We start from the raw sequence: 72,089 nt of genomic DNA on the forward strand, positions 1-72,089 counted from the left end.
CATGCTATGCCTTGTATCATGGACCTAGACGCAACAGACAACCTAGATGGGTTCCAGCCATTGTTACTAAGATATATGGAACTCGTAGTCTCAATGTCAAAGTGGTACCAAAGGGACCTACTTGGAGAAGACATGTTGAACAACTCAGACCAAGATACTCAACAGAAGAAGATCAAGACCCTGGAGATAAACCTGATATAACAGAGGAGACAAAACTGCAACTACCAGCCCCTACAACTGTAACAGAGCAACCTCCGTCTAGAAGAAGACCACGCAACCCTCGTCTACCTGATGGAGATGAGTATAGCAGAGACAAACCCCGAAGGTCTAAGAGAACCAGAAAGAACCTTTAGCTTAGTGAGGAGGTGTCATGCAAGTGCCAAGTATTATTGGTACTTTGCAAACAAACATTATGCTTATTAGCTAAAGCTTTATACAAGCTAATATTATATAGTACTGTCTCATTATAGCTATTAATAATGCTTGTAGCTTTTTACAAAGCTTTTCTATGACCAAACATATAAATACTTGGGTTTTCTGTTATCAAATCAGTTGTCTCTGGAGAGTGCAATAAACCACATTTCTCTAATTTAATACTCTATTTGATTGCTTCTGTGCAGAAACATAACAAGGGGTATCAAACACGTGGCCGCAGTGCTAAAATAATTAGCGTGTTATAGCATACATTTTATTGTGTATGAGAATCACTGCCATCATAATGGTTGGTATGGCTCATTGGTAGAGCATTTGAATATTAAACTTGTGGTCGCTAATTTCGTGAGTTTAAGTCCTTGGTATCGCAGAATTTTATTTCTAAGATTTTAATAGCTATAGCTAACACATGAATTATAATGCTAGGCTAGTAATAGTTCATTCATTGTAATGTTGTATGATTAATTGGTGAATAAACCACTCTTTGTCATCTGATATTCGGTTGGTCCCTCCTACCTTATTCGTCACTGCTTATACCGAGTGTGCTATCATCCCTTCACTACTTCAAACCAGTTGAGCTTAAGTTTTTTGTAGACTTTTGTTCATCATTTTGCATTTAGGTACCATTTCTAAACTTTCAATGTGTTAACTGCACTTGTACAACATGCTACGATTATCAAGGCGTGCTGATAAACTTCACCCAAAGACAACATTCCCTAAATTTAATATACCTCACTAGGTCTTTCCACTCATGTTGCAGTCTGATAATTTTCAGTGAGTTTGGTTTACTGTTGGAGTCTTCAGCTGTATCTCTTGATTCTGGCCTATATTGGCTAAGTGATGATAGGAATTGTGCCAGGTGCTCAAATTTCTCTATAACCCTCCTCAACATCTACAACTGCGAGAACAGCAGCAGTCATACACACTACTGTACATCTCCTAGTAAGTACATGTGTACATACTACTGTACATATCCTAGTAAGTACAAGAGTACATACTACTGTATATCTCCTAGTAAGTACATGTGCGTGTGCTACTGTATATATCCTAGTAAGTACATGTGCGCATACTACTGTACATCTCCTAGTAAGTACTTTTGTACATACTACTGTTCACCTCTAGTAAGTATATGTGTATGTACTACTGTACATCTCCTAGTAAGTACAAGAGTACATACTACTGTATATCTCCTAGTAAGTACATGTGTATGTACTACTGTACATCTCCTAGTAAGTACATCTGTACATACTACTATATATCTCCTAGTAAGTACATGTGCGTGTGCTACTGTATATATCCTAGTAAGTACATGTGCGCATACTACTGTACATCTCCTAGTAAGTACTTTTGTACATACTACTGTGTATCTCCTACTAAGTACCTGTGTATGATCCACTGTATATCTGATCGTAAGTACATGGATCCTTGATAGTGTGCAAGCTATCGAACACCATAGAAAGCTTTATATGTGCAACTGCCGCTTTTAGAACAAACTTCAGGGTTTAAAATATTTTCAACCAATATGTTTTAAACAGGCTTTCTCAATGGGTTAGTATTTTGTACCAACCAAATATTTTATAAATTCATATGGTTTACTGTATATCCTTTAGTGAAGCCATAACTCTTACTGAATATCCTATAGTAGACATATGCCTGTTACTGAATATCCTATAGTAAACACATGCCTGTTACTGTATATCCTATAGTGAACACATGCGGCTTACTGTATATACTATAGTAAACACACGCGGCTTACTGTATATTTTATAGTAAACACAAGTGGCTTACTGTATATGTTATAGTAAACACACGCGGCTTACTGTATATCCTATTGTAAACACACACCTGTTACTGTATATCCTATAGTGAACACGTGCGGCTTACTGTATATACTATAGTAAACACACGCGGCTTACTGTATATTTTATAGTAAACACAAGTGGCTTACTGTATATGTTATAGTAAACACACGCGGCTTACTGTATATCCTATAGTAAACACACACTTGTTACTGAATATCCTATAGTAGACACATGCCTGTTACTGTATATCCTATAATAAACACATGCTTGTTACTATATATACCATACTAAACAGATGCCTGTTATTAGGTATATATACTCTAATAAATGCATATATTCTACAGTGAGTATGTTTTTCACTGCACATCTTATCTATTATATAAATCTCAAAGTCTGTGCATAAGTGATTTGGTTTGTTTAGCTATAGCTATTAAAATTTAGGAATGAAATATCCATTTTATGCCGGATTTGATCTCGAAACCTTCCGTTCACCAAGCAAAGATTTTACCAATTAAACTAAGCGAGATTGATGGATTCATTGGGTGATATATGTCACTATGTGTGTGAAAATACGCATTTCGCTCTGCTCGACGCAATGTCATTTCATGCTTGCTCTCACGGCTCTTATTAGTAAATACTCAAAGTACTGGCTTACTCAAATTAGCCATTGGCAATGTGCCAGGCTAATGGCAAGTGGCAGGCAACTACATTACTTGTCACTGTTTATAAGCTGATTTTTAATACCCGTGCAACGCCGGGAATTTCGCTAGTGCTATTATAAATCCTAACATGTTCTCTGCATGCGTAATAAGTGTCTGTACACTCAGCTGCTTTACTTTTTATATGTTACTATATTTTTATCTGATTTCCTCAGACCTGCTAACCCAGGAGTCAGCAACCTTTTTGACTGAGAGAGCCACAAAACCCACACGTTTCAAAATTTAATTCTAGGAGAGCCATATGTATATTTTAAATCTCGAAAACATAGGAAGACAAACAAATTTAATATGTTTGAGCAATTTCAGAGTGTAAGAAAACTGAATTTATTTTGAACAACATCGTGATAACAAAGATATTATGAAAAGTACTTCTTACTATTAATTCGACTTCTGATGCTGTATGCTTTTGCTGATAGCTTTATAGTCCGGTTGATACATAGTGAGGTTCAGCTTCATGTAGGCATTTAGTCTTCCATCTGTTAGACATGACCACAAGTTCGTCTTAATATTCTTCATGTGTGAGAGTGACTGCTCGCATGCATATATAGAGCCAATCATGGTCAAAATGTACAGCGGAGTACCGAAAGCGCTAGAAACTCTTGACTGCGCGCGCCACTTCAAAAAGTTGCAAATAAAAAATATTTTTATTAAATGGACATTACTTTTTATTTTGTTTATTACTGTAATTTCAGCATTATTTTTATTATTATGTCAATTAAATTAACAGCAAAGTTGTGGATTGTTTCCACTTATTTATCAAAGAAGCAGATAAAATCATGAAAAGGGCCACATATGACTCGAGAGCCATAGGCTCCCTACCCCTGTGCTAACCTGACTGCCTCCCCAAGTACTCTGAGAGCCATAGGTTCCCTACCCCTGTGCTAACCTGACTGCCTCCCCAAGTACTCTGAGAGCCATAGGTTCCCTACCCCTGTGCTAACCTGACTGCCTCCCCAAGTACTCTGAGAGTCATACGTTCCCTACCCCTGTGCTAACCTGACTGCCTCCCCAAGTACTCTGAGAGCCATAGGTTCCCTACCCCTGTGTTAACCTGACTGCCTCCCCAAGTACTCTGAGAGCCATAGGTTCCCTACCCCTGTGCTAACCTGACTGCCTCCCCAAGTACTCTGAGAGCCATAGGTTCCCTACCCCTGTGCTAACCTGACTGCCTCCCCAAGTACTTTGGCGTATTATCATCAGCAAGTTGTGTTCACTTCACTCTGCAGGTCAAGAGCTTTGGACGGAATGGCAATCCGTGTGTGATGCAGAACCGTGTTTTACACCAAGACTAAGGTATAGGCTGAGAGGACTTCAGCAGGTGGATATTGTGAACTTGTTGACAACCACAGGTATTATTAGCTTATGTTGGTTTCTTGAGTCCTGTCTGTGCATACTGTATGCAGTGATAGTAAATTAGTTGAGGTATTTTGTCTGTTTAAATGTCAGGTCTATCTTCACTGATAGCTGCCAGATATTGTAGGAGTTGCTTTCTCTTTTCTGTTTACCTAATTCTCTTCACTAGGGTGAGGGACACTTCCTAAGCTAAACTCAATGCTTCTGTGTGGACAGGCTGTCCAGCTGCACCCAGAGTGTAACATGTATTTGTAATGGTTGAGTGTGTTAGATAATGTAGTAGAGAGGTATACCATTTGTTGTTGTCTTTGCTCATTTGCAGTTCCAACCACCACAACAACAACCACTATTGAAACCACATCAACGACCGCTGTTGAAGCCACATCAACAGCTGTTGAAGCGACATTGTCTGAGGACAGCGTCTTACAAGCTCTAGCTAATTTGGTGAGTCTTTCATGGCAGCAAATGTCATAGCCTGTGTACCTTAATGCACGTCACATGCATATCTAAAATAATACTATTACAACTTTATAGACGAGCCAATGGCAAGAAGAGCCATTAGTGACATCAGAAGATGCGCTCAAAGGTTTTGACCTAGTGTCAGAGTTGGTGCAAGGAGGTGAGAAAAAATAAAAACTAGTGAGGGTATGATTTTAGTGAAAACAGGTTGCTGTACTGATACTGCAGACTTTCACCATCTTGATTGTGTGACAGTTTATTCAATTTTTATACTACACAGTTTTCTTTCATGAATAGCCTACCACATCTCAAGTAAAATAAAATGATTTCTCAAAGATAAAAGTTCTTAGGATTGCAGTAAGCTGTGACATAACCCTCACTGACATGTCATTGCAAGTGAATATGATTAGCAGTGACATAGCACTCACTGACATGTCATTTTAGGAATACGAATAGCAGTGACATAGCACTCACTGGCATGTCATTGCAGGTGAATATGATTAGCAGTGACATAGCACTCACTGACATGTCATTGCAGGTGAATATGATTAGCAGTGACATAGCACTCAGTGACATGTCATTTTAGGAATACGATTAGCAGTGACATAGCACTCAGTGACATGTCATTTTAGGAATACGATTAGCAGTGACATAGCACTCACTGACATGTCATTGCAGGTGATTATGATTAGTAATGTAATGTTGGCTCTTTGTTCCAGCTTTTAAAATGTCGTATGGTTCAGTTGTGGGAAAGTTGGCACACTACTGCAGACGTGTGACCTTCGCCTTCACAAGCATCTATCATTGAAACAACTCATATTATGATATGATCACTCCTTGTTTATTTCTTATGCTTTAGGAAGCAACTGGAACTTGTAGTGCATAGAAGGTTTATGATATACTCTCAAAACATAAGTTATGAATTACTCATTAGTAATCACACTTGATGCTGTGTGTCATATGCACACACTTTTCAAACTCGTGTTACTAGTTGTCATATTTGTTGCCAGCTGTCATAACATACTTGCTGCTGCGTGTTATAGGACACTCGCTTTTTGCTGTCCTACATTTACATGTGCTGCTGGCTGTCACACATTCACACTTGTTGCTGGTTGTCGCACACTCACGTCTGCTGCTAGCCATCATGCCATAGGTTCCAGTAGTTATGATATTGGTGACTAATTGGTCAATAACAATGAGGTTTAGTACTTACCTAAAAACTACTCAAACAAATTGTTTTCTTATAATATCGTAGGACACTTGATAACCTATGGTGCTATACAATCTACATATATACATATATATATATATATATCTACAATCTACATGTATATATGCAAATCTCAGTGTTTGTCTTTTTGTTAAACCCTGTGTCCAGTTATTGGGCACGGTATTATCCAGTTATCTTTCAACTGGGTCCCGTTCTTGGAATTAAACTCTAGCAATAAAAAATCCGCATAGCACTGGATTTGACCTCGGGATCTCCAGATCTAGAGGTGGCTAACTTAATCATTAAGCTGCACAAAATACAACATATTCATTGGGCAAATAGTCATTACATTGGTTAAGATACTCAAGTTTAAAGCGCTTGCTTTGGGCTAATAACTAGCACTGTTGACCGTTACGTGTAACGATTGTTAAGCTGGCCCAAAACACGGGTATTGTTTTAGTAAAGATCTAGTTTTCCAGGTGAGTTACTTAAATTCATTAGGTAATTATTCTATGACCCGTGCAACACCGGGCATTCATCTAGTAAATGTATGAAAGTGTTTGCTGATTGTCTCTAGTTAGACATTGGGTAGCCATGGATATGTTCAATCTTGTAGGTAGTCAGTAGTAGCCATTTAATAGTGTTGGAAATCTATAACCAGTCTTTGCTGATTACCAGGACTGGAGGGGATAGAAGTGCGGGCAGCAGTCGCTTTCCTCTCGACCTTGGCAGCAAGACTGTCTGTGACTGAGTCCGCCGCTGCCGAGATGCTCCTTATCAGGCTGACGACATCCGTAGACTCACTGCTGTCTGACCATCTCGCCTGGGCAGGTTTCTTACAAACACTTCATTCCTAGTCTGGTTTGTACAGTCCAACTTCTACATACAAACACTTATATTCCTAGTCTGGTTTGTACAGTCCAACCTCTACATAAAAACACTCATATTCTTAGTTTAGTTTGTACAGTCCAATTTCTACATACAAGCACTTATATGTCTAGTCTGGTTTGTACAGTCCAGCCTGTACATACAAACACTTATATTCCTAGTCTGGTTTGTACAGTTCAACCTTTATATACATAGTTGTTCGTTCCGAGTAGTACTTTGTATAATAAAACCCTCATTTTTTCGGTGCAAATAATCCCATATTTGTACACTGCAATTCGTTCAACTGCCCAAAAACCTGCCATACCTCCTTTACAAATATTGCTGAAAATAATTACATAAAGCAAACAAACAGATGCATAAAGTAAAATTATGCAAAATTAAATTACCGTCAAACCTCTAATTGAACGCCGCCTCTATTTGAACGCCACTTCCAATTGAACACCACCCTGAGAGAAGGGTTGAAAAATAGAGCACCATGCCGTTCATTTAGAGGTTTTACGGTAAAGGTAAAAATAACAGAGTAATAAACTAGAAAATTCCCCTGTCATACAGCCCATGACCAAAGTGATATTGGAAAAAGAAAGGGTACTGCTGGTTGAGAAATGCAATATTAGCAGTTAAATGGCATTGCAGTGCAATAGGAGAACTGCAATGGTAGCTGCAATGGTAGCTGTAATGTACTGGGTGTTATTATGTACAACAAACAGCAATAATGAAAGAAAAATATTATATGTTTATATCTCTCCCCTGCAATAGGAGAAGTGCAATATTAGAAGTAAAATGGCAAGCTGCTGTGTAATATACACCGTTTAAAAGTTGGTTGTGTTGAATGTAGAATGGTTTTGACAGCGATCTGTAACAGAAAGCAAACATTAGCATTCACATGCGTCTGAAAGATTTTTGCAAACTGGAGCCAAATGAAGAAATGGGTCATGATCACAGAAACCATGGTTAAGTCAGGTGTGTGAGATTTAGAGTTATCTACACTAGCAGAAGGAGAAAATTCTCAGCTATTTTGCGAAAAAAAATTTGATTCCAGCTTAATTACAGCAGATTTTATGGTCAATAAACTGAGTGCACGTTTACCATTAGTGTGAAAACATAGTTCTGAGAAAACTGGTGTTAAAGTCTGAGTAATGAAAACCAATGAAATGTAAGCAGGTTTGTTTACATTTCAGAACGTCATAGCAACCAATATCAAGAAGTTGTGATATCTATTTAGATTTCTGGGTTTATATCCAAAAAATTATGCTGAATTTAAAAATCTAAACAGATTTTAGCCGGTTGTCATAGAAATAGATGTGTATCTAAAAAAAAAAATGTAGGCCTATTACTTAATTTTGCAGATATTAAAAACGGCTGGCAGTACCGCGATATTGGGGAACAGCCGTAATATCATCAACAAAATCTTTAAAAAAATAATAACAGTAACATATTGCACACCATCGGTCACTATATACTTCGATCTTGTAAATTCGAATGATTATTCTTATAATTAAATCTTATTATTATCTTATAAAATCGAATAATTAAATCGAATAATAAAATCGGCAAAAAAGAAAGGATAACCTTTCAGTACTTCTACGTTAATTACAGAAACCTTCAGCAATTGGACAATGCCATAGACTGGTGAAATGTGCACGTTTTTCTTGTGAAATGCGCATGACTTAATGGCTCTACTCTTTATCGCACGGCTTTATTGGCGTTTTGTTTGCCGGTCTTAATTTTGATTAAAAAAGGCTTGTCAGGTTTTAATGGCGATTTTAGGCCAAATTAATCTGTCTAGTTATGTATTATCCGATCAGATGGGTAAAAGAGGTTTGACTGTATTGACAAAAGACGTTTGACTGTATTGACAAAAGAGGTTTGACTGTATTGACAAAAGAGGTTTGACTGTATTGACAAAAGAGGTTTGACTGTATTGACAAAAGAGGTTTGACTGTATTGACAAAAGAGGTTTGACTGTATTGACAAAAGAGGTTTGACTGTATTGACAAAAGAGGTTTGACTCTACATGTATTGACAAAAGAGCTTTGACCGTATTGACAAAAGAGGTTTGACTGTATTGACAAATTGTATCCACAGATACTGTCTGCTTGCTCGTTTCTGTTTCTTTTTCTGAGAAGTTGTCTACCCTGTTTGTGAGCTTCAGATGTAGCATAAGTCAAGTGCAGATATGACTTTTCTTCACAAACTGATTTGTTTGATACACTCAGTCCTTTCACCTTTTGATTAGCTCACCATCATGTCACCTGAGTTCTTTAGTAGTTTTTAATATTAACATTCTAGAAATACGCTTGTAACCAGTAGCTGTCATCAAGATGCATGATAGTAAAAACAGTATAATTCACCCTTTTATAGTACAGTAAAGGAGAGCATGACTCTTAATCTTTTTTAAATAGCAAAAGAGAGCATGACTCTTAACTTTGTGTGTTGTGTAGAATAGTGAAAGAAAGCATGACTCTTAGTCTGGTTTAGAATAGTAAAAGAGAATACAACTCCCAATTTTGTGTGAAATAGTAAGAGGGCAGGAGTCTTGACATTGTGTAGAATAAAAGAGAGAGCATAACTCTTAGCATTCCATAGAATAGTAAAAGAGCATGGCTCTTAATTTTGTGTAGAATAAGTATGAGAAGAATATTCAAGTAAGCACAGTTGTTGTCATAAAAGCAAATCGATCTATGAAGCTGAGTCACAAGTTGCATGGAATTCAGTATTTTATGACAGAGCAGCTGATGATAGACTACGATTCACCTTCACCTCCTGTAATCATGCTGACTGTTGTGTTTGATATCATGTCTGACTACAGCCGAATCACTTAATTTGGTCTGATTGTTTCAGTGGGTGTCGAACATGTTCAGTGAATTGCTTGATCCTATGGAAGAGATTGTAAGAAAGTGTGGGGCACTTCTTGAGAACACTACAAGACAAGAAGCGGTTCACTTCAGTATGTTTCTCCATGTTTGTTTACTTTTTATTCTGGAACACTCAACTCTTCTGGCTCTGTTGCACCTTGTTTATTCAGCTCTTTGTCCAGCCACTTGTCTAAGAGACGGCAAAGTTCTATGTTGGTTTGTAATGCTTTTGATAAGTGATGTGAATTGGATGTATGATAGCCAGTACATGATGTATCCTTGCACTGGTGGTTAGCTGAATATGTATCTCTCTTGTTTCTGGCACCTGATGCAACCCTAGTGCCTTTTAATAATGTAGTTTTCGTCAGTTTTGGAATTGTCAGTCTTATAGAGCAATGATTGTGTAGACAACTCTTGTACAATTTTTACTTGTTTTTAATGTGAGGTTACTTTGCAGTGATGATTTGTATTCGAAACATTTCTAGGCATAACAACAGAGATGTTGGAACCATCTGTTCATAACACTTCCAGCTACGACTTTAGAGACGGAGAAGTGACTGTCTCGTTACCAGATGAAGTTTTTAATGGATTTATGTCGGTGAATATGGTGGCTATTGTTCATAATAAGGCTGGACATCTGCTCGGTCATCCTAAAATCACGTGAGTAACTCAGTCTAGGTTGGCGAGGCACTAATTATAACAAGTATTTTATAACTTACGATTACATGTAATTGCATTTTACAAAAGATTCCAATACAGTCATACCTTGACGTACCAGCCTAATATGTTTCAGTACCAAGCTTGTATATCAATTCTCTTGTATCTCAATTCATATTCTCTTATACAAATTAACTAAATACAAACTGATCCATTCCTACCCACGGAAAAGCTACCCAAAACAGGATATTACAAAGGAAAATTGTGTTATTAATTGTTCTAATTTACCATCTACACTTACAAAGTAATAAATACCTATCTAGTGAATATGATCTACAGTAACACGTAACATTATTATGTACAGTACTGTATGGAGTTCTTACCTATGAGACAGATAGTGGTAGACTAATCGCAGATAGAGAGAGACTTGATGGCAACACATTCTGTATGCTACACTTTTGTGATGCTTCGTAATGTAACATAAACTTTAAATTTAACCTAAATGAATTTAGTTTACTAAATACAAGCTTAAAGATAAGTTTCATTTTACACTAAACTAATTCTAATTTTGTCATCACGTTCATTTTTATTATCTTCTTCCGCCTTGGCTTTTTTTGCCTTTCATTTTGACTCACTTTCACTTTCAACTGATATTTTTTAACTTTCTCAAACTGATTGATGAGAATAACTGAGCAATAATGTTCTCATAAGCAGTCTCTTGCCTACCCAACCAGATCAAGAACTGCCTCGTATGCTCGCATCTCAAATTGGTCTTGTATCTCAAGGCAAGAATTTGTTTGGAATTTTCCTCGTATCTCAAATTTCTCATATGTTGGGGTACTCATATTCCGAGGTGTGACTGTATTTGCTTCATTGACTCAGGGACTGGAGATTTAAGTCACTGTCATATTCTTAGCAATTTCTTGTTTAATCGCACCGCTCTTGTGCCAGGTGTTGTCTCTGCTAGATAATGTGTACTTGAAACTATTGATTTATGCCATGTAGTTTAGAGGTAAGTGTGTAGTTTAAAGGTAAGTGTGTAGTTTAGAAGTAAGTGTGTGGTTTAGAGGTAAGTGTGTAGTTTAGGGGTAAGTGTGTAGTTTAGAGGCGAGTGTGTAGTTTAGAGGTAAGTGTGTAGTTTAGAGGTGAGTGTGTAGTTTAGAGATAAGTGTGTAGTTTAGAGGTAAGTGTGTAGTTTAAAGGTAAGTGTGTAGTTTAGAAGTAAGTGTGTAGTTTAAGGGTAAGTGTGTAGTCTAGAGGTAAGTGTGCAGTCTAGAGGTAAGTGTGTAGTTTAGAGGTAAGTGTGTAGTTTAGAGGTAAGTGTGTAGTTTAGAGGTAAGTGTGTAGGCAGATCTTTGTTATTGCAAACTGACTGCAAAGAATTATCACTTGGAGATAAAATCTTGAGAACGATATTTCAACAATTGGCTCCAGCCATTTACAAATATCTTTGCACACGGGACGATACGATTTATGGCTTTGGTACTGGTGTATTTCAAGGTGGTCAAATTTTGGTCTTGTTATAGTTTGATATCATAGAAATGTTGATATTTGTTTAGTGCGGTTAATGCAAGGTTTCCAAAGGTTCATCAGCATCAGGTTGTAATTCTACCAGACATCAAAAGGCTTGTGTCTCATCAATATAGAGCCAAAAATTCTTATATTAATAGAATCAATATTGTTGGCACAATTTTCAGCTTCTTTTGATTCCAGACAGGAGTTTGTGGACACAGGAGCGAATCATTTGAAGCAAGCACTGATTGACATGGTTCTTTCATTTGGCCTTGGCTCCCTGGGCTACATGGATAGGCTAACTGAGCCTGTAGAGATCTTCTTGTCTGTGAACAAAGAGTTGTTGCTAAATCCGTTCGACTCAAGGCTATTTCCCTACACAGAAGTTGTGCCGCACTGCGTGTTTTATAACAGTTCGCAACAGTAAGTATTGCCTACACCCTCACAAGGTTTGCATATCTACTAACCAAATGGCTACACATCCTGGTTTAGCTACTCTGTCTCTCACTATTAGTTGTAATCAGTATTATGTATTATGTAATATGTATCATGTAATTTTAAATATGAGTTTCATAAAACATGCAATCATGTGTCTTTTATTGCGTTTATCTCGTCTGTAGCAGACAGGTTCTAGCGATGATTATAGACTACTATATAAAGTCGTACAGTGTATATGTACAGTGTATATGTACAGTGTACAGTGTATATGTACTTTCAATCTGATGATCATCTGCTCTCTAGTTGAATCAACTAGAAGCTGATGCTGCAGGGCAAACAGATACAACTTTTCTCAAACAATTGAGAGGTGGAGACTTTTAATTTAGCCCATATATTTTTATATTTTTTACATTTCACTTACACTTTTCTTCAGACCTTTTACTTACACTTATCAAACAAACTATAATACATCAGTTTTTGTATTTTGAAAATTTACTCAGTATAAAGTCAATATTTACTGCATTTTGACTTGTTCGTAGTTTTTATGTGGAAATGCTTGTAAGCAGAGGTTTGTCTGTATTGACAAAAGAGGTTTAACTGTATTGACAAAAGAGGTTTGACTGTATTGCCAAAATAGGTTTGACTGTATTGACAAAAGAGGTTTGACTGTATTGACAAAAGAGGTTTGTCTGTATTGACAAAAGAGGTTTGTCTGTATTAACAAAAGAGGTTTGACTGTATTGACAAAAGAGGTTTGACTGTATTGACAAAAGAGGTTTGACTGTATTGACAAATTGCATCCACAGATACTGTCTGTTTGCTCATTTCTGTTTCTTTTACTGAGAAGTTGTCTACCCTGTTTGTGAGCTTTAGATATAGCATAAGTCAGGGTGTATATGTGACCTTTCTTTACCAAGTGACTGATATGTTTAAATCATTCAGTCGTTTCAGCTTATAAATAACTCATCATCATGACACCTTGGTCTTGAAAACAAGCAAGGTATTGGTGAAGTCAAGGTGTTATAATAATGTGTTGGCTTATGCTGTTAGCTTCTAGTGTTTGGAGGCATCACTAGTACTGCCTCAGCAAGATGTTCAATTTGTTTAGTTAGAACAGTTTATTTTTCTTGAATTGCCGCCTACTACTAGCTACTACTACTAGTTACTACTACTAGCTACGAGCTACTACTAGCTACTACTACATGTACTAGCTACAAGCTACTACTATTAGATACACGCAACTACTAGTTACAAGCTACGAGACAAATGCATGGTGTAATAATCACAGTACTAGTCATAGGAGATGTGATGCTATCACATGTAGATTAAGCTAATTCATAATCCTTTCACATATGCCAGCAAACAAACTGCCTGTATTCCTCAGTTTTGTTAAGTATATGAAGTTGTCCTATGCTACACAGGACATGGATGTCTACAGGATGCAGCACTACAGTTGATTCTCACCAGATCAGATGTGTATGTGACCATCTGACTAGCTTTTCAGTGCTGCTTCAGTACACAGGGTACATGACAGATCCATCCTCACCGGCGGGCAAAGCTCTTACTGTCATTGGTCAGATAGGATGCGCCATATCTATCATTTCATTGGTCATCACATTCAGCTTGTTTATTTACCTAGAGTGAGTTCTTTTAATAAGTTCGACTGGATTAGTTAAAATATATTGTTTACTGAGACTTGCACTTTGAGCACAGGCCATAACTAGTGTTTAGTGTGCCTTGAATTAAATGGTTTATATTAAAGAAGCAAACAAATGATTGTAGATTTTCACCATTGGTCATTTTGAGATCAAAGATATGCCAGAGTTCAAATCTAAACCAAAATAAAGTGCTATATGATTTGCTTTCAAAATAGTAAGAATATTAATTGCATATGTTGTACATATACATCTATACTAGCCGAATGCCCGGCGTTGCACGGGTATCAAAAAAGCTTATAAACAGTGGCAAGTAATGTAGTTACCTGCCACTTGCCATTAGCCTTGCACATTCCCAATGGCTAATTTGAGTATGCTACTATCCGTATTGTTAAACTTACTAATAAGAGCAATGAGAGCAAGTATTGGTGACATTGCGTAAAGCAGAGTGCTATGGTGAGATGCTCATATTGCCTAATGAATTCATTGCATCTGGTGTAGATTAATTGATTAGTCTATTGTCTGGTGAGCAGGAGGTTCCAAGATCAAATGCAGCACTACGCGGATCTTTCATTCCTAGCTATACTTCTAGCTGGAAAGACCGAATGACAGACTTTGAGATTTATATATGTGGATGTAATCAACGATCAATATCTTATCCAATTTCAGCTCAATTCTATTCTAAAATTAAGTTTTATCATGTTTTCATTGCATGTCGATATGTACCCCAGTCTATCATCTTTTCAGTGTGATTTGGTTGTTGGATAGATTTGGAATTTTGACATCATTATATGCTTGACCTGCTGAAGTTTAGATTTTCTCAACATTAGCCGTCTTATTTTTTGGAATACACATCTTGCTGTTCCTTCTCTCGCCAGTTAGGCAACTCACACTCCTTAATCAAAGGCTATATTTGGCAATTGAGCTCTTTCTTTCGCTTAATTATGCCAAGTTTACCCATTCACTCCCACTATGCCTGTCTATTCATTCAGGCTCAGTATACCTCTCCGCCAAAACACGTCCATTTCCTCAGGCTGTCTCACCATTCTCTAAGGCTACATATATGTATTCATTCACGCTATGTTCTGTCTTTTCACTCAGGCTATATTTGTCTTTTTACTCAGGCTATGTCTGTCTATTACTATTTTGTTCATTCTCTAAGGTTATGCATGTATATTCCCTTAGGCTATATCTGCTGCTCATTCAAGTTATGTATGCCTATTCACTAAGGCCATTTTCCATTTGAATAGCAACCTGAAGACAGAGCGAAAAAAGATTCACATGAACCTGATAGTAGCGTTGGCTCTGGCACAGTTGACACATGTCGCAGGTATAACTAGGACGAGTAATATAGGGCTATGCAAGGCTACTGCTGTTCTCCTCCATCTCTTCTACACGGCTACTTTCACCTGGATGCTCTGTGAGGGTCTACAGCTCTACTTCAAGATTATTGCTGTCTTCAACTCAGAAAGGAAATCTAATAGAGCCATTTTCTATGCTGTAGGATGGGGTGGGTATGAATGGCTTCCTATAAGCTATCGAGAAAAGGCATGTAGAGTTCAGCACATGTAGATAACTAACTTTTTATTAATTTTTTGAGTTGTCTTTCTTAGCACTTCTCAGTCCACTGGAAAAGTAGCATAGAGTTATAACATAGCTGCAGAGTATTTTGTTAAAATTGAATATGCAGTGTGATTGGCAGTATTTGAACTAGAACCAATGTAACAGGTAGAAATGCCACATGAGGCAACTGTGGGAATGGAAGCTGTTGGGCTGGCAGCAGTGAGACTGACAGAGGAGTGCTGACAGATGAGCATTAGACACAGAATCAGTTTGATAACTTTTCGGGGAACTGCTAAACAAATACGAATACTTGGCAGCATTATGAGATACACTGTCACCTAGTTATATATGTAGATCTAGTGTTGGCTTATTGACCGTTACTTTGCATCCATAGAGTAATTGTAGCTAATCATATCCATAGAGTGATTGCAACTCATTCATATACAAAAAATCTTGCGACATATCCCTATAGTAATAAGAAGACAGCTATATTCAGAGACTGATGACGCTATAACCAAGTTGATGGTAATGCAACCCCATAGACAATATAAAATTTCCATATCTATAGAGATATTTCATCTAGTTTCAACTATTCATTCAGTTTTTTCTGAAATTTACCATATTTTCAGGCGCATTTATTAAGACAACGTCATATTTGTATTATTGCTATACTCGAGGGTAGATGTGTGCATAGACACTGTTGTGTATTGCAGGTGCACCAGTATTAATAGTCGGTGTGTCTATGGCCGTCAGATTAGATGAATACGGGACAGAGACATAGTGAGTATTACATTTAGATGCATGCAAGTCTCACAAACAGATATCTAATGCTGTTTTGATAAATAGCATATGAAATAATGGCAGTTATCAGTGATCAATTTGGTTGAACCACGGTCAATATGAGCTCTCATTGTTCCTTGATAAGGATAGTTATGGTTGGTGGCAATCCACTCACAAGTGTTTGATTCAGTCTGTTCTCTGTGTATAAGCCATACTAACTCTGTTGCTCTGTAGTTTCTATTGTATGTTGAAAGACACGGAGTTGCTACATAAGGTTGCTTTAACACATTCATTTTCTAAGTTTGGTTGAAACCAGGCAGTTCTCCAACGCATTTCTTTTTCTCAATGCATACTGTATGGTTGTTTTAATAGTCTTCAGCAGTTTTAGGAGTTGTCCTTTTTTGTTAGATTTTCAACTGATTCTAATGTTAACCGCATGATTTAACCGCAGTAATTGAAAGCCCTAGTTCTTATAATCAAGCTGTTGATGTTTAAAAGGCTTCTACGTGAGAAGATTCACATTAACTAGTTGCTGTTTATAGCATTGGTACCCGTTACAGTTGCTGGCTTTCACGAGAAGATGGATTAGTGTGGGCATTCATTGGTCCAGTATGCGCTGTCATACTGATAAATCTCTGTATAATGGCGAGGGTGATTAAGATTGTCATCAGCTCTGCTAAGTCCCCCACCTTGTCTCAGGAGCAGCGCAAGGACATCATTCTTGTCAAGTAAGCCGTTGATTGGTTTAATAGCACCTGGTCAATCCGTATACAAGGTGTATTTTTATATGCATGGATATTAGCACGAATATCTTATATTATCCACGACCAAACACGACCGAAGCGAATGTTTGGTTGCTTTATGATAAATGAATATGCGCACACGACTCCCGAAAAATTATCCGTCAACGGCCGTTACCAAACCCTTGTACCAAGATCCCATCAAAAAAATTAACCATTTTTGTGTAGAGTCGTTTAAGTATAATAATGATACAAAACACATATAAACATATATAAATATGTAACTAAGTCTTTGAAAAGTTGACGCAATATCCTAAAACTAACCCATCTGATTGGATTATACATAAATAGACAGATTCATTTGGCCTAAAATCGCAATAAAAATTTGTCAAGCCTTTTTTAATCAAACTTAAGACTGGCCAACGAAACGCCGATAAGGCCGTGCGACAGAGAGTAGAATCATTAAGTCGTGCGCATTTCACGAAAAAAATGTGCACAGTTCACCAGTATATGGCATTGTCCAATAGCTGAAGGTTTCTGTAATTAACGTAGAAGTACTGAAAAGTAATCGTTTCTTTTTTGCCGATTCTACCGGACTCTGACATTTTGGACACTTATAATGAGTGCTTTGGTATTACAACTGATGTCCAAAGCAGTGAAAGTAAAGGAAATGACGATATTTTTCTAACGATTCTTATAAGATTATTACAATATTTAATTGTAAGAATAATTATTCGATTTTATATGATTATTATGAGCTTTAGTTATAAGAATTATCATTCGAATTAACAAGATCGGAGTATATAGTGACCGATGGTGTACGATATGTTACTGTTATTATTTTTCCAAAGATTTTGTTGATGATACTGCGGCTGTGCCCAATACTGCCAAGCCGTTTTTAATATCTGCAATGTCTGCAAAATCGCATGGCGCAACTCACAGCATAACGCATGACACAACTCGCTGCATAACGCATGGTGTATTGTTGCTCTAATGTTCCTTCCTTGCTACTTGTCATATTGTATAAGCAAACACCATACAGCCATACACATCTGAGGACCTATAATATTATTGAATAGCTAATAAAAATTACAAGTTAAAGTATTGAACTCATTGAGTAGCGATAAAGACCTCTAGGACAGTTCATCATTCCTTCAGCAAATGTAATTCCTTTGTAAATCTTTTGATGTTATGTTAGCATATACATGTAGGTTATTAAAATGTCAGATTATCGCTTGCTTGTACCAAACTATAATTGAAAACTATAAAAGGGGTTCACTTACTCTGGTGTTATTCTGCAGAGCTGGTGTGAAAGCGGTTGTTATATTAACACCTCTTCTCGGCACCAACTGGTTGTTTGGATTGATGGTGGTGCATAAATATACCCAAGCCTTTGAGTTTCTCTTCGTTATACTGAACACTTTTCAAGGGCTCTTTATATTCTTATTTCACTGTATCGGCAGCAGCGAGGTATGTCACCAGCTCTTATTGATACCATTTGCATGCATGGTTCATTGTTATTAAAATTATGCATAGAATAAGGAGTTGTCACTTCGCGCTTTTTGAGAGACTGCTACGCAGATTGGGTTAGGTTTATGTCTTATCATGCTTACAGCTGTCAACTTTAGTTGCTATTGCTCAAGATCATATCCAGTAACATCATGCAGGCATCTCATGTATCGTGTTGGTTAATTTGTTTTGTCATAAAGCTAATGTCACAGCCCAATCTTTAACACTGCACAGGCACCATTTTGTAAGAATTTTTTTCTGTGATAACATTGATAATTTCATAGAATGCTTTTTTTCGAAATAGCCTAATTTCATAGTTGACAATGAATGGTTCAAAGTTGGTCAGCAATTATTTCCTATATGTTTGGAAATTACCTTTTCTGAGCTGTGGTATTCCTGTGAGGGAAACGCAAGAAAACAAAATTTGTACTCAATTTTGAATTGACTTCACATTTCCACACTAATAGAATAGCAATACGTAAGCATGAAATTTTCATGCTTTATATGTCTATTGTAAAGTGGTACCCAATATTATTCATGCTTTAGATGTCTATTATAAGATCGTTCTATCGCATAGAGTAGACAAATGAGTCAAGTTTTAGTACATACAGCAGAAGCAAAATTGGTGATGAATATTTAATGGAATTATAAACATTGATACTTGTATAATTTATTATTGGTTATATAACTGGCTGGTAAGACTCTGATGCGAATGGTAGCGGATGAGAACAAGCTTCTATTTTTGGAGTTGTGGCTCCAATATTTAATAAACGCTGATGATTGTAGGTCAGGTCTGCCTTCATGCACAAGAGAGCCAAACGCGCCAGTAAATCAGCCAACAACTCTCTCTTCAGTTGCGGCAGTTCTGGTCCGCCAGATGTGCTTAGAAAAATCTTTTTCTTGTTTGAGAAACCGAAAGTTAGCGGAGAACTTGCTGATGGTGAGTAGACGAGAGAGGAGAAAAGCTTGTCTTTACTGTCTCTTTACATATAGTTGTACGCTATTCGTGTATTCTATAACTTTAATTATGAAATCTAATTTAGTTTCTAATTAGCCTTAAAAAGAAATTACATTTGCTTGACGGGCAATGACCACGTTGAAGGCCATGACCCCACGTTGAAAAAAAATACTAGGCAACCGCGGGCCCTGCTAGATCGTAGATTGCATAACTTTCACATCTGACTTGTGGCATCTACAAGTCAGAGTTTTTGAGTCCAGTTCACAATTGATAGAAAATTGATTAGTTAATTATCGTATGTATTGACAAGTTATTAAGTATGTATTCTTCATTTTTCATCTTAACAGAATCATTTCCTTGTGCTGATAGTAGAGCTAATAACACATTATCCATAGTATTCGTGTCTTTCCTTTTATGGATTAATGTTACTGAGCAGGTTTATTGAGTCCCCAGAAAGGGTCCGTCAAAAGGTTATAATCTATTTTGTATACTGAACTACATGCGTGTCTGTACACAAATCTAACATCATAGTATGCAAGCCATTTCCATATGCCCCTGCATTATAAACATACGTGCCATTTGTATTTTAGTAAGAGTTATCTCCTCTAGCACATTTAAGATAACAGCGCTCACACAACAGTTGATGAACCATAAGTTAAGGAATTGCTGCGAAATTATGTCAGCTTTAATAAGTTGGAGATTTTATAGATATAACCTACATTCTATTTGTCTGTTAGGAGGGGGTGAGGTCTACCTTCATTATATGCATGTAGTTACTGGATATTATCTAAAGTATATTTAATAACTGTTTGCCCTCATCTTTATTTTCCTATATCTTTTAGTTACTGATTATTTTATTTACAAAGATAATTGAGTATGATATATAATAATACCTAATACAGTCGCTATTAATATAATATTGGAGTTCATTTCTATTGAAAGCAAAAAGTTTCTTGTAGATATATATTCTCTAAGACTTTAAAAGACTTCAGTAGAATGTACAAAATAATAGGTAAATTTTTAATAAACAACGTAAATTATATGCAGTTTATAATGATATTCAATTTTAAAAAGTCATATTCATTTATAAATGAACATTATAAATTTTAAACATTCTATTTTAAACATGGATTTATTTAATTTTGGTCTTGCATTAGTTGTAATGTATGACCAATAAGACTATTTATTGCAGATGCAATAAATGATCTGGTAGAGGGTAAGCTTGGCCCTAACCTGGGAGGCTTAAAACATCAGGTTTCCTGTCCAGACTCAGGCTATGAAGGAGAAAGCAAGATGGAGCAGAGCAGTTCAGGCAGCTCTGTCGCTAGTGAGTCAAACGGGTGAGGGCCAATGCAGGTGCTTGCTCAACTCAAATAGATGAGGACCAGTTCAGTTGCTTGCTTATTCAATTAGATGAGGACTCATCTAATTTAGTAAGCAGGTGCTTGTTTAGCTCAGCTAGATGAATGCCAGTGCAGGTACTTAGCGCAACTAGACGAGGATTTATCTAGTTGATTGCTTAGCTCAACTAGGCCAGGGCCAGTGCAGGTGCTTGTTTAGCTCGCTTAGGCGAGGACCAATGCAGGTCAGAGCCATTGAGTGAGCCATTGAGCCATTACACTCAATGGCTCTGATGCAGGTGCTTGTTTAGCTCAATTAGGCAAGGGCCAGTGTACGTGCTTGTTTAGCTTAACTACACTGTAGGTGAGTACCTGTGCAGGTGCTTGCTTATCTCAATTACATTCGATGACTGGAGCAGGTGCTTGACCGTCGTTGTAAAAAGTCAATGCATAAGAGTTTAGGTGCTGCACAGCTGCTGACAATAATGATTGGACTCAAAACCTTTACCTTATTCTACTTACAACATCTTGAGGTAAATGTGTTCATTAGCCTATCAAGTCTGTTGGATAACATTGCGGGTGTGTAACATCGACACTGCTGGTGGTTGAACAAATTGTCAGTCGTTAGTCATTCAGTTCGATGCACGATAGGAGGGTAGGGTTAGTTGAATGAGGGGAAGCAGTGGCATGCGGAAGAGTAGCAGAGCTATTGAAATGGCAGTCGAGTGAAGGACCCTTTAAACCTGTCGATATTGCCATGATAGAAAACGGGGTGTAATATTTTCTTACAATTAGAGTATTGCAGAACTGTATATTTCAAAAGCCTGAAAGAAAAAATAATTCTTTCAAAAACCTGCTACGATTTATAGTAAAACATCATAAGCTGAAAGTAAAAAGTGGTTTTTATTCAGCTTGTTTCTTGATACAGAGGTTAGCTTTGATCTTATTCCATGTAGATGGATTGCTCAATGAATGTAACTTAGTTAAATTTCGGCAGCCAGCATGATAGGATTTGTATGCATTTACAGTGGGTTTTTACTATGCGTCCGTTTTGAAATTCAGTTTATATAGTGGTAGTCCAACTTGCATCTTTTAAATGAATGTATGAGTTTTTTATTTTGTTCCGGTTTTAATTAATGGAAAGGTGATATTAGGCTGCTCTTGGCTACCTGATCTGACGCAATGGCACTTGGGCTATAATATATGTCAAGGAGAATGTCATAACAGTTACATAGACAATGCAAGTTGTGCTACCACTACATAAACTGAAAGACTGAATTTCGCTAAATTAGCTTCAAAAAATAAAATTGTTACTCTGAAAGAGATAGCACCGCTGGTCTATCACCTCCTACTGTGGCCTTGGCACTACACAATAGGAATTACAGCCTTCTGTTGTATTCCAGTTTTTCCTTTATAAAAGTGCTACATCTTACTAATAGCCATCGGTCGGTTTGTGATTTTTCTATTAATAATTGGAGTTGTCCGATGTTGTAGGGCAATGTATGACCTTACACAAAGAGTAAAGACATCAACTGGTGAATGAAGACTGAATAAATCGGCAGAGAAAGTTCTCAGGTGAGAATTGGTGGAAAGAGGCATAAAAGTTTCATAAACTCTTCGCTGGGCTTAAAAGTTAACATGATTCTTCTCAGTATTTTTTACTATATTATTGTTATTTGCATTCATACCGCAGCAGTTTTCCCTAGTGCCAATAGTATAATACTACAAACTCACAATTTCATGCTAAAACTCACCTAAAACATCCCATTGAGTCATCAAGGTGACAAACTATTCTGGATATCTAAAGAATAGCGATTAAATCATTCACTCTGTACGGGCCATTTTGTCATCCTTGCTCGACTCTGAATCATATCAAACCAATCTTCATTCACCGATAGTCAAAATGGTGTCACAAATCTAATAGCTGCCACTGATGGTAGGAATGCTGGCAGCGAGTAAATTATTTAATTTCCAGAACCCAAGCTCAGTTTGATCACTAAATGTTTAAAGCGATGTGTTCACTCGTGTTTATGTCTATGTTGTTTATGTCTGTGGCATTTCATATTCTATTCCTGTACATTATTCATGGCGTTTATACAGGCACCTTCTCTCTTCAAATGCTCTACCTTCATGTATGGTTGTTTCCTAAGATTGTTTCATTTATCCAACCGTTTTTATGCTCTCTGTTTGTAGGATTACTGGTTATTATAGAAGAATCTTGTGCAAGGTTTGGTCAGTCTACAGTTCCTAGTATACAGCTTTGTCAGTTATCTCTATTGGTGCACCCACAATTGCACTTGTTTTCATTCATAAAACTCAAGGCTTTAATTAGATGTATGAATTTGTAAAATGCCATTCAAATGTAAATAAAATTTATGTTATATTTCATCCATTTTTATAATACTATATACATACATTGAGTCTGTTTCAGAGTAGATGTGCAATTTGACTTCAGTTTATGAAACTGACATAAAAGCTTTTCTATTTTGTTAGCCTTTTTACCGTCATTTGTCACTCAGTGTCACTTGTCACTCACTGTCACTTGTCACTCAGTGTCATTTGTCACTCAGTGTCACTTGTCACTCAGTGTCACTTGTCACTCAGTGTCACTTGTCACTCAGTGTCGCTGCTCACTACGCATTATTTAGTCAAGTTGTACAGGGTGGTCGAATCAACAAGCATCAGAGTTTCCTTCTAGGAATTTGGATTTGTTGAGCATCAAAATTGTTTTGCTTTTCAAGAACTCTACAATAATCGCCATAATGATTGGCTCTCTTTATGCCAGATTCTTGAGTTGTCTTCTTCTGAATACTCTGTCTGATACTTTCAGTATATTTTTTGATAGTTTTGATACAGTGACTCAGCGATACACTTATTGTGATACTAAAAAGGTTTACTAAAGTACAGATGCTGTCAATTAATAAATAATATGCTAAACATCCTGTATTTGTTTATCTCTCAAACCAGGGAATTTCTTCCACGAAATGTTCAAAGCAATCATACAAGACATCCATAAGGAAGTCTCTAGCTAAAATAGTAAATCTCACATCATCTGCAAGTTTCTTTTTTTAAGTCATACTTGCTTAATGCTTTCTGTTTTTCAGCCTCCACTACAAATTTTGTAGTTTTTTTAAATTTTAATATGTATTTAAGATATTGCGTATGAGAAAAGTAAATGAAACCTGTTATGATTTTAATGCTGTAGCTAACATGCTCCATTACAACAAGATCTAACCGCCAAACAATTTTTGTTGTACATATGGATCGTTCAATTACCAAAACTGGAGTTGTTCAAATGCACAGAATACTGATGATGAGGCACGTTTTGTAATGTACATTATATATATTAGTAAAATTAAAATTGTATAAGAGTCCTTTTTAAAGTATGATATTAGATAAATATAATAACATAAATTTCATTAGTAAGTTATATGGATCTTGGATCTGGCTTGGCATAGTACGTTGCAGCTTCTTTGGCAACTCCCTTTCTTCTGTAAACACAAACGAGGAATCTTGATTTAGATTGTGTGCAATTGAAGTGTTAAACACATTTGCGCTTACAGTATAATTTCAGCTGCCCTTATGGAACGAGAACTGTATTATACTGCATTATCAAAATAAAAAGAGCATTTTTTATCAACCTACACGCAATACCTTAATTTTAGTCGGTAATACCGATGATCAAGTGGGTTCTAAAACAATTTATTTTAGAAAATAGGGATGTGTTATTGAAAATTGTGAAACATTCATGTTGACGATTATTCCAAGATTTCTATAATTTGGAACTTGCAAACTGTTCGGTTCCAACTCAACTGAAGTTACTAAGTATATTGTGCTGTTCACATCTACAAGCTTGTTCCCACTCATCATTTGAGAGTTGTCTACTTATGTTCAACTGACAACAGAGTATATAAGTTGACTGAGGATGCTTAAAGTAATGCAGACTTTGAGTTTAGGAGAATTACAAAATAAAATATAAAGTATTATTTAAGTTGCTTTACATATTAGTAGGTGTTAGTTCTACTGTTACGAAGTCTAATACAATTTTAGATTTACTGACAAATAGGAAGATGACTAGCATCTGCTTTACCTATCTTCCAGCTAAAAAAAAGTCTGGCAGCAATTGTTATATATTGTCACCAAAACAATGAGAAATAAGAATAGTTGTAGCACAAACTACTTGCACACAAACTTACGCTTCCCTTCCAAATGTGTCCATGCTTATTTTGTCTAGCTGTGTCCCAGGGGGACTGTGATCAAACTCAGAAATTCCTAAGGTCGTCATACCTTAAAATTCAAATCGAACATCATTGGGTCATTAAAACCTTGCATTTTGAGAAAATAGACAGTCGAGCTGCTTAGAGGTAGCGGCTGCATAATAAAACTTACCTGCTTTATATTGTTCAACATTGATGAATCCTTTTTTTGTGGGATCCATCATTCCAAACACGGAGTCAATATTTGTCTTGTCAAAATGTGCTGGAGGGTCGAGATTCACTGCTCGGCTCTTAATAAGCTTCTGTAGTCTCTCCATCAAAAAGACACGAGGGTCAGCTGTGACCATAATAATACAAGTGAATTTACCAAATGCTTGTGAATAAATGGTTTACTATAAAACTGTTCTAATCATTGCAACAAATAACATATCGTATATTTGAAACTGTTTTGGGCAAGTCTTGATTAAATAATTGTTCTCACCAGGCTTAAACAATGGTATTTTATCTGTGAGGTTCTGTGTTTTAAAAAAAATGATTTGCAAACAAGTTTTTGTCTTATAAAAAGTGAAATATAATTTTGTTTTGAAGTATCAAGTTTTCAGTACCATCATTAACAAACTTTGTTGTTTTATGCATGCTGCTAACATAAAAAATACAATAATTACATCACTGTTGTTTAAAAACATATAATTTTTGCCAAGCACAGCTTAAAGATTTTGGACTAATTTGGACTAATGACACAAGCAAAAGTTTAAAAACAAATTATTTCATTGAACCTCAACTACGTATTAATAATTACTTCAATTGCTTTAATTTAGTAACTTGCTTAACTGCAAATTACTAAGTTTAAGTAACACATTTTATTTAAGCGCCAATATAGTTTGTTAATTGTTTTTACCATAAGCTCTGTTTGCAATAAAAAACATGGTTGAGGAGCTACCTAGCTCCAAGCTAAACATGATCAGATCACGATTGCTGAACACCAGTCTAGATATTTGATAGCACTATGTTAAACAAATAAGACACTTTCACTACGCCAACGGTGACAAAGAGTGTTCAAACTCATCTGAGATAATTCAAACGGAACAGTTGAAGAAAATATTGGCAAGTCATGTTTTTCATAGCATATATCATACTTACATGGTCTTGTGAATAACATTTGTGCTGTGAAGTTGTCAAATAGTTCTACGATTTTATGTTTTTTGATGTACTCTAACGCTTCCTTTTCTCTAGGATTTCCATTCTGTTCTTTTTCATCAATAAAGGCGTTTGTTCGATCTTTGGCAGCCATTTTTTTCTCGAGTTGTACTGGTTGCTAGAGGAGACGGAAACGGAAATAAAACGTCAAATTTCAGTGTCAGGGGTGTTGTTATGACAATAGCGCAAAAGCTTAGGAGAAATGTAGTTGTGTACGCGTTAAAATAACACACCCCCGTTATATATTTAAGACTCCGGTCTCGTGTAGTGAATAATGTGAAACGTTTTTGCACACACTAGCAAGAACTGTTTTTGCTTGCGAAAATAATCGGTTTTTAAGAATTACAAGGCTTCTTTAGCTGAATTATAGTTATGTAGGGCATTTCATATAAATCATTATGCAGAATTTTTATATTTTATGTACTAAATATATTATTTGTATCGTGATTAATAGATAATTTATGAAAAAGTCATCTTTTTGACACGTATGCTCTGGCTAAAAGGCATCATTACGGACCTTCTACCGAACTCCAAAATTTTAGCCAACAACAACAATTGGTAGATATTATTTAAAGTTTAGTAAAAACTTAATTTACTGTTGCCGTTTGTTTTAGCTGTAAGAAGCTGTATATTTCCCGACAAGTCAATTTCCTTTCTAATTGAACTCGGTTCTTTTTGATTTACTAACTTGTGTTTGATGGCTAAGCAAATACTGTAAATCTAAATTGTTTTTGTAACTTCGAGTTGCACAATTTGACAACTCAAAAATCTTAATTTTATATTTTATAGCTCAACCTTTGAGGTTTCCAATTGTAATACCAGGCCTTCTGATTACCTGAGCTGATTGTCTTTAAGAGTATGGCTGACTCTCTTATCATTCCTGTTTTTTTTATTTTGTTTTTTCCTGTTTATCACAATTTTTTGTGCTGACACTTTGCTGTGTGTAATTTTATTGAAGTTAAAAGGTATTATATAATATTATATAACGATTTCCACACCAGTGGAATTACTAGATAGTGTGAAAACCACAAAATATAACAAAATATTTTTTTCAAAACATGCATTCAGTTTTACGTAAATTTGGATTGTAAAAATGCATTTTTGCACATTAGTAGATGTAAGCCATGTAGATGTAAGTAGTAAAGGTAGTAGATGGAAGTGAGTTGTTTTGTTTGATAGATCAATATATGGTCACTTCTTTGAAAGTAAAGCAACACAATTCCAGAAATTTTGTATTCTTGAACAAATTAATAAACAGACTGTCGGAGACCCAATAGCCCAACAATGGACCAGTGGTGATTATGGTATTATGGTATTAAACAGAAAGAATAAACATTTTCAATTATAATACTTTGTTTTCTTTGCTCATCAAACAGCATTTTTTCATTACAGTTTTGGGTACATCTCTTTCTGTTGGAAAATGTGCTAACAATCATGAAATCCGAGTTAATCATTTAACGTTTTCAGTTAATCACTTATTAACAAAAAGAAACTTATATTTTGTTGGTAAGCAATGGCATTACACTAGGTCAGACGGAAGAATGAGTAACTAGTTTCGATAAAGCAGGGGTTCCCAACCAGGAAGAAATTCCCCCTAGGGGGAATTTTGAATATACAAGGGGGAACAAATAGGTGTTTGATTTATTAAATCTTTAATTTATGTCCTGCAGTGCCGTGTGAGTTTGGGTTTCATCATTTAACATTTTGGTTTTATCTATAACACTAGTTGCTTATAATGAGCTACTAGTCAGAACCTAGATATATGTGAACACATCTATCCAGATTTTGATTGGATAGTAAAGTAACCTAGTCATAAACCAATTCAGCGCCATGCCGAAGGTCATGTATTATTGTGTGTTGTATGCGTGCTGTATAAAAATTAATAATATGTTGTTATATGTTTAGATATGTACAATAAAATACGATTATAATTTGTATCGGTTGTTTTTAGTTATGTGAGTTAAAATTGCATGGGGAATCAAATTTACGAAAAGGCATAAAGGGGGAACTGAATAAAAAAGGTCATCGATCCCTGAGATAAAGCAACTTTTATCATTTAGTAATAATTTCTGTACTAGTTATAGCTACTAGTTATAGCCATAGCAGCTGCATTGTATTTACTTTCAAATACTTACTAAACAGCCCACTATGTCAATTTCACAATATAACAACTCATGCGCATACTCTGCAGGTATCATATGGTATTGTCTTATTTAGAATATGATTGAAAGTGGCCATCATATTTTTGTGAAGCTTTGTTACTAACTACTTTAAATTGTTGATAGAATTCTGGAAAAAAAAGTTATTTTTGTATTAAGTTATGAAAATGTGCAGCACAGATGGAGGCAGCACAGATGGAGGCACTTTCACATTGATATAGAACTACCATAGTGATACAGAGAGTTTTCACTTTAGTTGTAGCTCTAAATTTTCTCATAGCATTTAACATTGAAAATTAAAAAATAATCAGAAATTTAGTTAGTAGATTTTATTATTCATTAACTATAATACAATTTTGAAGTAATTATATTAGTTGTACTATTGTTAACAATATTCAATGTAAAACTACAATAGTTCTTCATTTAAGTCGATTATTTCTCCCAGTCAGTCAGGTTTTTACCATTTTTTTAGTATTCTTCAAAAAATTCAGCGAAGGCTTTTTTTAAGTTGAACAGATTTATTCACTTGTCGATGGATTGAGTCATTAGAGTTCCATAGCCTGGTATTTTGCAATTTTAAAGTGACGATAAAAAAATTAACAATGCTGTTGAAGTTGGACAGTGAATTGTGGTACAACACTGAGGTGTGACTGTAACAATATAACATTAACTAAACATTCAGGTTATCAAGAGAATTAAGGCTCTTGAACAGTGTTAGATAATTAAAAAGGGTGTAGATAAGCATTGAAATGAGGTATAAAATATAGAGTTAGCTCCATTGCCCTAGAATACAACTAGCGTTGCTAAGAGATACCTAACTGGAGCTGCAGGAAGCCTTCTCAAAGAAGAAGAAAGTTCTAGAAGCCTGTGATCAGTTTCTCATCACCTATCTTTGTATCTTTAGAGATGTTGGTACTCTGAGAGTAGATTGAGGTGAAGACACCTACAAGATGGCGCTGGAGCGCCAGTTCTCTGTCAAGGAGGTACACACAAGGTCTTTAACTGCAATAGGATTTAATCCCTCCCGCCGGGAAGTACTCGTAGGCTGCGAGGGTGAGTATTGGAAACCACTTTTGAACAATTGAAGAAAGTTTCATAGTTACTTTTCGTTTTTATACTGATTTTTAATACAGAATTTTTAACCTTGATATAAACAAGCTAACTCATTCTAATCTTTGCTTTGTATGAAGAAACTGTCAAATGCAGGATAAATATTCACATAAGAATACATAGCGTTCTGTTTAATTCATTCCGGTGCCTAACAACTACTATAAATACTTTACATGATTAAATAATGCATTTTAGTTCAAGTACTTTATATAAAACTATATAAACTTTAAATTATATGTTCCAACTAAATCACAACAGTAAGAATCGGTAAAAGCGGTTTTTATTGTTACATTACCTTGGTGACACAATAATGGAAGTTTAGCCTCAGCGGTGTAGTGGATCAAATTTTCAACAGAGTAAATATCGACCATCAAAATCTTGACACTGCCAATGTCAGCACATAATGTGACCCTCAATGTTGACAGTTGTAATTATGATATCCAGAAATTTTCATACTTCTTTCAAAGTAAATTCCATCAATAGACTTTTCTAGTCAATGTTGCTTGTTTTTAAATGTGTCGGCATTTTTTAAATGTGTCGGCGTTTTTTAAATGTGTTGGCGTTTTTTAAATGTGTCGGTGTTTTTTAAATGTGTCGGCGTTATGATCGTCAGTATTTGTCGGCGTTATGATCGTCAGTATTTGTCGGCGTTATGATCGTCAGTATGTGTCAGCGTTATGATCGTCAGTATTTGTCGGCGTTATGATCGTCAGTATTTGTCGGCGTTATGATCGTCAGTATTTGTCGGCGTTATGATCGTCAGTATTTGTCGGCGTTATGATCGTCAGTATTTGTCGGCGTTATGATCGTCAGTATTTGTCGGCGTTATGATCGTCAGTATTTGTAGGCGTTATGATCGTCAGTATTTGTCGGCGTTATGATCGTCAGTATTTGTCGGCGTTATGATCGTCAGTATTTGTCGGTGTTATGATCGTCAGTATGTGTCGGCGTTATGATCGTCAGTATTTGTCGGCGTTATGATCGTCAGTATGTGTCGGCGTTATGATCGTCAGTATTTTGGTTGCCAACATTTAATCAGTCATTTGCTCTGCAGACAAGCTCAGCGTGAGTTAGGAAAGTAGGAAAGTAAGTAATAGAAATACATAGTGTAACTTACTCTAACTTACACTAGATACTTACACTAGATACTTACACTAGATACTTACACTAGATACGTACACTAGATACTTACACTAGATACTTACACTAGGTACTTACACTAGATACTTACACTAGATACTTACACTAGATACTTACACTAGATACTTACACTAGATACTTACACTAGATACTTACACTAGATACTTACACTAGATACTTACACTAGATACTTACACTAGATACTTACACTAGATACTTACACTAGATACTTACACTAGATACTTACACTAGATACTTACACTAGATACTTACACTAGATACTTACACTAGATACTTACACTAGATACTTACACTAGATACTTACACTAAATACTTACACTAAATACTTACACTAGATACTTACACTAGATATAGTTAATTTAATTTGTATATATGTTCTATTATTTTCATGTCATAATTTTATTCTCTATCAACTTTTTAATTTACCAAATAATGTTTTATGAAATCTAGAGCATCTTGTGGTGGAAACTATATTGTATGTTGATTATCGAGACACATATTTACTCAAAAACTTAGAATATTGAATGTGGAGGTGATCATCAGTCAGGGCTTGACTGTATCGAAGGTTTCTATTTTAGATGGTGTCATAAAGACCTTTGAGGCCGAGTCAGGCAAACTTGTATCGACATCGCATGACCATCGAGGATGGATTACAGACTTCCTCTACTGGTAAGCAATCATAAATGTTGCATTCGACTGACATGGATTCTACTGTTTACAATATTTACACAGCCGTGTTGATAGAGGTCAAAAGTTAATTCTGAACGGCAAGGTAGTTACACTAAGTTTGCTCGCATACCGATTAAGAATTTAACTGTCTTTAAGCCCGCATGACAACCTTGCACTATGCTAAGCAAATAAAATCCCATGTTGAACAGCAGCTAAAGAAACAGACTCCCTTGTTATCCAGTTTACACATAAAGTAACGGACCTTCTGGCAGTAATGGATGTGATAGTATGTAATGACGTGATCTGGTAAAAGTGACTTATAGGCTGTTGTCAATACCCTGTTGCCTATTTATTCTCCACCATAAGCCTGTCATCTGAATGCCTTGTTTTGGTATTTGAAGGGCTGAGCAGAGGCTTATGTTCTCTTCTGCCAATGATGGACTCGTCATCGCCTGGTCATCTGGTGGTGTCAAACATGATGTAATCAATGTGAGTGTCTCATATTTTGCTGTCGATAACTTGCTGCCGATATTTTGCTGCCAATATCTTGTTGCCGATTTGGTGCTGCTGATATCTTGCTGACGATGTGTTGCTGTCGGTGTTTTGCTGACTATATGTGGCTGACAATGTTTTGCTGATGTTGTCTTGCTTTTGATGTCTTGCTGACAATGCCTTGCTGTCGATGTCCTGCTAGGGATATCTTGCTGCCAATGTCTTGCTGCTGATATTTTGCTGATGATATTTTGCTGAAGATGTGTTGCTGTTGATGTCTTGCTAACGATGTCTTGCTGACGATATCCTGCTGCTGATATTTTGCTGCCGATATCTTGCTGACAATATCTTGGTGACGATGTCTTGCCGTCGATGTCTTGCTGACGATATCTCGCTGATGATGTCTTGCTGCCGATATCTTGCTGCCGATATCTTGCTGGCAATTTCTTGCTGCTGATGTCTTGCTGACGATGTCTTGAAGACGATATCTTGCTGCCGATATTTTGCTGACGATGTCTTGCTGTCGATATTTTGCTGTCAATATCCTGTTGCTGGTATCTCGCTGCCGATATCTCACCGTTGATATCTCGCAATCAATATCCCACTGTTGATATCTCACTGTCGATATCTCACTGTCAATATCTCACTGGCGATATCTCACTGTCGATATCTCACTGTCGATATCTCACTGTCGATATCTCACTGTCGCTATCTCACTGTCGATATCTCGCCGTTAACATCGCCTTTGCTTTTTATTGCCATCAGATTTGCAGTTTTACAAACAAATTAAAACTCATATTTTTACTTCATTTCATGAGTAACTGTTAGTCTGACTCTCTGGAAACCGGCGTTGTAGGTGTGGTGGAAAATCCAATTACTGATGTGCTATCGGAAAATTCATCTACTAACCTGTAATTTGGTATGCACTGCTCAAAAAATGTCATATAGGTTGCCTTGGTATTTAGCTCCATTAGTAGTATGCCCAAGATGAGCATTTCTTTTTATTTGCAGCTGCGCTCCCCTGTCTACAGCATGACGGTGAACCCTAGAAGACAACAGCTCGTCTGCGGTATGAATGCGCGCATATGCGCTTATGATTTGGACCCAGGTGAACTTAGTTATTCTGCTAGAAATGTGATTTGTGTTTAGTCCTCTTTATATCAAGTGTTTCTTGTCATCTCATGGCTGCTGACTTATCAATGCGGTTGAATTTGTGTAGACCGAGCAACAGGTCACATGATCAATCCGTTGAGACCCGCCCACACTGCGAAAGAGCACACAGACATAGTCAAGGTTGTGCTCTGCTATGAGTCAAGAGTCTACTCAGCTGGGTAAGTCTAACCATCTGTAGACCCTGTTTACTGGTTTATAAGTGCTGCCATGTTGGAGTTCATAAGACAGCTCTACGTTTCTGTTGCCGAAACTTAGACAATAGCAGGAAGTCGCATGTGTCTTTTGTTACTGGTATAGTCGCCATAGCTACGAACTAATCACTAATCATTCGATCTTTCATCAGGTCATATTATTGCTGTAGCAGCAGTTGTAAGTTTGTATACAATGCTGAGTATTTACGGTTTCAGGTTTGCATAAAAAACAATTAGTTATTTCTTTCTATTGGCCAACTTTAAGCCAGAGATACAATGGAAATATAACTACTTGAGGCACCTGCAGGCATATCTGTATCAATAAATTATGCGTTGTCATTGTGTATGTGCATGTTTGTCTGTCTGTCAGTCTCTATCTGGTTCCGGAAAACCAGCCTTATAAACACCATCTGAATATAGACTCAGGAATGCACCCTCACACGCATTGAGGACGATTAAGGACGATTAAGGACGATTGGTCTCATTGAACCCTTTCATGGAATGTTGTTGCAAAAGCAGTGGAGAAACTTGCTTCAAAAATGTACACGTGCGCTGTGTGCTATTTAATTGAAGATCAAAAATCTCATGCAACACAAGGCTTTCTGCTAGTTCTACGCTATTTTTAAACCTGGTTTAAATATTTTCTAATTTAAAATAAGTAGCTATAAGTAGCCAAAAGTAGAACTTGTTTGTTGAACACGTTAAGTGTGCTGTTGGACCCCTATATATTATAACTCAACTGGAAGAGGTTGGAATGCACCCTAGAATCTAGATGATTGTCTTTTATTATGGTCTTCAGAGAGACGAGAACAAAGTATTTGGTAGGTAGTCCTGTGCGCATGCATATTGCTAAGACACCATCTCATCATCAGCAGGTATCTTGTCATGTCTAATTTGTTTCTCATTTGTACATGTTTGCTCGAACCAGTCTCAATCATGTGTTTGTATGCGCAGATATGACTCCAAGATGATCATATATGACTCATCATATACTGGGGAGAGCAGTATGACACCTGTACACATGTGAGTATGCAATTAGATATACAGTATCCATTGCTGATCTTCTCTGGCCCCTGTAGTTTTCTGGAGTCGTCTTCCTTTTGAATATCTAGATAACCCAGCCCTGCCATGTTTGCTTAACTGCTTAATGTCGCACTGCATGATCATATTTTTCTTATGTAAATTTTGAAGGAATTAGCATCTAGACTAGAGAAGGAAAATACACGTACATATGTATGTATGCATCTTACTGTAGGTTTGTACATATGTATGTACATGTGTATGCACATATGTACATGCGTATGTACATGAGAGAAAAAGTATATACATGTATGTATGCATGTAGGCATATGTGCGCATGTTTATATGTATGTGTGGATGTACGTATGTACATACATCTGTATCTATGTATTTATAACCTGAGGTCATTTGTATTCATGTATTTATAGCCTGAGGTCAGGTGTATCTATGTATTTATAGCCTGAGGTCAGGTGTATCCATGTATTTATAGCCTGAAGTCGGGTGTATCCATGTATTTATAGCCTGAGGTCAGGTGTATCCATGTATTTATATCCATAACTGCAAATAGGAAACAGAATAACTATCCGTGTTAGTAGCGGTCCCATTTCTTATAAAACTAGTTATCTTGACTGTCAAGGCTATGTGGTGCTCAGAGGCTAGAGTCTTCCACCATGATACACTATAAAGAACAGGATGTTTCACTTTAATTAAATAGCACAGGCTTTCTACCTGATGTTTACTTTCTTTTTATCCTTCTCTTTACAGACACAGGAACGCCCATGATGCTGGCATATGCACATTAGTCATAGCCAAAGACTGGGACAATACATGGTAATTCCACTTTGCTATATTACTTCTATCATTCTTAAACATCACGTCTGCTGTTTCAAGAGTTATGCAATCTTTTTTGACTGCCAGGGTGGACTCATATGAATTTTCTGACTGCAAGGGTGGGCTCATATAAATTCTCTAGCTGCGAGGGTGGATTTATACAAATTCTCTGGCTGCAAGGGTGGACTCATATAAATTCTCTGACTGCCAGGGTAGACTCATATGAATTCTCTGACCGCAAGGGTAAACTCATATGAATTCTCTGACTGCAAGAGTGGACTCATATAAATTCTCTGACTGCAAGAGTAGGGTCATATGAATAATCTGACTGCAAGAGTAGGCTCATATCAATTAAGCTATATTGTTAGGCATTGCACTAGTAAATAGTTAGCACATTGTTTAAATTACTTGATTACTGAAGGGCCACTAGACTACACATGTGTTGTTTTTCTCTTCTAGGATTATAACTGGTGCCTTTGACAAGACGGTGAAGATCTGGTCAGTGGATGGAAAGCTGGTTCATCGCCTAGAAGGTTTTCTTAACACAGTAACGGGGGTTTGCTACGTGCCCCGAAACAAGACTCTCTGGGTAGCCTCAGGTCACAGCAATGCTCAACTTTATGATCCCAAATCTGGAGACAATGTAAGACAAATTCAAACCTGGTTTCTGTTATTGTTGACCTTTAGTGTGCTTTTACAAAGCTGTGAGACATTTGTTTTTTTGTAACATTTTTTGGTTCCGGAGGCTTCTATACAGATTTCTCTTTAGCAGTCGCTTTTTGATCTGGCATCAACATCCTACTCGAGTAATGCACTCGCAAACCAATGCTGTGAGACATCGATGTCAGATTGTTAGACAGATTAAAAGTTCTAAGCTCAATCACTTTTCCGTGATCTCTCCAGACTGTCTGTATATATAGACAGTCTGGGCTGATAGAGGTTGATGAAATTACATGATGTTTGATAAAAGTTAGATCATAGGACTGTTTGTAAATAAATGGCTTCTCTTTTCATGTTTGTGGTGAAGGTTTTACGAGCATGTGGCAGCCTTGCTGGCCTTGTATAACCAACAAATGGGATGACTTAAGAGCTGTATGGAGCTCAGGCTTAAATTCGTTGATAATTGAAGACTCTTGTTTGCTGTCTTGAATCTGTTGATCAGAATGTCTAGGGCAAATAATAATACATGACATGAATCCATTTTCACCATTGTAACTACTAGCAAACGTAAAAAAAGATTACGAATCTGGTGTTATTACCACCAAAACTGGTATTTTTGTAACACCTGACATCTTGTATTCATTATGACCAATTACATATAGCTTAACAGGAGACTACCAGGAGGCCATTACTCCATGAGCCCATTACTCCATGAGGCCATTACTCCATGAGGCCATTACTCCATGAAGTAATTACTCCATGAGACCATTGCTCTATGAGGCCATTACTATAAGAGGTCGTTACTATAAGAGGCCATAAGTCCATGAGGCCATTACTTTATGAAACCATTACTCTATGTGGCCATTCATTCTTGGGGTCATTACTTTATAAAGTAAATAATCTATGAGACCTGTGCTTGGCGTCTTAAGATTTAACGCTTGCTTGTAGGTACTTCAAAAAATGTGCATTTATGTTATGCAGTGTTAAAATTTGTTAACTTTTCTGCTTTTGACTTTTATGCTGCTTTCTCAAAGAAATCTTCACCTTAAACAAAAAGAGGTTATAAATAAGAAAAGAAGTGGATTATTACACTATATCACGTATCATTGCCACACTGTAGATATCAGACTACATCGGCACCTTCCAGTCCACAGACGAGGAGTACAAGTACAGCCTGCTGCAGCTCAAGTGGCAGCCAGAGTTGAATCAGGTTATCGGTGAGCATCACTCTCAGGCTACTGAGACTAACTATTCACTTGTGTGAGCATGTCTATTGTGTGATCATGCCTCTTGTGTGAGCATGTCTCTTGTGTGAGCATGTCTTTTGTGTAATCATGGCTCTTGTGTGAGCGCGTCACTTGTATTAACATGTCTCTTGCATGAGCATGTCTCTTGTATGAGCATGTCTTTTGTGTAATCATATTTCTTGTGAGATCATGTCTCTCATGCAACCATTTCTATTGCATGACCATGTTTCTTGTGTGACCATATTTCTTACCTAATTATATCTCTTGTGTAAGTATGATTCCTGTATGACCATGTCCTGTTTGTTAACATGTCTCATGCATGGTCTTCTTGCCTCTGATGTGAGTATTTTGCTTGTGTGATCTGTTTTTTCATAAAAATACACTTTTTTGCGTAAATATGCAATATAAGAAAAGTGCTCTTATTCGAGATATTTTTTCTGAGAACATTTAAGCTAATCTGATATGGCTCCTGCACCAACATGTCCTATCTCATAATACACTTTTTCTGCTCAGGGAAATTTTTCAAGAAAGGAGGTCAGAGTACTTTTGAGCACATTTAAGAACTTAAAAACTACCGTTTTTCTATCGACCATCCCTGGTAGGAGTCATAGGTCCGGCACCATTCTAGTGACCGCAGGTTGGAAATAACAGCAACGCTCTGTTAGAAGGCACTACAAGCTATATGTGTTATCCCTTATCCTGACATGTTTTTGCATATTCATTTTGTTATGAGTTGTTAGACTATTCGGTGGATTTATGGCTGCATGCTTTTATGTTAGGAGTATGTTTCGAGGCGTGTTTGTATTCTCACTATGCTGATTAGGTAGACATAATCGGCTTTTTAAGATAAAAAGTGACATATTCTAGGTAGTAGTTGTAAATGTATACAGTCATAGTGAGAGTATCATTGTTCTCTTTGATTTCTATTTTAATTTTATATTTAAATATGTAAATAGTGGACAAATAGTATACAAATAATATATATAATATATAGAAATATGATAATTATATATAAATAATATATCATATATATATTTTTATATATTATATATATATTTATATATATTCATTTGTATATGTGTGTGGGATTCTTTTTCACGAAGGACTTCAGTATTTAGCTAGAATAAAGAAAGAAATCAAGATTACTTATGAGGTTATGTTAACTAATTATATAAGAAGCTTCTAGAAGACAGGATGTTCACGATTTGCGTTATTCAATAAGTTCTGAAATGCTGTAGAGTGTTAATTTATCTGTCATTGAAATCGTTACATATTCTTCTTAATTGTTACTCTTAACAGAAATTTTCAACAGCTTACTGCAGTTTAGCATTGTTATTGGTATGCTACAAATATCAGCAATGTTTTTAAGAAGCTGCTACTACTTTGCTAAAATTACCGGCATGTTAAAATTATGTTAGTCAATCTTGGCAACATACCAATAATATGTTAGCAATGAGCTAACAATACATTAACCATGTGTTAAAATGGTGTTATCCATGTGTTAACAATGTGCTCACAATATCTTAATAATATGTTAACAGTATGTTAACAATATGCTAGCCATATGCTAGCAATATGTTACTGATATGTTAACAATATGTTAACAATGTGGTACAAGTTTAGTAGTTAGGTAAGCTGCGTTGTGCACTCTATACCAGTGTAATTTGGGTAGAGTCGGCCATGTTGATGACACGCTTAGGTCAGTGATTCCTGACCTATAAAGTGTAGATAGCCACACGCATCTTTTGCAGGAACAACAAGTAGAAGGCAGATTATAGCGTGGAAGTATAATCCGTCTGGTTGCATCACAGCTCTCCGTAACCGGTTTCCTATAGAGTCTATATCATACAGTAAGTTATCAACTGCTAGCGAATATGGCATAAAAGTGACTTAATACTTATTTGAAGTTTCTTAAAAGAGTCTCAATAGTAGCTCAAAAGGAGATAGTAATTAGCCTTGCTTCGTGTATGGCTTCTGGTGTGGGTGGTTTACATGGTCATCAGAATTTGTTTAACAATAAGTATGGTGCAACATGGCTAGGTGGCGGAGGGTAATAACAATAAAGATACATCTAGTTGCAGTTGTGAAGAAAAGGCTACACCTCTGATAGTAAACTAATTAGGCAGATTTGAACTTATAGTGAGTCAAATTCATACATTTTAAGGTGTTTTATTACTGTTGTTTTAAATGGAACCCTCTACTCAAAACTTTAGCTGTTTTGACTAAAGCTAGTGTTCATAAATAAACCCTATGTTGAAGTATATTAACCACTTAGTTGTTATATCAGATTGCATTAAAACTTTCCCATTTTTAATGTAATTAAAATACAAACTCACATGACCTTAGTCGTCCTCAAAAAGCTTTATTTACTTTTGCTAGTAAATCTTGTCTTTTGCCTATGTCTTCTTTAAATATGATCACTTTGAGTTTGTACTCAATCAACGTAGTATAAACTAGCCAATTTGCAAACTACATAAAACTAGTTCAAGCTTGTTTAAACCAGTCTAAACTAGTTTTATGTCCCACAGCCCAGAAACGACCTATTCTTATATTCACTGGTGACCATGATGGAGCCATTGTCAAATGGGAACAAATGCAATCGAACAACTTCATGTACAGCAATGAAGGGTTCCATGTCACTGAGCTCATGTTGAAAAAGATGACCAAGGTGAGATAGCTCTTCCTTCGGTTTTACTTCGATTCCAGTCTATCCTTTTAGTTTTTACAAGTTAAGTGCAGAAATGCTCAGACTCGACCCAATTAGGAAGCAAGCATATCAATAATGGCTCAGCTGTGTCGCTGGTTTTCGAGTGGACTAAAATAGTTTATGTTAGAAAAACTATAAATGGAGTTGTCATTCAAAATATATTAAAATAAGCTGATAACTTTCGTTCAAATAACAAAATAAAATAACTCTCATCCTCTTCATTCTGTCGAACACGGTCAATGAATACAGCCCGTGTAAGATGTCACATCACTTCTTTTTAAATACATTAAAGAACTATCTAGAATATAACACAGGTCATGCATGCTAGCATTACCTAGCGCAACAAGATTGCGTGCCATAAAATGTATCACAAAAAAGCTTGCTAATAAATATACCAAACTTGTGGTTGAAGGGTCACACTCATTCATTGGCTAAAATATTTCACAAATATAAGTTTTCCTGAAATTGTTAAGTATGAAAATATTTATCGTCAAGGTTGGATAACTCTTTAGTGCTGTGTATAAAACTGCTGCTCATTCTAATAACTTGATAAATGCTTGTCTTTTTTTTGAATGCTTTTAATAGATGTAGCATTAGCAGAACTTAACTGCAGTTTGATCTAGTAATCCAAAGCAGTAGGATGCCGCACTTCTCTCAGATATATAAACATCATTCTAGATGCGCCGGCTGTCAGATAAAGAAAAAATGGATTTAAAGAACACTCTGAATAGAATGAGAGACAAAGACAAAAAGGAGAAGACACTAAAAGATAGGGCAGGACAGAAATCTCCTTATCAAAGGCCTGTTAAGTCTGCTACTAAGGCTAATGAGGTTCGGTTAATTATCTTAATAGCGTTCAAATTTTCCATAAGACTTGAAACACGTATTCATTTGTTATGGTCTCACACTTGGGTTAGACCAAAGTTGTGTGGATGTTTTACAATTTCAACGCTAAACTGAATATTATTGATTTGATTTTTTTCTGAACAGCTACATAATATTAATAGTAGATACATAAACCTGACAGTCCTGCTGGCTCAGAGACTTTAGAAGGAACAAGAAGAGCAATTCCAAAATTTATGGTCACTCTGCATCGTCTGTCTTTGCTGAAAATTACCAACTCACCAGCCTACAGGTTCACTGAATTTGTTGCAAGTTTTAAATAGTTATATAGTTATGTTTGGAAGCAGAACATGAAGATATAGGGAACTAGTGAATCTGAAGAAGAGGTAAGCGTAGCTTCTGAATTATTTGGTGTCGCAGGCGGAAGAGAGCTTCAGTCATCAGAACAAGAGTATCCTCGCTACACTGTTTGTAGAAGAACTGGACATCATACTAGCTGCCAGCGAGGATAACAACATATGTAAGTTATGTCGGAACACCGCTGCCACGCTTAAGGTTGACTGGAAATACTTAAAGGTTTACTTGCGACAAAATTCACATTACAGTTATTTGGTATCAAACGATTCATCACGTTTTACTCTGCCGTGTTGTAAGTGCCAAATATGTGGCAATGTGATTACAAGCTTTTAAAAGCTCAAAAACGAACAGTTAATCGCAGCCATCTCGAAAACGCCGTTGATTAGAATCTTTTTCCAAACCGGCTCAAATGGGACATAGTTATACAAGATAAGATGGCTTCATTTGTCGAAATATTGTCACAAATATACTTCTCGCATTCAATAAAACCATGTCTATTGTCTTTATGCGTCTGTTTCATCATCATTGTAATGCTGTCATTTGAGCACTGATATCTCAAAACCTATCGTAAGAACTCATTCAATTTTTCAACCTTAGCTCAAAGAAGTGCATACCATCCTCTAATAAACATGACAAGCCTGTTGGTCACCTGGGATAGTCGATAAATGCTGCATAAATTATTTGCGCTGTTTGGCAGGAAGTGTGGGTCACATGATCAGATAACAACTAGACGATTAGACCAAGCCGAAAAAAAACTGTAAAGTAGTGAGCATTTATATTTGATACAGGCTTTTTGGTAAAACCCGAAGAGTTTGTCATAAACTACTGCTACAAAAAAGTTTTATATCGAGCCATTTATTGGCCTTTAATTTCATGTGATAACATCACGTGTCAAAACAATAACCAAATTGCTTGAGTACATTGTCGAAATAAATCGATTCGAAACTATGGCGTTTTCATGATGGCTGTGATTAACTGCTCGTTTTTAAGCCTTCAAGAGCTTGTAATCACATTTCTGTAATGTGAATTTTGTTACAAGTCAACTTTTAAATAAGGGTGCCTTTGGTTCTTTACATAGAGGTGATAACTTCAGGTTTATTGAAATGCATAGCACTAAATAGATGCTTATCATTTACCTAATTTACAATAGATATCTTTGTTTTTTTTGGCATATGTGCCTCATGCCATCGACACAGTAAATACTCTCTCAATGATGCTTGAACGAATTCAATAAAAACATTTTTATAAAGCGTGTGTTCGGTCATCGTAGCTTATAAACGTGAATCTATTTATAAAGGTCTCCCGCACAGTTTTTAGTAAAGCATTGACACTTGCCTGCTTCCCCAGGTGAAACTTCGCTGCCGTTATTCAGGCAAAACATTAATATGATTCGGCTGCAATTGTGAAGGACATCCGAAAGCATTCTTTCTTGGTTGGGTTGCTGTAGACGTCTGGGGGTTTGATGACTCAGCAGTGGCTGTCCTACAGAACATGAAGCTCAGTTCAGAGCCAGAAGAAGCCATGGCCAATGATACTCCAGCATTGGCAAAATATGCGATCTTGTTAAAAGGAACCTTGAGCATGGGAGAGGGAACGACTACCATTGAACAGAAAAGTGACTCCAGCAAATTTCTCAAGGTAGTTTGTGTGCATCAACTTATAGCTTGGTTGGCCAATCCTTTTACAAGGACTATCGATTAAATTCTTACCAGGTACAATACACAGACACTGGGTTATCTTTGATAAAACTGCTTTTAGGATGAATACCCATGATTCATAGCTACCCATGATGCAGTGCTAGCCATCACATATAGCATCTTGTGATGCAGTACCAACTATGATGCTTAGCTGCTCATCATGTATTCCTACCCATGATGCATTGCTAGCCATGTGTTGCTACCAATGATGCAATGCTAGCTAAGATACAGTCTCACATAGCATATTGTTTTCTGTTTGACTATGTTGCTAGAGACAGGCCGAGCTTATGGATTACTAACCAGTGGTAAGGGAGTTGGAACAAAGTTCCCGCTACATATTCGATGCACCATGTAGCTATTCCCTTTATCGTAATGCTTTATGTGTCACAGTGTCATTCACACCAAATTAACTCCAGATGAACTAGACCATCAATCTCTTTTAAACTGTAATAAGGTCTACCTGGCCACAAGATGCGGGTCTCCCTGTTTCCATTAGCTGACAACTCTTTGTGGTTCGGAAGCCTCAAACCCTCCTTGTCATAACTCACAACTACCAGCTCATCAGTTCATAAGAAGTTGTTTTGGTGTGGGTGGAGCTATAGATTGTACAATGTAGGGCATATCCTGTCATCATCACAGCTCATTGTTGTCAATTGCACTTGTATTGGCAGTCGGGAAGCATATTTGAGCAGTTCATACTACTGCTGTTTCATGCATGATTACTGGTGCTCTATACGTACAAAACACTGGTGCTCTTTATGTACAAAACACTGGTGCTCTTTATGTACAAAACACTGGTGGTCAATATGTACAAAACACTGGTGCTCTATACGTACAAAACACTGGTGCTCTATGTGTACAAAACACTGGTGCTTTATGTGTACAAAACACTAGTGCTCTATGTGTACAAAACACTAGTGCTCTATACGTACAAAACACTGGTGCTCTATATGTACAAAACACTGGTGCTCTATACGTACAAAACACTAGTGCTCTATATGTACAAAACACCGGTGCTCTATACGTACAAAACACTAGTGCTCTATGTGTACAAAACACTGGTGCTTTATGTGTACAAGAAAGTGCAAGAAAATAATGTGCAGATAGCTGAAATACACTGGTATGTAAATAGAAGTACACCGTAATATTTCAGAATAGCTACAAAAAGATGTAAATACTTCAAATGCTGTTACCTTTGGATACAACAAACTAAACTTACCTTGACAGCATTTCCTGTAGGCAACTGGTAAGCAAAAGCGCAGCGCAAAGTAACACAAGACTAGCTGGAGGAAAATATGAATGTTGATAAACATTGATTGTGAGCTGATCGGCTAATCAGCCCCGCTATACCTGTTATATACCTGCTATACCTGTTATATACCTGCTATACCTGTTATATACCTGTTATATACCTGTTATATATCTGTCATATACCTGCTATACCTGTTCACAATCTGAAATCAGTTTCTCAACTTCGGCATCAAAAAGTCTTCTCTTTTTCTAGCCATTTTATGAACTGGATGAGGAGTCATTTTATGAACAAAGATCCACATTCTGTCTTTTTCTACTTGAATCCCACATGAGGCACGATATTCATGCTATAGATGAACCTAATCTGGTGAATCCAGTTGGAATACTGTTGAAAATATGGTGATACTAACAACTCAACATTAATAATAGACCTCGCCATGAATATGATTAACCAATCAGAGAACTGAAAAATGTTTCTCGTTGTCTTCATTTTGTATAGCCATCACTTGCCATCCCTTGCCATCACTTGCCATCAATTATCAGTATGACCATAGTGCGCTCCATAGATATAATAAAGGGTTTATTATATTGTACATTGTAGGGCATATCCTGTCATCACCACAGCTCAATGTTGTCGATTGCACTTGTATTGGCCGTCGCGTAGCTTATATGAGCAGTTCTATAAAGGGTTTATTTTATCTGTGGTGTGCTCAGGCCTTCAGTATTATCCTACAGTGTTGCTTAAATTAGGAATAAGATTGTTGGTTCCTTAAATTTGTAAATACAAGATAGAGGAGCCCTTAATATTATGCAATATTCTCTGAGCAGTTGGTGAGGAGGGCTGTAAAAACGGTAAGGCTACTTTGGCATACTTATACTTACACATACTTACATCTACGTACTATACCGCTCTCTTGAACTCACCATGCTTTGACCTTCAATGCTGCTTGCACATCCGCTCAATAATTGTTAACTGACACATGTCAGTCAGTGAGTGTAGAGATGGATAAAGGCTCACAGCACTCATCAGCATGTGGTTGTTTGATAAAGCAAGCCTGAGTTTCTCAAGGTCCGAGTGGCTAATCCTCTTTAGATGGTTCTTTTTATATTTAGACATTCAAATCAATTTAAATCAAATAATTTTTATCTCTTTTTCCATGTGAAATCAAAGCCAAATTTTATAAATGATTTTAGTCAGTAAACTATCTTTTCTAAATACATGCAGTTAGCTTATTTTGTCAGGCTGCCCTTTTGTGCAGACAGTTCAGCGATTAGAAGTGTTGAGACCAGTATATACTTTAATTTTTATATATAATTTTATTTCCGGGCGATTTACACTGTATCTTGCTTTAATGAAGTATGATAACATAAATTGATTTACTAGACCAAAGACAGAATTTTAACTTTCTGATTGCCAGCAAATGTTTATGTAGTGAACATGCTGCATCTGAGATTTGAAACAAAATTATTTTTGAATACCCATTGAAGTGGCTTGCTACTGCTAGAGCTTATCCTGATTCAGTATTTTCTCTGTGAAGGTTGGTGCAGAAGTTTGTTAATAACACGCATGTCAGTTTGCAAGCTCTCAGGTGTGTCTCTAATCAAAACAGTTTTTAGAAGTTTTACTTTTTTTAGATGCCTTCTTTGAATTTTAGTAACAATTTGAAAAAAAATTCATACTGTAACTCTGAACATCAACAAGATATCGTCATGTATTAAACTGTTTGATGAATGACACAACACAGATTTTTCTGGTCGGCTGATTGCTGTCATTCCATTGAACAACTTAGTTATTTTGAAACGTTTTTCATCACTATGTAGAAGAAAACAGATCAGTGTTATGTATAAAAATATTAACTCTCAGATCCCTTTAGCAAGTCGAGATAAGTTTGAAAGAATTAAATCATTGTCTGAGAATATTCTAAGAGATCATAGGGTGCCTATAACTGCAACCCTCTATTTTCTATCTTCCTTAAACAAGCTGACTAAGGTTATCTCGCGTTTGTAGGAGGAAGAATCGGTCAGCAATAGAGTTGCGGGATTCATTTGCAAGTACATTTTAACTGAGCACAGAAGTTGTGTCACCTCTATGTGTGTTGTGCACAAAGCTTATGGCTTTGACAATACATTCCTAGTTAGTGGTGGATGGGATCACAGGCTATGCATCTGGAATTTGGATGATGGAAGGTAGGCTGAAGCTAGGTTTTAAATTTTTGATGACCCTTGTTCTATTCAGGAGTTGTGTTCCCCTCCTTTACATCTGTAGGTTGTGCTACCAACCAAATTCCCAATGTTCAATAAGTTCAATAGAATTTGATTTTTGTTGATGCTGGTAATAAGAAAAGGACAATATAGAAATAGTCTGTTTATACCACTTAGCCAGTGAGTATTGTTTTGACATATTCCCTTCTGTCAGCTGTAAAGTTGAATATAGGTACTGCTTGTTCGAGAGAACATTTCGTATATTTTTGTAAAGATAATTATTTGTACATCTACTAATGTACAACTGATTTTAGGGGTATGCCGAGGTAATATTGTTTATCTTCTCTTGTGTGTCACAATTTTCCTTTCCCATTTCTGCATGAAACTTATTAAACTGTAGTTTTAGTATTTTGTAAAATTGGCAAAATAATTAAGGTAGTCCTCTACAGTCTCCCCACTCTACCAGCTGTATAGTAGTAACTTGAGAGCTGGAAGAGTTCTATCATTATTAACACCAATGTATTTTATATTTTAGTATTAATTTATCATTATATTATATTATTATGTATATTAATGTATATAATATAAGTTATCTATAAATGTTATAAATATAATTATATATAATGATATAATATATACAAATATATAATAACTATAATGATATAAAATATTTATATATAAATAGAGCTAATATACAGTCAAACATGGATAACTCGCCCACGGATAGCTCGAACACATGGTTAATTCGAACGGTTTCTTTGGTCCGTTCCCACGTAATGATAAATTGCTATATATAACTCGAACTCAACACTGTTAATTCGAACTGTTTTTTTGCCCAACGGCTACCGAAACGGTTGTTATCGCTTTAGAAAATCACTTTATTCAAAGCCATAGAGCTAAACCTCATCTTTTCGTAATTCATAATCGTCGTTATTACCACCATCGGCAAAATATTTTTGTCAACGACTTTTCTAAAGGTTTGGTGAAATTTGATTTATACTGCTATACGATGAATAGCACGGGCTAGCCGGGTCACGCGTGCAAGGATTTTCGCCACGCACATACAAAACAAAAATCGCATGTTGTTTTTGTTTTGTATGTGCGTGGCGAAAATCCTTGAGTGTGTGGCGTAACCCAGCTAGCCCGTGATGAAGTTTTCCGACGTTGATTCCATGTTGAATCAACGTTGGAATATTAAATGTTTAAAACGTCTTAAAAATTGTTGTAATTAAATGTATACGTTGTCTTAGCTACAAAACACTATTCATCGTTTGACCTAAACACAGAATACGTGTGTACATTCAATAAGTATCTATTAAAAAAGCGTGAGTGATATAGAATGTACGTAAAACCTCGTAAAACTTCTAATTGAACTGCCTCGGAGTGTTGCTCTTAACGAATCCCAGGTAAAGTAAGGTAATCTTTGCATAAACTTCAAGAAAAAACGGCAAAATTGATCGTGGGTAAACCCCCAAAAGAAAAAAATGTCTTTTCTTTTGAGCATTTCAACAACGATCAAGTTCTGCCAATGTCAATCTAAAAAAACGTCCTGGCAATAACATCACCTCAAACAACAAACCAATCTCAAGTGATAGAAAAATCTCTATACTTTTTGATAAAAACGTTTTAAACTTTACATTAGAAGCATTTAATTCGAAACAAGCCATTTGTGCTTTTGATTTATATTATAGTTTGTATATGTACATGTATCTACTAATAAATAAGTAAATACATGGACTTGTGACAGTGCTCTGATAACTTGAACGCTCTGATAATTCGAACACTTTTGCTCGGTCCCGTGAAGTTCGAGTTATCCATGTTTGACTGTATATTATTTGTAACATCATAATATTATAGTATTAAAGTAATATTTATTTATAATTATTTATGTATTGCTATTTATTTATTACATTTCTTTTTGTTGTGCTGTCTATATTGTTGTTTTTATGCAGTCTTCAACAGCTGATCAGTTTGTCAATTTATCAGGTTTTCTTTTTGCAAATAAGTCTCTTTTTTTTAAAAATTGACGCCAGAATTTGGGTTCATTTGTTTCATTTCCCATCTTGATACAATCCTAGCAAAACACAACCACAAATTGGGTAGCTTACATGAGCGATGGCAGATTCACTCAATCTGCTCGTCAGGAAAGATCTATCATATTTATTATTATTATAGCTTAACATTATCTTTCTCCAACCATTTCTCATGCCTCACAACGTTCCCTTGGAACTTTCCTTTTTCACTATTTAGAAGTACGATCTCTTACTTTTCTATCTAACCAGTAGTGGTTAACAAAAGATTCTAACAGAAGGTGGGGCGTATTACTTGCAAACTTTCTTGTACACTTTTGCATGCTCTACCAAATGAAGGCTATGCCAAGACCGCTAAGGAAAGATAACTTCCACAAACCTTTTGTAGATTGTTCAACTATTGTTCAAGATTGTTCAACTAAAAATGGAACTGATGAATGTGGTATTTAAAGTTCTGTTTTATATGATAAAACAGTTAGAGTAGCTCAGGCATATAACTTCTACAACTGTTATTGTTCTTTCTCTCTTCTATAGATACAGATAGTCTCACTGTGTAATATATTCAAGTTAATATAGTAACTGTATATTCTTGCTACAGCTTGTACAGCAGTTTTAGCCACTGTATATTCTTGTAAGAAGTGTATAGTATATTTTTACCAGGCATATTCTAAATTCCGAAAATTTGAAACCAAATTTTAAGCTTAAAATCCATCATCAACTTATAGGGCAGTCACATTTTTATGACACTAATTCTAGTGAAATTTGACTTGAAAAAATATAGCAAATCAAAACTACATGATAAAACATATAGGGATTTATTTATAAAATAGTAAAATATTATTAATCTTACTCAATATGAGATAGATCAAACACAAAGTCCCAATCTTCACCATTCAAATTATTATCACTAGGATTCTCTCCTGGATGCGGCAAGGCTTTTCTATTAAAAAAAACATACAAATTATCAAAGGTGGCAGTTTCGTTCTATTGATGAGGCAGGCTAACACAATGGTGACGTATTGTTTTGGTGCCTTGTGATTTTTACTAGAACTGTCGTATTTCGTTCTTCTGGTAATTGTTGTACCTATTGCCGACGGAACAAAAAACATGAGCATTTTTGCTGATGGCAGTTTTAATACCATTTTCTCAGGTACGCATCGCCTGCCTCTAATGCTGACTGTACCATTAGCAATCAAATGATTAAAGCCAGAGAAGGGGGTTGACTTGTAAGGCAGGTATATGTCAAAACCAGAATTTTTAAACCAAACTTCAGACCTCAACTTATACAATGGGTTGACTTGTATGCTGGAATTTACGGTATATATTGTGTGTTTCTGTTATACAGATATATACATAATTATATATAACATACATGGATAAAATGTATTTCAATTGTAGCTTAAATAGTAAGTTTTAACACGGCATCTTTTAATTATAACTTGCACCAAAAGCATAAGGATTGCATGTTTCGATTACACATCACACCGTAAGTATAGAGACTGTATGTTCCTGCCATAGCTTGCACCAAAAGCATAAGGATTGTATGTTTCGATTACACATCACACCGTAAGTATAGAGACTGTACGTTCCTGCCATAGCTTGCACAGTATGTACAAAGACCGAACATCACTCATACCTGAAGCCAAGGCTGACGAAGAGACAAAGACCTCTGAATGGGCAGCTGATGGTGTGATTACTTGCATGCAATACAACCCTGAGCAGTGAGTCAAACTAGACAGATTTTACGATTTTAATTAAAAGCTTCCTTTTAACATATTTCGTGTAAATGTTCATGTTAAAGTCATCATTCATAAATTATTACTGTTTGGTTGCTCAAGAACATACCTGCATCTTTCATTAATTTGAGCGCAACTATGTGTATCTTGTGGTATTATGTTGATATTATTTCACACTTGTAAGAGGGTTAATACTGGAAACAACTAGGCCACAAGCCGGTTAGAACCAGCTGAGGTATCAGTCATATAAGTATACAATATTTGCTGATAATTTTAGAAATGAGATTGCATATGGTTCAAGTGACCATATGGTCTATATTAGGACCTTTTCACCAGATGGTTCTCAGATGCCTCTTCTAAACACCTTGCAGCATGATGGGGAGATAACTGCGCTCCGATGGAACCATGTTAAGAGGCATTGGGTTTCAGGTATATATGGTAGCTATATCAAACCAAGTTAATAGGTAGTGGGTTTCATTGAGATACGGTAGCTATATGGAACCAAGTTAAGAGGCAATGGGTTTCCGGTTTATATGGTAGCTATATGGAACCATGTTAAGAGGCAGGGAGTTTCAGGTATATATGGTAGCTATATCAAACCAAGTTAAGAGGTAGTGGGTTTCATTTAGATACGGTAGCTATATGGAGCCAAGTTAAGGGGCAATGGGTTTCGGGTTTATATGGTAGCTATATGGCACCATGTTAAGAGGCAGGGGGTTTCAGGTATATATGGTAGCTATAACACACATATAGCTACAGAACCACCAAGGTTGTTGTATTCTCATATATGAACCTGTATTCAATCTAGACTGAGTGTACAATCAACAAATATTTAGCAAGTACTTTTTATGCATGCTGAGTAAAACATATACCAGTAGCATACGTATAAGCTTCAGTTTTCAAGTGAAACATAGGATTACATAGAAAGCACATGTGTCCATTGTATGGGTAATATTATTAATAATCTAGTTTAATCTACTTTAATGTCCTAACAAATATGCAGGTATATATAAAAGTTGTAATATACAGGTATAAACACTAAAAAGCGGATATAACTGTTGTCAAATAAAATGTTATTGCTTCTCAGACATGTAGACACATGTGGATGTTATTTTGAAGGCTCTGATGATGGAACAATAAAGGTTTGGTCTGGTCAAGGAATGAATGACCTCCTGCAGACTCTGTCAGAAAAGTCAGCGGTCACCTGTCTATGCATCGACTCAGCCAATGGCGCAATAATTGCTGGCCTTCAAAACATCATCAAGTATGTAGTTATTGAAATTCATCAGATGCATGCTGGGATACTATATTTATGCCATCATCACTACTTTACATCGCATTCCCTTGATAGACCTGTTCTAGATCTACAGCTTGGACTTGATCTATTTTCAGGGTTTATGACAGCCAGAAGTTTCGGTTAATGCAGACCAATGTTGGGCACACAGACTCGGTGCGGGACGTAGTGCACATTCCCGAGCGTGGACAGTATGTCTCTTGCTCATGGGACAAAACTATCAGAATATGGAATGAATGGAAGCAAACTAAGAAACGAGTGAGTCGATTGGTCAAAGTGTTCTTCATTTCAGCTAATCAGCTCCTATCATTTTTAGTATAGTTGATAGCACTAATCTTTCAAATAGCTAATCAGGAGACAGATGGGTTCTTTGTAAATCTAATTATAATGAATCATTAGACAAGCCCTCAAACTCCAATAGTTATTCTGACCACTAGTATTGTTATAACTGAGCTTGTTACCGAACAGTTTCAGGTTTTGATGAAAGTTAGGATGTTTTACTTATGGATAAAACCGCTACTGACATTTTAGTATAATGTCTATTACAAGGATTCAATCAAGATTTATACAATATTTCAATAAACTTTTAACACAGCTGTGATGACCTGGGCTACTTGTCACAATAGCGTTCAAGGATAATTTGTTTATCGATACATTCATATTTTCTGTGAGTAGAACTTACTCTAGCTGTAAGCATTTACTATATGTTCATCATCTATATGTAATATATGAGAGAACCTGCACATCTTAGTCACACTTTGTTGTAAACAGGAGCCCAAAGGGGAGGCAGAGACTGATAGGAGACGCAGGCGCTCTGAAGGCTATGAATGATAGCGGCTGAGGAGTCAGGCAGTGGTGACACAAAAACCTGTTTAACATTTATTTACAGAGTGCAACTTTCTCTGAAACAATTGTTATTGTCCCCCTCCTCTATTTTACTCCAGCAGAGTTGTATGTCCACCCCAAACAATCTGGAGTGAAAATACTGATGTATCTTACAAGAAATGCATTACTAGGTTGTAGCTGACCCAATTTTATTATGAAGTGTTGCTCAATTTATCTTTTTTAGTTATATGTATTTATTTTATTTAACTATTACTTTTCTTTGGTTGATTGCGAGATTCTGTGATAAAGACACACCAACACTTGATGCAGTTAGTACTCATAGTATGCTATATTATTTGTTTGGTTTAATCTTATATATTATCATCAACTAAATAAATAAATTCACTGTCACCTTATAACTTTATGATTCTTTATGACTCCTTGAGGAAAAACAACAGGGCTAGTAACGCAGGGCATTAGGGTTTTTTCTTGTAGTGCAGATGCTAAAGACCATCTAGCGACTTTAAAAAAGCTAAGGAATGCGCAACATTTTGTCTTACATTTATTTGTAAACACCAGGGATTTTGTTGGTGCAGCTCGAGGACCGGGTTTAGTGTTCCTGCTACTGTATTTCTGCATCAAATGAAGCCTTCATTAATTTGCTGCAAGCCACAATTACATTGTGTAATAGTGTACAAATCGGTGGGTAGCTTCAAATAAGTGTTCAAGCTAGGGTTTTGGAATGTTAGAAGCTGCCAGCTCTAAGAGCACAGGCTCTGTGTTCTTAGAGCTGTTCTTGCTCTGTGAAACAGTTCTGTTTCTTTATAGAATTGGTTAGAGAGGTCTGCATCATAATCACAGGATAAATATGCCAAATTAGCATATTTATTTTCACCATCAGTGAGACTACATCAAAATCTTTATTAACCCAGTTTTTGTGAGCAAGAGCAACTGTAACTGAATTCAGGTGATAAAAATCTGTGCGTATATATGTCAGTTTGACTAGTGCGGAAAGAAAAGGCAACTCTCAATAACCAGCTCCTCCTACGCTATTGAGAGAAGGCACATTTGATGGCCCTTGGAATTGTGCAAGCAATTGTGTGTATTTATTTTATTGCATTGGAACTACACGGCTCATTCTGTCTTGATTGCATGGGATGAGGAACAGCTTGTAGTATTAGGCTATTAGCTTTGAAGTTAAAGCATTCAAATTATTGCATAGAGCAGCTGAGCAGCATGAAATTGCTTTGTTTGTTTAGTGTAAGCAGAGATTAAAATTCTCAATACGCTCCATTGTCAATGCATTCTAAAATTGGCTAATTCTATGTGTGTTTATGACACACATAGAATTAGCCAGTGATTCATATGTTCAATCTGTTCATACCTAACGAAGCTTGGGTGAAGATGATAACAGGTGCAAACAATAGAGTTGTCGCGGTTGCCTATACGAATGTCAAGTACGTATCTGGATCGGGATAGCTCGATCAAGTCCTAAATTTTATATAGTCGTGAATTTTTGCGTGTGATTCTCACTAGCATAGCGGATTACTGCTATTGCAAACACTACTATGTGGGATATATTACAAGTCGGTTGATCTTACCAAGTTTGATTATTTACATATGGCTATATTCGTGTACTACGTATTTTAGTCAACGGCTTAGTAACACTTGTGATTAATTGTTGTAAATACAAGAGTAGCTTAGTAGGGATTGTGAAAGACGCGCGTCTTTGGAAGCTCTCTTATAACTCTTAGATATCTTTCTATACCTATCTTGTCTTGTTCTTACTGCATTGTTTCATACTAACATAATATACTGACCTGATTTATCGGCGCTAAGGACATCGACCGCCTCAGGCGTTGCTGGGTATTGTTTTGGTTTCATATATTTAATAGGTCAGATGTCAGGTATTTATTAGGATTTATTGACAAGGTACAAGATACAATAAACAAGATACACATGCGCCATTGAGCTTGTGCTAACACGTGACCGGAAAACGGAAACTGCTTATATACTGCAATCTATAACATTTTCCTTCTAAACCCTACTGTTTAAACCATAAACGGTAGATCAAAACTTGTAACATGTGATTGTCTTCACCGCTCGAAAAACAAAAAATAAGAAACTACAACAAACTTACACGCACTACTACTAAAATACTACAATATCTAAGTAAGACACGGGATCCCACCCAAGGCCCTGGACAAACCGCCCAAGAGCATGAGGTGTCAACTCCACCACAACCCTAGGAGCTGCTCATGAACCTCATATTGATCTAAACACGCAGGCCTCTTTAATTCTCTGCCAAATCTAGACCGCGTTACCAACGGACTCAAAGCGGGGACAGTTGGCGGTGCGCTCGCGACGTTAGCCCGCGGTTCATCAGAACCCCCTGGTACACTCGCCCAAACTCTGTTTTGATCCCCAGCATTGGCATTTCTTACAATCTCAGACCCATTGTTGCCCATAGGAAATTCTCTAGGATGAATTGGCTTGTTGACTATACTACTTCGTATATCTACACCGTTACGTCTAAAGAACATGTTATCGTCTGTCTTTACTAAATAAGATCTATCACTATATGTACCCTCAATCTCACCTTGTATCCATTTATTTTTGGCAGTTCTGAAATACACTTGTTCCTTTGATCTAAACCCTTCCTTCTCAGGGCCAGCCTTCCTATCATGGTAATACTTATCCTTTGCTTTACGTTCGCCCAGTGCTAATCCGACATCACTTAACTGGTAAGTCTGAACTTGGTACCTAACTTCCTGGAGTGGCAGGCTGTCGCGTAAAAAGCACTCTTGCAACAATTGGGCAGGAGAAGGCAAGCCCTCTCCAATAGGGGTGTTGCGAAGCGTGGACAACCCAGCCCACCAGTCCGCACATCGGCCCATCATAGACTTTACCGTCCCAATAGTGCGCTCCACTTGGCCGTTTCCTAATGGGTGAAGCGGGGAACTAGTTACATGTGTGATACTTTTTGAATTACAATATTCTCTGAAATACAAAAATGAGAACTGAAGACCGTTATCCGATACCAGTACCTGTGCAGTCCCAAAATCAGAAAACACTTGTGATAGTGCTTGTGCCACAGTTTCAGCAGTGGTAGTTTCTAATTCTTTCACTGCAGGCCATTTAGAAAGATAATCTACTAACATAAGGTACTCCTTACTTTTGAAACTAAATAAATCTACACCCACTTTCTGAAATGGGAAATCCGAGATTGGTACAGGAAGCAGTGGTTCCTTCCTACCTTTTCTTTCCACTGTACGACAAGGCTCACAAGCCAGGCATTTATCTTCTATACGTCTTAGGCTAGACCAAAAAACAGCTGTCTGAACGCGTTGCATCGTTTTAGTTATACCCTGATGAACCGAATGCAATGCCTCTAAAACCTCATTTCTCAAGGTCACTGGAATTACGAGTCTACTGCCGTGAAATACAATACCACCTACCTCAACTAGGTTATTTCTCAGACTCCAAAAGGGTAAAGCTCGACTTGGGCATGCTCGTCTAGCTGTTGGCCACCCTTCCATGATGAACTGTAACACAACCGCCATCTCTTCATCATTACTCATAGCCTGGGCATACTTACCCATGGTTTCTTCCAATCTAATTACAACCTTGCATACCTGCATCAGCGGATCTGGTCCCAGATCTTCTACCAGTCCCGTACCTGCAGTGCACGTTCTGAATAGAATATCAGATATCACCATATCCTTACCAGGAACATAAGTCAGCGTGAGTGAATAACTTAGCAGCTCTAGTCGCATTGCTGCCAGCCTAGGTGAAAGTGTAGCTATCTCTTTTTCCATGATACCCAACAGCGGTTTGTGGTCCGTGGCAATTGTGACATGTCTGCTCAAACAGTAATATCTGAATCGTTTGCATGCAAAAACTGTAGCCAACAGCTCTTTCTCGATTTGCGAGTACCTCTGTTGGGTTTCTGTAAAAGACTTGGCCACAAACTCAATGGGCCTACTACCCTGTAGAAGTACTGCCCCCCAAAGAATGAGAGCTAGCATCAGCCGAAAGGGTTACTGGAGCTTTAAGATCAAAATAGGAAAGAGTAGGAGCATCCAGCATACTCTTTTTAAGGCCTCAAAAACCTGTGCTTGCTGGATCTCCCATATAAATTCCTTCAACTTTTTGCACACCTCTCTCAAAGGGTAAGTCAATTTAGACAGTCCTGGAAGGAATTTGGACAAATAGTTAATAAACCCGAGTACCCTCTCAACTGCTTTGCTATCATTGGGTATGACCATGTTCTTCACCGCACTTACTTTGTCGGCCCCAGGTCGAACGCTATGCTCAGACAAATCATGACCTAAAAAAGTCACCACTTGCTGTCCAAAAACACTTTTCTCCTTGTTCAGTGTGAGACCAGCGCTTTTACATCTCGCTAAAACCTGATGTAACCTATCATTGTGTTCTTCTAACATCTTAGCATGAATCAAAATATTGTCTATAATAATAGACTTCTATTCCCTCTATGCCTTGTAGCATATCTACCATTTTTGCATGAAATAGCTCAAGTGCATTACAAATATCCATAGGGCATCTGAGATATCTAAACTTACCATATGGTGTGACGAAACAGGTGAGTCTCGAAGACGCATAAGTCAATGGCAGCTGGTGGAAGCCTTGTTTCCCGTCTAAACAACTGAAATACTTAGCCCCATGTAGACGAGCAAATACCTCTGTGCTAGTACTAATGAGACATTGTGTTCTTATCAACTGAGTGTTCAAGTACTGTGAATTTAAACATATTCTGATTTTATCATTTGGTTTTCTCACAGTTACTGTTGGGCTTAGCCACATATGATACCCGCATTTTCCAATTTATACAACGCTTCTTTGAATTTCTGTCTTATATCCTGTGATATTGTTCTAGGTGCCACAGCTTTGGGCACTGTTGTAGGTTTCAACTGAAATTCGATTTCTTTTTGAAGCTTACCCAAACCTTGGAAAACACTCTCATAGCTTTTCACTATGTCTTCACACAGTTTTGACACCGAGTTGCTATTTGACAGCTCTTTGACTACATTTACACCCAATATAAGCTCTAAATCCTTGATTGTGGGTAATCCCAACAGGGTCCCTTTATGCGCTGAACCACCGACTATATAAAACATTGCTTCGCATGCTTTTTGATTGATTACCACCCGCAATGAGACTTTACCGATTGGTCAAGTTTGTTGGCCCCCAAAACCCAGTAGTGAAGTCCTAGTGCTCTTGATGAGACTAATCCCCAAACCCTTCAAAGTAGACATGTCTATAACGCTTACCTGGGCTCCCGTGTCAACTTGACTTTTTACAATTTTTTTTACAATGGAAATATCTAGGAACCAACCCCCTTTACCCCCATCAAAACTAAATACTGAAAACTCAATGTCACTCTCCTCTTCAGAGTCTGGGATCCCTACAGACACCGCCAGTGCCTGCTGCTTCCCATATGTATTACCCTCCCATTGAGAATCAACTTCTACAGACAGAGTTTTTAGAGAATTGTCACTTCTTTACCCTTGGCCTTGTTTACAAGCTTTAGCAAAATGATTAAAGAGATAGCATGTGTTGCACCGCTTTTCGTACGCAGGACACCTGCCTTGAGCATGGCTCCCTCCACAGTATTTACAGTAAGAAATCAGCTTTTTGTCAGTATGCGGTGCCGCTTCAATTCTGTATTTGTTTCGGTTTATTGCATTTACTGGCACCCTCCACCTTCAGCACCTAGACCTACTGAATTTACTACTGAGCTGCTAGAGCTACCTAGCCCATCAACTTCCTCTCGCTGATGCTTAAGAATTATTTCTTTGGCCCTCATTTTTGATTTGGTATATATCTAGAGTCACCCGGTCATCCAATTGTAACTCCCTGGATAACTCTTTGTCTTTCATACCAGCCAAAATTCTTGTCCTCAACATTGACACCCGTTGTTCATCCGCCCAACCACATTTCGTGACTAACTCATACAGTGCCCTAATGTACTCTTCATTGGATTCATGATTGCCTTGAACGCGATTAGAAAACAGTATACTGTAATGTAGTGAGCAGTCTCGGGGTTGAAAATATGCAGCAAATGCAGCTAATGTTCCATCATATAAAGTATTCACAGGTGTACTACTAGTATCAGCTGCTACGGTTAGCAAAGGGAATATTTTTTCAGCTTCTTCCCCCATTACGAAAATAAATATGTCAACTTGTTTTTGGGCAGTTTTGGCATCAATATCAGCTGCACTCCTATATCTGGCAAAGCGCTTTTCCACTCAGGCCACATTTCACTGGCATTAGTGAAATCCAGTTCACTGGGAGGTTTTACTGCAGGCATAATTTTGGTAGATCCAAGTGATACTAGATGGTTGCTATACTGTACTTATCTGAGAAGTTTAAAGTCAAATCAATATTCCATTGATAGACTTATTTGCCTGTGGCATGCTTGGTTGAGACAATGTCTCACCTCTGACCGTTCATATCGATCATAGGGTGATTGCTGACCCTACTCGCATCCTGTTTTTGTTTCATATATTTATTGTCAGGTATTTATTAGGATTTATTGGCAAGGTACAAGATACAATAAACAAGATACACATACGCCATTGAGCTTGCGCTAACACGTGACTGGAAAACGGAAACTGCTTATATACTGCAATCTATAACAGCTATGTTTTTATAGATACCAAGTGGTAGATTTTATGGAAGTTTTTGGTTTAAAGTCCCTGCAGTTTCTTGCTGCAGTTTCAAAATAAATAGTTTAATTTTGCTGTGACTAGCTTTACAGAGAGTGAGTGGAACATATTTTTGTTTTATTTTGCCTTCAAAGTCCCTGCTTCTTTAAGTTTAGGTTTTTAGTTTTGAGTGGCTCAAAGGTATCTGACAACTTGTTTATTTTGTTCCAAATGGCAGGAGGCAACGATGGTAATTTAAACTCTGGCAGTATTAGTAGTGGTGAATAGGGAAGGCTGAGATCAGGTACACCTTCACAAACTGTCATGTCACTTTTTTCCTCTTTAGGCCTAATAATCAAGTAAAATATTTCCGTGAAAAATGTATAGGTCAATTAAAGGACTGAGGGAATGGCTCAATATCATGTGACTTATTTCATTATTGGTTTCATCTAAAGTGTGTCGAGCTAAATAAGGAAGAAGCAGAGTTTGTCTCGTCTAGAGTCGAAGGGTGGTAGGTGGTTTTGCAAGACTTGTAGTGGGGTCCAGAGCTCTAGGATCGATCGGCAACTGGATCAAATTAAAAAAGTTTCAACAATTTAGAAGCCATGGTATCAACCAGTCTTGAACTTAAGTTGGAGGTTATAGAGCAATTAGCATTAGCATTAGTAAAGGCTGCTAAGAGGTCAGTGAAACAGACTGAACAAGAGCAAAGACAGATCAGAGAAAAAACAGTATTATACTTGGTATTTCTGAAGGTAAATCAAAATAGGATTCAGTTGAAAAACTGCAGGACATAATGAAGGACTGTCACATTGACATCGCCGTAAGCCAGAATGACATGCACAGGTTAGGTAGGGTAGAAAACATGAAGGCTGATACTGAGGGGTGAGCAAAGCCTAGCCCGTTGAGATTAAGTACAGAATCCCGGCAGCAAAAGTGAAAGATTTTGAAACGTATAAACAGTCAAAAAATTCGGGGAGTTTTTGTTAAGCCTGACCTGACTAAAGTTGAGAGGCAGATTTTCAATTGCAAAAAAGGTAGAAAAAGACGAGGGTAAAAAATCTAAACCGCAAATACAAGATCTTCAGGGGGAAAGTTGTGAATTCAATGTTCGATAATGATGAACTTCTTGGTGCATCTTATACAATATACAGAAATGAAAGTAAACAACATGGTAACGGTGTTTTTGCGGCTTTTTATAACTCATCGGTTAATTTTATAAAAAGCATCAAAGGCCTAGGGAATCACTCATATTAACAGTTTCTGTCTCTTCACTGGTGGCTTTTGACCTCATCACTTACTATAAAACACCCAGTGAGAATCCCTTAGATAATATTTTGAGCTTCTTCCAAGTTAGAGACTCCAAGTTTCCCATCGTAACAGTTGGTGATTTTAATCTTCTTGATATTGACTGGTCCAGTGGGTCAGGGATGGTTAAGGGTTTTTCCAAAAGGCAACATGTGCGCCGGGAGGTCACCGATATTTTTTAGTCCTCTTGTCTGACTTGCCTGGTTCTTGGCCCTACTCGTGATAAAGGCAATACACTAAATTTAGTGTTCATGGGATCAGAGCTTTTGAAAAAATAAATTTCAAATACACTGCTACCAAATTTGTCAGACCATGATATGATCTTAATTGACATTGACCCAGTGTAGTTAAACCTAAAAAATATCTCAGATACTAGCAAGGTAAAATTCAATTTCAAAAAGGTGAGCAGATAAAAGACAAAAAGACCAATAGATAATACTTTTACAGAGGATACTGCTAATGCTTTTGCGACTTATTTCTCATCAGTGTATAATAAAGACATAAATCCAACTTAGTTTTTTTTTTACATATGCCTCCCTCGGGAAAAATGGACAAGATAATAACAGAGGTAGGAATTGCCAACCTAATCAACTTATTAGACATCTAGAAGGCTCATGAGCCTTCTAGATGTCCCAACAACAGGCCCTAATAATACATCGACGTACTGTCTGAAAGCATTCAGCGGTGAAATAACAGATTTCATACCTTGCCTTACACTTATAATGCAAGCCTGTTTAGACCAAGGACAAGTTTCTGATGACTGGCAAACAGCTAATGTTGTTCCCATATTTAGAACGGGAGAAGAGATCTTCCTAATAACTACAGACCTATTAGTCTCTTTTCTGTTATCTTCAAAATGATTGAGCATGTCATAGTCGCATCTGGCAACATTTAGACTGTTGCAATCAGATAAATAATAACCAACTTGGTTTCCGTAAACGGTATAGCACCGCAACTCAACTTCTTGATGTTATTCACCATGCAACATCTTTTTTACTTTGCCAAGGCCTTTGATAAGGTGCCTCATCATTTACTTGTCAGTAAAATAAAAGATTAGATGTTCATGTAGTACAGTGGCTTGAGATGTGGTTGAGGAACCTAACTTCATTTGTTAGGGTTAATGGCATGAGGTCAGAGTTGTTTGCCATCCCTTCTGGAGTTCAACAGGGATTGGATCTGACTCCGTTGTTTTTTATTTTTGTGAACGACACACCCCCTGGCTGTGAAGGGCACATCCTGCTAACTTTATGCAGATGATTTTATCACAGAGATATCACAGAGATAACATAACGGCGCTGTTTGAATTGTCTGTCTAATTGAGGATGACTTTTAATCCTACTAAATGTGTTCATATGAAGGTTGGAAAGGATTTTCCCAGTTTTACTTCAGAGCTAAATAGCACTCCTATCCCTCAAGCCAACAGTGTAAGATACTTGGGCTTCTCTATAAAAAATAGTTTCAAATGGCAGGAACAAGTGTCAAAAGTTGCTAAGAAAGGTAATAAACCCTGGGCTTGATAGGAAGAAGTTGTTTTAGCACTTCCTGCCATACTAAACTGATTGCTTAGAAAGCAGTTGTTGGGCCAATTCTTTAATACAACTGCCAAGTCTATATATTAAGTTGGCATATAATAAGTCCTTAATAGATATGCAAGAAGCTATCCAGAGACATGCCATTAGATGAATTTCCAAACTAGGGCAATCAAAAAGTGTCACCAGCTGTATGAGAGAGCATGCTATAGATACACTTGAGGCTCAGCAAAAGGAATTAAATAAAAAGTTGTATTGAAAAGCTGAGTCTGGTCCATAGATATAGTAAACCCTAGATTGGCGAATAGCTATCATTACAATGGAGCAAAAATGAGGCATATAATTGGCTGTTGTTTTCACAACGTTACGCCGTAGTGATGTGCATCACAGCATCAGAGCCTTCAATTGAGCAATAAGTTTAGTAGTGGAAGCACGCTTGTCATAGTAGTTTTCAAGTCAAACGTAACAATAAGACCAAATTCTTAGTGGAATGTCATCAGAGGAGACTACAACACCCTAGGTATATCCTGAATTGCCCATAACAAGACAGAACTTCAACTCAAAACAAGAAGTTTTCAACAGTATCATAAGCTATCTATGCCAATTAAAGACACCAAGCGGAAAGCTGCTAGTGGAAAATAATAGGAAAACCTTCATCATTGGTTTTGAGTCAGCAGCCAAATCTGTACATGGCATTGTTCAATATCTTTTCAGCAACCACCCTTACATCAACTACTTCCTAACCATTAAGATCAACCAGGATCGCATTGAGACTCTGTTTTCCACGATACGATCCAAGGGTGGCTATAACAATAACCCGGATGTGCAGTGCTTTAGATCTGCACTTCGAGCACTGTTCATAAAAGCAGATATCACACCAAGTCCCAATGCTAACTGTACTGATCTGGATGTGATCACGGCTGAAAAAACTGGCCAACTCCTGCTACATTCTCTGGCTAGAAAGAAGAAGAAGGAAGAGACAAAAGCTGAGGAAGGTGAAGATGAGGAGTTCTGTGATGAGGAATTTTTTTCTAACTCAAATGTGATGACTGTATCAAGTTCTTGACCAATGTAGAAATAGTGGGAAGTAAAAGTAGTGATGACATAACCCTAATCTCAGTTAAAAACAGAGGATTGGTGACCCCATTGATAGGCCAAATATGTATTGCTGCAGAAAAGTGCTTACGTTCGCACATGGAGAGCTATGGTATCACATAGAGAGCTTTTAAACAAGTAACATCACAGACAATAACATATATGTCTTATTACATTACCTCAATCAAGGTTTTACATGCACAATGCATGCCAACAATCTACTCAAAACTATTGTAAATCGCTGTATTAAAATCAAAATACACTATGCCGCTTCAAAGCAGGAATCTAGTTCAACCAATCTTAAACAAAAACTATCTCGTTTAGTTATGTTCAGTCATGTCTAATGGGAGTTTAATACAGTGGTCCAGCTTAACTGCTTCTAAATCTCATTTGATTCATTAGTTTGTTATTAGTTTAATTTCTATTTAGTCGCTCTTTGTATTATCAATGGTATAGAAGCTTCTAAATCATTGGTATATATATATATATATATATATATATATATATATATATATATATATATATATATTACTCATTACCATGTGTGTAAGATTCTTGCCTTTCTCATCCAAAGTCATTATATAAGTTTTATATATTTTCAACAAATTCTGCAGTCTCAGATGCACAAACTATGGAATAATTGTGTAGTTTTCAGTGTTAAGTCAATAGGAGTTCATAGAGCAGCTGATTCACTCTACACATCACCACGACAAGCATCATGCTATTTATATGCCTCACTTATTTGGATTATTCGCATATCTAGGGTGTACTATCATATTTCAGGATTTACTATTCATATATCTAGGGTTTATATATATATATATATATATATATATATATATATATATATATATATATATATATAAACCCTAGATATATGATATAGATATCTAGGGTTTATATATATATCTATATAGAAACCCTATATATATATATATATATATCTATATATATATATAGATATATATATATCTATATATATATATATCTATATATATATATCTATATATATAGATGTATATATAGATATATATCTATATAGATATATATATATATAGATATATACTGATGAAGAAGAAGGTTGCAGTTCACTAGAAGAGAGTGCTCAATATTAAAGTAGAGCATTTATATAAAATATATTAAGAACTGAAAACTTTTAAAACATTTTACTACTTAAAGTTTCATGGTTACCATTCATCAGGTAAAATTAAAATGATCTTTTAATTTTACCTGATGAATGGTAACAACCATGAAATTTTAAGTAGTAAAATGTTTTAAAAGTTTTCAGTTCTTAATATATTTTATATATAGATATATATAAATATATATATATAAATATATATATATACTTGTATATATATACATATATATATATACAAGTATATATATATTTCTTCTGGTATGGCTACACACATGACGCTAACTACAGTGTAAATGTGAAGCCATGAAAGGTTGGCATGTGTAATAAGCATGTGCCTAATTTATTCCTTAGTGAAGCCAATTAAACACAGTATTGTAGTGTATAAATGCCTTCTTGCAGAACTGGAATGCTACCATTACATCACTCACAAGCCCTAACAGCTCCCTAGATAATTCCCCATATACTGATTACTCATGACGACCACTCACAATGCACAGTACTGCCGAGCATACTAGCACATATTTAGCGTGTGTAATCGTGATAAGGACAGACAAGATGTGCAGAATAATAAAAATGGCTTAACCTAGTGGTTACACGTGCATGTTTGTAGACTTGCAACTTGCATGTCATTAGTTGAAATCCAGTGTGAAACAATTTTCTATTCCTAATTTTTTGATCGCTGGAACTGGATACATGGTTGACAGACAAATAAACAAATATACCTATATGTATGTATATACATATACATATGTATACCGTAAAACCTCTAATTTAATGCCATAATGCTCTATTTTTCAACCTTTCTTTTATAGAGGCTGTCAATTGGAGGCGGCGTTCAAATAGAGGCTGGCGGTGTATTTTTCAAATGGCTCGTCAGAACTTTGGGAAGATAAATTTAGTCTATTACGAGCGAAGCGAACGTCGCCTATATTTTGCCTTCGTCTTCAGGTGGAGCCGTATTAAACCTTTTGGATGCAATAAACTGTTAACTTACCTCCAACTTGTCAAAGATCTTTTAATAAATATGCGTCGAGAAACTGAGAAATATCTCTACCAGTTGATATCTATTGCTTGCCATTGGCCTGCGATGATATTATGGCCTGTGTCCTTCTTTGCACTTTGTTGGCATTTTCAATTTTTATTTCGTTCTAAATTTTAAGACATATTTTTACTTTATATCTATATTTATTAATGTTGCATAAAAGCTCATTGCACTCATTGATATGTTTGCTACAGTTTGCAGCCGAAACTAGCTTTTCATGTGCAATAGAAGTGGAGTTATGGGCATCAATCCATTGTAAGCCGTGTCAATATAGCCGCCAGGATGCTAGTAAATAACATGTTGTAAATCTGCATATTTATAAGTTACATAATGATAATCTATCAAATGATACAAATATATATTCATGAACAAGTGACATAAATGAACCATAATTATATTACATGCAGAAACAAATAATAACATTTTTAAAACAAAAATATTTCCATCGGTTGCTCGGATAGCTGCTTTCTGATTGTTGCTTTTGATGGAACGAACATCTTTTAGCTGTCCAATACTTTCCACAATATCTTTTGGCTTCAACTCTTCATCTGCACTGCTGAACTAGTCAATATTAGCGTCCAAACAGTTTTTGGCCAAGCAAAACTTTTATGCGTTGCATTTATTACTAATGCAACGCGTAAAAGTTTTGCTCACAATAAACGTAATCTTTGGTCCAAAACTTGCAAACCGGTTTTTATATGCATGTCCTTCGAAGTATTATGACCGCGTTAAACAATAAACTACTATTAGCCTGAGACAGTAATTATTTTTATAGCGTTGCTCTGAAAGTTATCTAGCATCGTGAATTTAAGCTGTTTTTGTATATATGTAGGCTACTTTGAAGTAAAAAGACTGCGTTAGATAGAGAGCTACCACTAGCCTGAGACCGTTATTGATTATTTCTATGGTGTTGCTTTTAAAGTTTTAACGGAAAATACGAAAAGCTTTGGAATTATTCAACGAGAGAATTAATTGTTGTTAATATACACGATTCATTATTAATAAGATTTTGAGAACACTTTTCTACTGATCAGTTGATACTATGGGCTCGTAAAGATCAAATAATGTCAAAGTGGCGTTCAATTGGAGAGTGGTGCTCTATTTTTCAACTTTTCTCTCATGGTGGTGGTCAATTGGAGATGGCGTTCAATTAGAGATTTTACTGTATATATGAATATATAAATGTATGTATATATGTATATATATATATTTAAATATGTATACTCAATCATGTATACACATAAATCTCAATGTATGTCATTTGTTTATTTGTCTGTCAGCCATGTATCCAGTTCTAGCGATCAAAAATTTATTTATAGAAAATTGTTTCACACTGGATTTGAACTAATGACATGCAAATTGCAAATCTACAAACATGCACATGTAACCACTGGGTTAAGCCGTTTTTATCATTCTGCAATCTTGTCTGTCCTTATCACGATTACACATGCTAAATATTTGCTAGTATGCTCAGCAGTTCTGTGCACCGTGAGAGATCATCATGAGTAATCAGTATATGGGGAATAGCCTAGGGAACTGTTAGGGCTCTTGAGTGATGTAATGGTAGCATCCAGTCCTGCAAGAAGGCATTTATACACTACAATACGGTGTTCAATCGGCTATACTATGGAATAAATTGGGCACATGCTTATTACACATCCCAACCTTTCATGGCTTCACATTTACACTGTAAATGTGAAGTTTTCAACTTTTGTGGAAAAACTTTTTTATTACTCATGCAATGCTGGAAATTCATCTAGTATGTAAATATTTCTATAATGTTTTCCTCAACCTGGTTAACCAAAGTGGCTGGTAATATCTACTCAAGCGGGTAGTAATATCTATTCAAGCTCTATCTTGGGTCTCTAACCAGAAACCTGGAGTTTAAGCGCTCGTCTCAAGATCTTAGCATTCCCAATAGTGTGCTTTTCTCCAACTCACTTGTGTTGACTGTTGCCGGTATTTGACCAAGCCACATTAGATGTGCAGGTGTTATTGCACCCAATGCTCTAATGACAACTGGGATTACAGGTGCTTTTACATGCCAGCGCTTTTCAAACTCCTCTCTAATTTGGAGATGCATCTCCACTTTTTTCTTCTCTTTGCTGGCTATGTTGTAGTCATTGGGTACTGCTATATCTATTATAGTAGTTCTCTTGTTCTATTTCTCCACCACAGGCTGTCTGGTTGGTTTGATTTTATATATTAACTTATAGATTACTAGTTTGAGGTGCCAAATTATATCACAACTTACCTGAGGTTACCGCGACTCCTAAATAGACTTTAATTTATTTAATTATTTGCCTGAGGTCAGATGTTACATCTATAATAAAATTTATTTAATTGTTTGCCAGAGGTTGGGTGTTACATATATAATTAAACATATTTAATTATTCACCTGATGTCGAGTGTTACATCTATTACCAAACAGATAACGCTACCTAAAAGTGTCACTTAGTATTAAGTAGGAAAGATTAACTAACACCAGTTGAACTAGAGAGGGTTGCAGCCACTACTTATATACACCACCCAAAGGTATCTTGCACAGTTATACTTTTGACAGGAAAACCCAGAGAACACAAAGAAATCATAGTCTAACATATGAAAGCAGAATGGCTTGTGAGCTGTACCAACTAGACAAGCTAGCTAGAGAATACAAAGAGAAAGCTGAGGCCTCTGGACTCTGGAGGCATTATTTGCAGGTATTACTCCTGAACATGTTACTATAATTACCCAAGAGTTACTTGGCACTTCTCTGCTAATCAAAAGGAGGTTGAGTAGATGGCAGAGTTGATGATTAAGACAAGTGATGGCATGAATATTACACTTATTAGCTATTTATGGATATTGCTAGTGAGGGTTGTGTTGCAGTCTATATGCACTTCATTTGAGTATCAAATAGAGTCAATACATGCTCTATTTCAACATCACTTTTTTTCTATCAAACCCACCAGCCATTGGTTGTGGTGCTGTATCTGTCTAACTTGTGTATATTTTAGCAGCTTATTGAGTTTTGTTTTTACAAACATTGATTTTGCGCAAAGTTTGCTTCTAAGTATAAAAATTAAAATTGATATCACTTTTTCCTTTTTATTACAATTGTTGAAGATCAACTTGACAGCATTTCAAAATGTATTGCAGTTATACCTCAACATATATAGGATCGAGCTCGTCTTTCAATTCCCTTGTATCTCAAATCAATTTATCCTATATAAAATAACTAAATACAAATTAATCGGTTCACATCGACTGCAAAACTACTTAAAAACAGGATATTATGACAGAAAACGTGTTTTCAATTACTCTAATTCACCACCTACACTCACAAAGTAATAAATACTTATATAGTGGTTATGATCTGAAATAGAATGCTGCATTATTGTGTACAGCACTGTGTGGTGTTTTACCTTCGAGAGAGACGATAGTGCAATGCTTTTCTCATAAAGGACCTCTCACATACTCTACTAGATCTGTCTCATATGCTCACATCTCAAATTTGTTTTGTATCTCAAGGCTAAAATTTGCTCGAAATCTTTTTCGTATCTCAAATTTCTCATCTGTTGGGAAATTCGTATGTTGAGGTATGATTTTCTAGGAATTCAATCACGTACTTTAATTCTTTAGCATAGATTTTTACATTTTTTTCTTGTTTAGTATTATTAAAGGTTTGTGAAACTTGAACATGTGCTTAATATACATATATCATATTTTAAAGCCTACAAAATTATTTATGAAAGTCAATACTACAATCTTTTCTGCCACTAATGGATAATTTAATTCAACTATTTCAAGTAAGTATTATTTTAATAGCCTCTTGTAATTAATTGGCTGTTATTCTATCCACACAAGATGGGATTTATATGTCTACCTTTTAGGCTCACGGGCTAGCCAATTACTGTGTGACACGTGAAACAAATCTTCAAAGACGAAAACTAGTCTTTGATATAGAAAAGAGCTGGTACAAAGGAAACCATCCTCTCAGCTATGTTCAACATCAGCAGATGATCAGTGACCATAAAGCCCTTTTGAAGAAGTACAGAGATGATGCCAGAAAAAACTTTTGTATCCTCGATAACCTAGTGAATAGATTGAATGTTGATGACATCTTTAGTGAAAAAAATCTTAGAAATGCTAAAGCTTTCAGTGAGAAGGTCTTCTCAGCTAGTAAAACTTGCAGTGAGGAACTCGCTCAAGTATCTAAAATGATTCTCCAATCAAGCATTGATGTGCTGAAGAAGAAAGATGAAGAATCTCCATGTAAGTTTGCCATCATCGGATTGGGTTCCATAGCAAAAGGGGATGCAACTCCATACTCCGATCTAGAATATGCCATCATTGTGGAGAAGGAATCAGATTACTTTGAAAAACTAGCGGTAGACAGCTACTTCAGAATAGGAAATCTAGGTGAGAGTCCTCTGAAGTCCTTTGATATTGATGAGTTGAAGACAAACAGTGAGTTAAGTAAGCTAGCTAAAAGGGCTGTCACTGGATACAGAATAGATGGAATCACTACAAATTCTGGTAACATCCCAACAGGTAATGGTAAGGAGAGAGGTTTGTGTTTGATACTAACAGTAGAACAGCTCATGGAACTCTACAAAACAGAAGCGGAAAAGCCAATTGATGAATTAGCAGATAAATCTGACATGCTCTCCTCTACCATAGTTTTGCTTTCTGATGAAGATGAACAAGGCTCCAGCCACCTTTACACACAGTTTATTACTGCAAGAGCATCGTATGAAAAGTGTCGGAAGAAAAAGGGAACTGTCGAAGAGAAACGCTTTAAAATGTTTGCAAAAGACATGGAGAAACATGTTTTTTTACCCGAGTTTGTTAAGTTTCAACCACCAGATAATCTGAATGTCAAGGTAAAGGAAAAGATATTCAGATATCCGACTCTTCTTGCTAACAACATGAAGATGTGTCTTGAACTCAGTTGTTGTCATTCATGGGATATCTATTCAGAGCTTCGACAGCAAGGTCTTCTGTCATCAGACATTCATCAGTACCTGAATATTATCCTCGCTCTCTCTATATACATACGAACTTCAGCTTATCTCAAGATGAAATCACAGACTGATTTTGTACAGATTGCCCAGAATTATCGAGGTAGTCAGGAGTTATCTTATGCTGTTCCAGCTCACTTGGTAGTACTTATGGGCTGCTTACTCATTCCTATCAAACAATCTGTGAAATACAAAATGGCGCTTCTCACAGCTTCCACAGATGGCAAAGAACATTGTAGAGCATCTTCACTACTTGAAAATATTGAAGTTCCCAAAAATGATTTCTGGGTGAAAGCAGAAGTTCTTTATTTTACTGGTCAATATTTTGCTGCCAAAACTGAGATAAACAAATCACTTGGTAAACCACTTGACTCCATCAGCTGCTCCTTGTGCTGTGAGACACTCAACAGTTCAACAACAACTCAACTAGATTCACCAAAGGAGACCTTCAAAAAACGTATAGAACTCTGTGCATATCTTCTCTATTACACAAAGAATTATAAGTATGCATTAGAGTATTTTCAATATTTCCTCTCAGAACAAAAGCAGCAAAAGTTCTGGAAGCTTCTGGCTGCACACTGCCACAAAGTAATAGGGGAATACAGAGCTGCAAAGCAATTGATTAGAGAGGTGGGTCTCGTTATAACTCGATGAAATGCAAAAGCTGTAGTAGCATATGAGATTAGACTGATGTTTGTAATATAACTGTTTCTGTAGCCTGTTATTTTCTTATCATAGGTGTCATAGCGCTCGAAGTCTCATAATCAGTTGCTGTTTTGAGTATTAAAAGTTTAAAAAAGTCATTGAGCGTTAAAAGACCAAGCATGCTTGGTCTTTTAACTTTCTTGATGTTGTGGTTGAGCACCATTTAACAATTAGCTGTTAGAGATCCTAGTTGTGTGAAATATAATTATAGGCAAGGAAACATATATCTCTACTTGCGCACTAATTAACAACATATTATCATTCTTATCATACGGCTAAATGGATATTCTTTAGTGAGAATATGTTGTGCAAAGCCTTGATAATAGCTTGAAATATTATTTGAAATAAGCTTGGGGAAGGTACTATATGTTTTTTTCACAGATTTGAAGGCTTAAACATCTAGCATTCGTATAGGTTGTGCTTTGTCGATGTATTTTTCTAATGCTATAGGTCGATGGCCATTTGACGTTATCAAGCGATGACAACCATGCAGTGGAAACAGAAACTCATCATCGGGATGCATCGGACACATACACCAATTTCGGATCAGTCTACATGGCTTTGAGTGAGTATGAAAAGGCAAAAGTGTATTTTACTAAAGCTTTGAAAGCTACAACAAGTGTCTATGGTGATATCGACCATCCCAACATAGCTGCCAATCTCAGTAACATCGGTTCAGCCCACTGCTCATTGGGTAACTATACACAGTCGCTGGAGTACGCAAACAAGGCACTGGCTGTGAATGAGGTTTTGTATGGCAAAGGCATCGATAATATCCATGTTGCTATGAGTTATGCACAAATTGGCAGGACATACAGTGACCTAGGTGATCACAGACTAGCCTTAGAATATGATATAAAGGCACTAAACATGCTGAAGACTGTATATGAGCCGGTCCCTAATCATGCATCTATTGCTCATGTCTACCATGACACTGGTCTAACTTACGCTCATTTAGGTAATTATGAATTAGCGTTGAAATACTTCCAGAAGGCCTTAGATTTGAGACAACATATGTATGGAAAAAACACCAACCATGTAGATATTGCTACTAGCTACAATTGCATTGGGATGTTACATCTGCACCAAGGAAAGTTCATGATTGCCTTAGAAAGCTGTACCAAAGCGCTAAATATGAGAAAAGGTCTTTTTGGAGAAGATACTAACCATACTGCTGTTGCTACTAGTTACAATAATCTTGGTTTACTATATCGCCTTCTCGATAACTACAAGCAATCACTAGAATACCACAATAGAGCTCTTGCTATGAGAAAAGCTGTGTATGGTGAAGATGCCTGTCATAGCGATATTGCTGGAAGCTACAACAACATTGGGCGTGTATGCTCTGATTTGACCAATTACACACAAGCTTTAGAATATCACTTCAAGTCATTGGCTATTCTGAAAGCGGTATATATGGAGGAAGTCAACCATGCTGATATTGCTGGAGCTTACAACAATTTGGGTACAACATACTCTTCTTTGGGTGATTATAAGCTGGCAATTGCTTATTTCATGAAATCGATAACTATGTGGAGAGCTGTGTATGGAGAGAATAGCTACCATCCAAATTTCCCAGTTACCCACTCATCTATTGGTGCAGCGTTCTATGCTCTAGGTGATTACAGATCAGCATTAGAGTATCACAAGAAGGCC

The 72,089-nt window shown here is 36.6% G+C and overlaps 3 protein-coding genes across 3 annotated transcripts; 2 read left to right on the forward strand and 1 right to left on the reverse strand.

The window, feature by feature from the left end:
- Nucleotides 1-9,712: 9,712 nt before the first annotated feature.
- On the forward strand, nt 9,713-23,547 carry LOC137394636 (adhesion G-protein coupled receptor D1-like). The gene is made up of 12 exons (XM_068081388.1): nt 9,713-9,810; nt 10,204-10,378; nt 12,089-12,310; nt 13,747-13,965; nt 15,231-15,490; nt 16,257-16,323; nt 16,884-17,051; nt 18,365-18,533; nt 19,359-19,512; nt 20,723-20,870; nt 22,365-22,445; nt 23,064-23,547. Exons 1-11 carry the CDS (start codon nt 9,717-9,719, stop codon nt 22,411-22,413), a joined length of 1,725 nt encoding a protein of 574 aa, XP_067937489.1. The 5' UTR covers nt 9,713-9,716; the 3' UTR covers nt 22,414-22,445; nt 23,064-23,547.
- A 652-nt stretch (nt 23,548-24,199) lies between these two features.
- Nucleotides 24,200-26,407, reverse strand: LOC137394652 (EF-hand calcium-binding domain-containing protein 10-like). Its single transcript, XM_068081408.1, has 4 exons — nt 26,228-26,407; nt 25,260-25,424; nt 25,067-25,157; nt 24,200-24,361 (listed from the first exon to the last, which is right to left on the reverse strand). Exons 1-4 carry the CDS (start codon nt 26,376-26,378, stop codon nt 24,298-24,300), a joined length of 471 nt encoding a protein of 156 aa, XP_067937509.1. The 5' UTR covers nt 26,379-26,407; the 3' UTR covers nt 24,200-24,297.
- Nucleotides 26,408-29,376: 2,969 nt separating this feature from the next.
- Nucleotides 29,377-52,249, forward strand: LOC137393465 (uncharacterized WD repeat-containing protein all2124-like). The gene is made up of 20 exons (XM_068080036.1): nt 29,377-29,496; nt 31,293-31,383; nt 31,785-31,872; nt 32,887-32,983; nt 33,095-33,206; nt 34,194-34,262; nt 35,025-35,090; nt 35,550-35,733; nt 36,871-36,967; nt 38,749-38,847; nt 39,526-39,665; nt 40,383-40,535; nt 40,968-41,067; nt 42,352-42,542; nt 45,861-46,039; nt 49,683-49,805; nt 50,098-50,249; nt 50,940-51,084; nt 51,213-51,372; nt 51,886-52,249. Exons 1-20 carry the CDS (start codon nt 29,394-29,396, stop codon nt 51,943-51,945), a joined length of 2,409 nt encoding a protein of 802 aa, XP_067936137.1. The 5' UTR covers nt 29,377-29,393; the 3' UTR covers nt 51,946-52,249.
- Nucleotides 52,250-72,089: the final 19,840 nt, after the last annotated feature.

The sequence above is a fragment of the Watersipora subatra genome, chromosome 4, assembly GCF_963576615.1.
Source record: "Watersipora subatra chromosome 4, tzWatSuba1.1, whole genome shotgun sequence".
Classification (NCBI taxonomy): domain Eukaryota; kingdom Metazoa; phylum Bryozoa; class Gymnolaemata; order Cheilostomatida; family Watersiporidae; genus Watersipora; species Watersipora subatra.

What these genes read in the sequence shown, in the direction of transcription:
- LOC137394636 (XM_068081388.1), top strand. Translation starts at nt 9,717, where the DNA reads ATGTTCAGTGAATTGCTTGATCCTATGGAAGAGATTGTAAGAAAGTGT. An exon ending in CTCGGTCATCCTAAAATCAC is followed by an intron (nt 10,379 to 12,088) that starts GTGAGTAACTCA and finishes TTTTGATTCCAG; the next exon opens with ACAGGAGTTTGTGGACACAG. An exon ending in GTCGCTAGTGAGTCAAACGG is followed by an intron (nt 20,871 to 22,364) that starts GTGAGGGCCAAT and finishes CCGATGTTGTAG; the next exon opens with GGCAATGTATGACCTTACAC.
- LOC137394652 (XM_068081408.1), bottom strand. Translation starts at nt 26,378, where the DNA reads ATGGCTGCCAAAGATCGAACAAACGCCTTTATTGATGAAAAAGAACAG. An exon ending in AATGTTATTCACAAGACCAT is followed by an intron (nt 25,425 to 26,227) that starts GTAAGTATGATA and finishes TTATGGTCACAG; the next exon opens with CTGACCCTCGTGTCTTTTTG. An exon ending in TGTTGAACAATATAAAGCAG is followed by an intron (nt 25,158 to 25,259) that starts GTAAGTTTTATT and finishes TTGAATTTTAAG; the next exon opens with GTATGACGACCTTAGGAATT.
- LOC137393465 (XM_068080036.1), top strand. Translation starts at nt 29,394, where the DNA reads ATGGCGCTGGAGCGCCAGTTCTCTGTCAAGGAGGTACACACAAGGTCT. An exon ending in ATCCCAAATCTGGAGACAAT is followed by an intron (nt 35,734 to 36,870) that starts GTAAGACAAATT and finishes GCCACACTGTAG; the next exon opens with ATATCAGACTACATCGGCAC. An exon ending in TGGAATTTGGATGATGGAAG is followed by an intron (nt 46,040 to 49,682) that starts GTAGGCTGAAGC and finishes TTCCTGCCATAG; the next exon opens with CTTGCACAGTATGTACAAAG.